Raw genomic sequence first — 72,089 nt, forward strand, 5'->3', positions numbered from 1 at the left:
ACACTTTCGTCGTCCTCCAGGGCCACCAGCCGCCGATATTCTGCAACAGTGGCATCGATCCTCCGTTGCCGGGCCACTCTAGCCAGCTCCTTCCTCCTTGTTGGTTTGGAAGGAGCATCTATATGAAGAAAGAAAGACATAGTCTGTAACCAATGCTCTTTAAGATTAACTCAATCATTCAGCAGAAATTTGTGTTACAGTACAACTAGCAACTTGCAAGCGCATTACATAACTATTGAGGCCAGTATCTATCTAACCTCCCACTTCTTCATCCTTGCTCTAACATTAGTGGGAGTTTAAGGAACAAATTCTACGAGCACTATGGACTTCCATTGGAGTCGACTATGAAAGTACACCAGTCTTCTTCTTCTTCTTGTCTCTTGTTTAGGAAAATTGGTACGTTATCTTCTGCAAGCCGGCATAATGCCAGCGCAGTGAACTTGCACACGAGAAAAAGAGACGCACGCCATGATGAGTGACCTAGACTTGCGTTACTGTACCGGTCCAGTCAATGCAGGTGGTGAAGCTCTTACTTTTCTATTACGGGTGGCACTGAGAATACTCTGTTACAAGGGCTACTGCTTAATTAATTTAACTTTCACCCTACAGTGCAAATGAGTACTAGAAATGGAAAATGAAGAAGATAAATAATCTCTGATTATCTATCACTTCACATGGGATGTTTTTGCTTACATATGGGATGACTTTAGGTGCTTTGCTTTTTATTGAGTGACCAGTGATACATCCACACATGAATGACTGAGTACTACTAAACTTATTAAGAGAGGTAGGGAGTGGCCACCGTAATAACCGGATCTATGCTGTGCTTGCAATACAAACTACTGCTACTATTGATGGTAGTATTTGGACAAAATTACAACTTCTTTTCCTTGCCTTTCCTACACTGGAACGGATGTGCGGGTGCAGTGTTACATGCTCTTCAAAGTTACACTTAGTTCATCCACTGACCGTCTACTCTCTCTAGATCATGGGTACTCACAAACTTTCTCTCAGGGGCTAAATTTACAGTGTAGTTTGTGGCCGAGGGCCGCACTGGTGGGGGCGGAGTCAGAGGGGGCGGGGCTAAAGCAAAATGAAAACTTGTGACCATGAGGTTGCACATAGGTCCCTGCAGCAGATGCCTTCATCCACTGAGCCACCAGACCCAGCATTTACATACATCTCTCTCCCTCCTGCTCTCCCTTCTGCCCTCCCTCTCCATATATCTCTCCCTCCTGCCCTCCCTCTCCCTCCACCTCTGTCATCTCATGTGTGTGTGTCTGTCTGTGTCAGCCTTCAGCCCGGGCTGAGACCGCTTCCTCAACGCGCACACACAGACAACCACACCAAAGTACTTAACAGGTCTTTAAAAGACCATTAACATATTATTGAGGCTTTGTTTGTTGTAGCGCCCCTGCATCTCCACCCTGACAATCACTGCTTGCCCGGCCCCACAGAGCAGAGGCTTTGTTCTATTTCACCTCTTTGTGGCCCTGCATCTCCACTCTGCTCTGTGGGGGCCGGGGGAAGAGTGATTGTCTGCAAGGTCTGCGCACCGCCAAGGAAGGCTTGCCGGGCCGCCACCGGCCCGCGGGCCGTACTATGAGTACCCCTGCTCTAGATACACATATGCTATCTAAGAGTCAGATAGTAGCATGATCCAGGTATATGGACACATACAGTTTCTGTGTCACCCACCCAGGCTGTTGTCCTTCCACCCATCATTGCTTCATCATTCACCCAGCCATGCATCTCATATTCTTTCCTTCCCAGCCACGTCTTCAATCTCAATAAGTAAGGAATATATAAGAGCTTACCTCTGCCCGCCACCACCACCGTCTCAACTCTCACAGCTGCTGCCTCCTCCCCTGAAGAATTGCCCTCCGCCTCCGTGTCGAGCACCACCACCTCCACGCTGGCCCCGCCACCAGATGTTCCACCTACAAAGTACATTTAAGAATGTTAGAATAAACCACTCACTAGTATTTGGTCTAGGAATGAAGACATGTGAAAACAATGTAATTTGTGACTGTCTACTTTAAAGTTAAAAAAAATGTCCCTTTTTCCAGGGAAGGGTGTTGTCTTGCTGCGCTTTTTGGTACAACTGATGAAGGCTGGCTTTTTAACACGCACCATTTTTCTCCACACAGACAGAAGATGGACTTCTAACAACAAGATCAAGTTGAAACCAGGTGAGAGCTCGGCTCGACCACAAGAAATGTCTTCAATTAATCGTCAGCACTAACCACTTTTCCATTATCAGTTAAACGTTTAGTTTTATTATGACTTCATTTTAATAAATGTGTTTACTTTTAATACAGCTTTTAAACTTAAATAGACTCTGTGTTTTTTTGTCCAGACTAGAGTGACTGAGCGAAAGGTTTTGCAATTTTTGCATGCATGAGTCCGTGCCTCTGACACTTCTTGACTCTGACTCCGTACTCTTGAGCTACGTTGGATAATCATCATTGGGGATCAATCAGCGATGAATTCGGGAGGTAAATGACTGTGCCACACTATGTAGTCTAGTCAGTCAGTAAGGACATTGGGGGTTCAAAGTCTGTTATCACAGAGGTATGTGGAAACTCTAACAGCGCCTATTATAAATGATAAGCAATGCACTATTTATTGTCCATAGTTCTGTTTCTGCAGAAGAATTGTCCCCGCAATAGTAGTGGTATGGATTGTCCTCCTATCCAAACCAAAAGGTAGTATCTTATTCTTTCTTGGTGGTCATACACATTTTATAGTTGGGAATTTTCAAACCAGATAGAACACTTCAAAAGACATTATGGACAATCCCAGAGGACTGCACTAAGTTGATAGAGCTATTGCTGACTAGAATGGGAGTTTCGCCAACCGTGCAATCTTAGTTAGCTACACAGACAGACTAATAAGAATAATCTAGTAATACCACAGGGAGTCATAGTAGAGGCAGGATAAGAATTTAGATACAGTCTACAAGAAGATCAAAGACGATTTTGAAAAAATCAAATGAGGAACGCTAGCAAAAATAGGTACTAGTCTAAAATGAAAACTTACTGGGGCCAGCAAAGGAGCCCTTGCCTGCCTGATCCTGGCCCTGTTCAACAGCATCCGCCGCCTGCTGCTCCTGTGTCCTCCCCTCGCCCCTGGGGGGAGCTGACGTACAACATGAAAGAAAGAACAGAAAACATGGATGATTGTTGCTTGTCAATGTCAACCAAATCAAACATTTCAAAACAACAATAACAAAATATTTCCGCTAAATTATATTGATTAGGGTTAGTTTTCATTGATTTGCGGACCTGCGACTTCGAAAGTCACGTAACTCACTAAACAAAGTACTGAAAGGTTTACCTAGGACTGGCAGGCAGCAGTCCGCAGGCAAGATGCAAAGTGACAGACAAACCCCATTGTGATTTTAGTCAGATCAGTGACAACACTAACAGTTGCCTGCTACATAACCAGCCATTTAAATAGTCAAACTATCAATGCACCGCCACTATTTTTCTTATTGTCAGGGGTACAAAGGAAGGGGCAGATTTAAGCCCCTTGCGTCTCTTTTGCTCCGGTCTTGCGTGACTTTTGTGACGCAGCAGCTAAACAAAAGAGGCGCCATGGTGCGGCGTATAATATTATAACAACGTGAGGCATTTGGGAGATGCATCCCGTTATAAAGCCCTGCGCCATCAGGGGGCGTTCCGGCGCAGGGAGGGCGTTCCTGCGCTGGAACACATCCTAAAAGTGGCTGAGGGAAATCTACAAAATTTCAATCAGTCACCTTTAGGACAATGATGCGTCACACAAACCCTGCACCTGCTTGAAGCAGACGTACGGCTTGACCCAGCATTGGGGAGATAGGGTACCCCAGAGCATTGCTGGAGCTGCGCCATCGTTGCGAAGCAACTCCAGCAGTAAAGCTTCGGTGACATTTTGGGCCCATGGTGCGCCGCATTGCAAATACGGCGCACCATGTTTGGTGGTGGTAGCGGGCCGCACAATTAATGGCGCATCCCTGCTACTTTGCAGGGATGCGACGGTAATTGCAATTCTGCCCCTTGGGGGCATACTTACTTACGCGTTCTGGCGCATCTCCAGAGATGCGCCAGATCAAATGCGTCACGCAAAACTACTCTTGCGACACGGCAGATGCGCCTCATTTACAATGCGGCGCGCCCTGGCGCAAGGGTAGGCACTTGCGTGACGCATCTCGTCACGTAAGAGCGGCGCATCACTGGAGTCACGTCGCCAATGCAATGCAACTCCAGTAATGCTCAGGGCCACCCAATACTTAACATGCTGTGTCAGTCCTTACGCCTGCTTCAAGCAGGCATAAGGAATTGAATTGACGTAGCAGCGTCGCAGAAGTGCCTGCGTTAAATCTTGTAGATTTCACGCAGGCACTTTTGCGAGGCGCACAGCCGCCGGACCGCCCACCCTGCGTACTAGGAACGCACCCATTGTGGTGCAGGCCCATGGCTTTATAACATGACGCATCTCTCGCAGGGATGCGCCACGTTTACGCCGCTGTTGCGTCACGCAAGGCAATGTAAACGTGGCGCAAGGGGCTTGTAAATGTAATCTGCCCCCTAGTGTCTAGCATTACGCAGTTCTGTAAAGTACACTCATACATAATAGTTACTCAGGCCAATGAGACCACAAAATAGAAAACAAATAAGCATAGTAGCAACGCCACTGAGAAGGAGAGCAGTGCATCTGAAATGCACAGAAGATTTTGAAATATAATTTAACTACAATGTAATCGTCATCAGCGGCATTATTGGGTTGCTCCATGTAAAAAACAAATATTTGCAATACAACAACACAGAGCAGGAGAAAACATAGTAGTGAGTGATGAAATAGCTACTACTACTCACCAAGCCCGGGGATCTCCAAGCCGAGCTGGTCCAGCAGGTCGCGGTCCCGGTCCAGGAGGTCCGTCCAGCGGTGGGTGGCCTGGCTGTAGGTGCGCTGGACCCCGTAGAGGTGGGACATGGCCCAGCACACCTTCTTCCACCGCTTCCGGCGCTCCCGGATGTTGTAGCCGCAGGCCGCGATCCTGTCGCCTCCCGCGATGGTCCTGGGCAGGCGGCGCTGGACGAAGTAGACCAGCGCGCCCACTTCCTCCGGGCTGAAGATCTCCCGTCGCGTCTCCTGCTCCCCCCTCAATCGACTGCATGCTGTCCTGGCACGGGGTCCAGGACTCCTCCTCCCCGCCGCCGCTGCGGCCCTCAAGTGCCTGGGCAGCTTCACGGCGCCTGGCTTCACCATGGTCTGGGCAGGTAAGGTAGAAAGTAGAAAATTAAGAAGGAATAGGATAGGGAAGAAGAAAAGAAAAGAGTTTAAAAAAGTAGTTTAAAAATAAAGAAAAATAGCAGAAAAGACAAAAATATACAGCTAGGAAAAGAGAGGGATAGATAAGAAGCAAAATCGTTCAAAGAAAACTGAAAACAAGCAAAGGATGGCAAAGATAGCAAGAGGATTAAACACCATGCCCAGACACAGGAAATGAATGAAAAACAAGATGGCCGCCCGTTCACGAGTGCGAAAGTAAGTTCGCACGAGATTTTCCTCGCGATATCGTGCGAACTTGTACTCGCAATGCGCTTACTTCGCGAGATTATACATAGCGGGCGGAAACGGAAATACGTCACGCAAACAAAATGGCCGCGCCCGTACTCGACCTTGGGGTAAATTCGCGTGTTGCGCTGCAAGCGGCTCGCGAATACTGCAAAAAAACTCGCAAAACAACAAGCCGCAAAAAAAATATAAAGCTCATTCGCACGAATTGGCGGCTTCCGCGGTCGGTTTCGCACGACGCCGCGCCTCGCGAATAGCGCGAAAAAACCGAAAAACTATTTTTGCAAAAGCAAAAGCAACAAGCAGGTGCAAAAGGTCAACCTCATGATTTGTAACGATTCCCTGTAGTGCTTCCTGAGGGGGCCCTCCAGAATTCGGTTGCCTGCTTGTAACTATTGTGTGACCCTGCTCTGACCTTAACTGTATGCCACAAAGGTCCTGATTTACAGCTAAGGGAGCAGACAAGCAGGTGCCAGGCTGGAACTTCAAATTCAGTGACACATTAATTAGCCCCTAATTCATTATTGTCAGTTGGGGCAGGGCAGGTGTTGTTAATCAACTAACCCCAAATTAATTCATGTCAGTTCAAGCAGGGCAGGTGGGCTTGCTTTTCCCCCCCATCTTCTACAGTGATGATTAACCAGAGGGTGGCATTGATGTAACAGAGGGTGGCATGGGTCAAAGAGAGGGTGGCAGTGGTGAAACAGAGGGTGCTGGGAGGCTGTGATGATGAACCAGACGTAGAAACAACATAGTCGCGACCGTTGCGAGCCGACACGTAAGTTCGCAATTGTGAACTAGTACCAAATCCTCGCGAACTGGCAGAAACACTTGCGAACACAAAAAAAAATCCGCAAATTCGCGGGAATTCGCGGATTTTGCGGATTGCGAGTTCGCAAATCTGCTAAATTCGCGAACGCCAGATTTGCAAAATTCGCCCATACTTTATTGGTTCCTTTGTGGAGAGAAGTGTCCAGTAGCACAGCCAAGGGGTCAGAGAATCTGGATTGCCTCTTCGGTACTAGGACTCATCATCCCACAATGCATCCGTACAGTTCAGGAAAAATCTACCTGCAACTGGTAAGCTGGTGTTATCCTCTCTTTGGGCTTGCAGAACTGTTGTACCTGGGGCGGATCAAGGAGCCCACTCCTTTTCCTTTGAGTCAGACACAGCCCTTTCTTTGTGGAGCCTTGAGAGTGAGTGCAGCAGGTGCAGTCCTTTTGAATGTAAGTCTTCTGAGGTGCAGTCTAAGGGTCCAGCAGGGCAGTCTTTAATCTTCTTTTATTTCAAGCAGTGTACTGAGGAGCTCCGGCAGCTCTCCTATATTAATCCTCCATTCTGGGCTGGCAAACGGAGGGCATTCCAATCAACAGGGGTACAGTTACCTCCCTCTGCTATGGTCACTTCCTGTGAAGTATGGTATATTTTTGACCCAGAATGTACTCTTCTCCAAAGATCTGAATGGAGAAAATCTATATTTGTTGTGTGTGTTGTGTAGCTCACACTAAAGGTGTGGCTACCATCTAAGTACACTCCCCTTCCATCCCCTCTCCTAATCTAATTAGCAGGGCTCCCATCTGGCTGTGGATTGAGAAAGTGGGGGCTGGCCTAGGTCTTGTGGCATCTCTTCTCCTGCCTTTGAAGTCGAGCTTGCATTCCCAGCCCCCTCCCTTTTCCTGGCTTCTCCAGGAAAGCAAATCTCACCCCACCAAATGGCTGTATTTTCAGCCCTAGGCCTGTTCACACCTACTCAGAGAGCAGCTTGGCTCAGGCTGTCAAAGGCTGTCTAATCAGAAAAGACTGCTACAGGGCTGATTTAGGTAACCTCAGGATAGTAAGTTCTAAAACATATTTCCTGTTACAGCTATAGTAAATCCGACCCTGGAATGTTGTTGGATTTATTGTAACCACTATTTTGATTCTTTAAATGATATTGCTAGCTAGTTCCCAAACAAAGATATCCTTTATTAAGTTTAATACGTTTAATAAAACCTTCCCATGTTAGCCCATGGGGCTAGCAACACTACAATAGGGAAAAACAACTTTGGCTGATTTTCCCTACCAGGGCATATGAAATATCTTTTATATTGTCCATGCTTTTTGTAACAGGGCACCTGATGATTGGGACACCCAGAACAAACCTTAGAGCTGACTTATATGTTAAAAAAAGTAATTTTTCAACTTTGGAAGTACTTTTAAGTCCAAAGTCAATATTGGACACAGTTTAATTTTACAACCAGCCTGCATTCCTGGCTTTAAAATTACCCCAGACACCACAGCATTGTACACTTAAGTGCATTGAGTCCACAAGGGTCTCTAAACCTACATGCCCTACCATATACTAGGGACTCACAGATAGGTTGTATTGATCAATTAGAAATATACCAATTACCTTTAGAGGACAGAGCACTTGCCCTGGGCACTTTCAGCATCAGTAACCACCAGCATCAGTAGAACAATGGGGGTGAGCAGAGCAAATAGGATGATTTTCCTACACGCCCCGGACCCAAACAAAAGGTGATTGGCAACTAACCTACACCCTGGTAGTTCTCATCATCTAAGTGAATCCTGTAAAGTCCATCTGCATTGGCACAGACAATCCCAGGTCTGTGTTCCACTGTGAAATCCACCCACTTTAGGGAAATCTCACCTCAATAATATTTGTTTCTCCTCCCTCATCTGCCTGAGAGGTCTGTGGTCAGTTTGAACATGGAAGTTAGTACCAAGCAGGTATGTTCTCAGCTTCTTTATGAGCCAGACCACAGAAAAGGCTTTCCCCTCAGTGGCACTCTATATTTGCTCTCTGGGGACTAGGTGCCTTCTAATGAAGGGAACTGGTTGGCCCTCTTCATTTATTTGTGCCAGTACTTCCCCAATACCTTGCTCTGTATCATCTGTCTGTACCATAAACTAATTATTATAGACAGTAGCCAGTAGGACTGATGCTGAACACATAGCCTCCTTTATAGTGTCAACGCCTTTCTGACACTCTGTGGTCCAAATGCCTTTTTGAGCTGGTTCTTTGAGGTAAGCTTTGTCAGGGGAGGCACAATGGTACCATAGTTCTTCACAAACCTCCTGCATTACCCAGTCAAGCCAATAAAGGCTGGGAATCAGGAGCTCCTCAATCCAGGATGGTCTGGATCTTGGGCGAGAGGTTGAACATGGCCTCCACCCACAAGGTGGCCCAGGCACACTACTGAACCTTTCCCTATCTTGCATATGCTTGCCTTGATAGTCAGGCTCACCTACTGCAGGACCTAAAGAACTTCCTTCATGTGGATCAGGTGCTCCTCCCAGGTGGAACGAAATACAGCTATATCATCCAGATAAATTGCAGTGCAAGTTCCCAACCCTGACAGGACTCTGTTCACCAACCTTTTGAAGGTGGCAGAATTATTCTTCAAGCCAAAGGGAATCACCTTGAATTGAAAGTGGCCATCTGGGGTGGAAAATGCTGACCTCTCCTGTGCTCCAGGACTTAAGGAAATGTGCCAGTACCCTACGGTCATGTCAACAGTACTTAGGCATGGTGCAATCCCCAACCAGTCAATGAGCTTATCATCTCTTGGTATGGGATAAGCACTAATGTTGGTGACTCCATTCAGACCTCTGTAGTCCACAAAACCTTAATTCTTTCTTTCCCCCTTGGGGATTGGGTTTGACCCATTGACTGTCAGGGGGCACAGTTACCCCCAGCTCCAGCATCTTGGCTACCTCAGCCTTAATGTTGGATTTGACCTGGTCACACAACCTGTACAACTTGTTCTTGACAGGAAGGCTGTCATCAGTGTCAATGTCATGGACACCCCAAGTGGCGAGTCCAAATGTCAGAGAGAGCAGCCCAGCATACTGCTCCAGCACTTGTCTGGACTCCCTCTGCTGCTAGTCGGTCACCCTGAGAGAGAGTACTACTCCCTCCACTGACCAATCTTGTGCATTGTTAGAGTGTAGGTCTGGCAGAGGTTCTCTCTCCTCCTCCCTTCCATCATCTGTGACCATCAGCATGGTCATGCCAGCCCTGTTCTTGTGGAGTTTCAGTCTGTTGATGTAGAGTACCCTGTGGGGATTCCTGTGGGTCCCGAGGTCCACCAAGTAGGTGGCCTCACCCTTTTTCTCCAGAATGAGGAAGAGCCCATCCATTTGTCCTGTAGGGCCCTGTGAGCAACAGCTCCAACACCCACACCAATTGTCCTGGATGGTACTCAGACGTAGTAGCCTTCTGGCTAATAAGCTTTAGGCTGGCCTCCAGGTTTCTGGTTGCTCTCCTCATCTACTCTGCCATGCGGGACCGCAAGAATAGCATATAATACAAATAGAGGTCTGGCCATTGAGGGAGCAGTGACTTCTTGAGAGGGATTGCTTCTGGGCATTTAGCAGCATGGTCTACTACCACTGAGATGTATCTGTTCCCAGAGGTAGTAGGTGGGTCTAGGGCACCAACAATGTCAATCCCCACCCTCTCAAAGGAAGTCCCACCCACTGGCAGTGGAATCAAGGGAGCCTTTGGCTTGCCCCCTGTCTTGCCACTGGCTTGACAGATGATATAGGAGTTGCAAAATCCTTTACCTTGTCAGACATAAGGGGCCAATAGAAATGGTTGACCAGCCTGTTCCAGGTCTTGGTCTGTCCCAAATGTCGGGTTAAGGGGATGTTATGTCTATTCTTCTGGGGTATCACCAGTCTCCAGGTTGCCGCTGGTTTGGGGCCCTTATCTTCAGTATAAAGGATTCTGTGACAACAACTGACATCACCCTTCTCAGGCCCTCAAGAGTGGGACAATTCCTTTGTCCCTGGCACAGCTCTTCTCTGGAGGGTCCACTGCCTCTCTGCAACTCTGCCAAGTTTTACATATCTTGCAAGGGTGGAATTTCCCCTCTGGTACCAGATCCTCCCCCTCAAGTTTGCTTTCCTTCTGGACCCCTTGAGCTACTTCGGCTTTCCCACCAGATCCTTTGCCCTTTCTCTTGTTCTCATAGATTTTGTCATGATCAAGGCAGCACTGCACAGCCAAAACGCGCTGATACATCGCCAGAAAATATAATAGAAATTGCCGCCTAGGATTGCTGGTCTCAGCTATTTGGAGTGTGAGAATAATTGATTTGGAAACTTACAGGTGGGCACATGTTTTTTCAGCATCACCAGCATTTGGGAAGCACGTTAGCAACTGCAGCATGCTGAAGTATATATAACCAATGGGTTGAATGCCAATGTACTGTTTACATGGAGGGTGTGTACTCCATTGGGGTTGATGGCTGTGCGCTGTTGCATGGAGTGTGCATGCTCCACTGGGTTTTATTCCCATGTAATGTTTGTATGGAGGGTAAGTATTCCCCGGGTGAAAGGCCTGTGAGATTTTTGCATATATTATGCATACTCCACTGAGTTGTAAGTCTGTTTGTGTGGAGAGTACATACACCACTGGGTGTGATGCCCATGCAGTTTACTGACGTTGAGTTTATTTTTGGTTTTGTGTGTCCTCTGTGGGTGTGCCGTTGAGTTACCTGTGTTATGTATGAAGGTGCCTGAGCTTGCATATTGCCATTTTCCCTTTGAATTTGTATATGGTGTTGTTTTGTTTTTAGCTTATCTCCTGTGTGGTGTGCATATAGTTTGTTAGGTTCTATTTTGGTTTCATTAATTCAGAGTTATTTGTGTATCATAAGTCAAATAAGTTGTGTTCTTTTATTTTAGCTATTATATGTTCTGTTTGTGGTGTTTTTTTTATATTCTTGTACTTTATTATGCTGTTCTTTGTGAGGGGGCTGTATTCTATACTATCTTCTGTTCTAGCTTGGTGTGGACTGTTGTGAAAACAACAAGGTGATGGATGGAATGCTTGAATTAATTACAGTCACTGGCAATCCCTCAGAGCAGCATCCTAATCCATTGTATTTTGCCCTGTATGCCATCTCAGTTTGAACCCAGCCTTATGCAAATCACCTTGACCCTGCTCCTTATGGGAACAGTCCAGCCTGAGCTGCTAGGCCAGGTCCTCTCTGAAGCAGACAATCAGCAACCCATGAGCGATTTCACCCTCATTAGGGGTCTTCAGCCAGTTCTAGCTTAGTCCCAGTGGCACAGATGCCTTAGATCGAAGTCTGAGCATACCTGGCGCATTTACGACATAAAATGCAAAAATAATAAGGTGATGGACGGAATCTCAGCCACTGGCAATCACTCAGGGCTGCATCCTAATTCATCGTTTTTCTCCCACCATGCCACCTCAGTTTGGCCCCAATCCATATGCAGATCAACCTTGAATCTGCCTCTCATGTGATAGTCCAGCCCGAACTGTCAGGCCCAGTGGGTCTTGGCCTCATTTGTGTCTGTTCGAGAAGGGTCAAGACTGATTTACATATGGCTGGGTCTAATCTGAGGTGGCATGGTGGGCAAAATAACAGTGGGTTAGAATGCTACCCTGAGTGATTGCCAGTGGTTAGACTTATTGTAAGCATTCTTCCAACACCTTTTGTATGTTTGGTGGACTGGTGTGAGTCATGTGGAATGTGTGATGTCATTAGTGTGAGTTTTCTATCCTTATCATTTGTCTATAGCTGGGGGCTTAGCATGTTAATCCCAGCACCAGGTGGGTTTCCTTACTTGTAACTTGTTCTTTAAATAAAGTATGTGTTCCTGTGCTTACCTGCTTTCTGTGTTTTTCTACGAGTGAACATCTTCAAATTACAACAGGTTTCACCTCCATTCTACCTGTAGTTTGTTTTCCAAGGTTTTCTGGGAAGTGTAGCTTTTTTGAGATTCATGGCAGCTATAATAAAAGTAGCAGGTTCAGAAAGCACAATATGAGGCTCTCATCCTATAATGAAATTAGATGGCCCAATGTTCAGGAGCTGGCTATGAGAAACTGAAGACAGGAGTGAGAGTGCACTCAAAAACTTCACAAAATTATCATGGTACAGCTCCGACTCAGTCTGCAGTATTCATGATATCATAGGTATTTTGGTTGAAGATCAAGGTCTCCAAAACTGTGGCAACCTAATGGTTGCTGGCGATGGTAGATGAGTATGGATGCCAGATTTCCAAAATGACTGGGACAGTGAGTAGATGGATTTGGATTCCATAATTGCACAATGACTGTGTGGTCAGTAGCTGGAGGGGGCTAAGCTTCTGCTTTTGATATGGGGGGTCAGTTTGTGGGGTAGGCAGTGGCAGTTTACATGCAGACAGATCCCCCAAATCACGTTAAGAAAGCAGCTCTTATGTGCCAGTCATCTTTGGGATAGTTGTTCCTCTTATGGTGTCACTGGAGGGATTTCACTTTGTGTTTCTGCAAGCTGATACCTGGAAATTGAGTATTCTGTGCCATGTACTTAGATGTTCAGGAGTGGATACTAGGAGAAACAATACGCACATATTTATTACAATTGGATTGTGTAACATAAATTAAGAAGTGAGTGGATGTGAAGCCTATTAGTAAAATAGTTATAGAGTGAGCATAAATTAATAAGAAATTTAAAAATATAAAATCGCAGAATCAGTCTGCATGGTGTTACTAGCAAAAATGGAGGAATCGCCCCAGAAATCCCTTCCTTTCTTTCCATCAGTAGTTTGGACGGCTGGTTTCAGGAAGGCAGGTTTAATTATAGAGGAAGGGTCGTAGTGGTGGAAAATCGACAGGGTGTGTCCCCGATGTCCACTGCTTTCTTTCAACTGGAAGAGAACTAACAAGGGGACTTCCAATAGGCCTATTAAAACAGATCCTTCTCTTATGCCACAGTAGAGAGACTGAAAGACATGTTAAAAAAACACACCTCTTTGCGCTGGTAAGGATCAAAGAAGAAATGGTGATTTCCAATCAACCAATATGGGGTGCACTATTCATTTGAATCCTCAATACATACATTTGTGTCATGCTCTAAGCACATTCCATTTATTTAGTTTGGGTCATCTGTTCGTTTACACAGCAGACACATGAAATGAAATCAGAAGCAAAATGTTAATTTAAATGTATTCAGTGTTTGTCCTGAAAGTGCTGGCACAATAATGCTAAATCGATTGTTCACAGTTGTTCTGCATCTGCATTGAGAGGTGATGGCCCAAATGAATATATGCCAAGATAGCCCCTTTCCAGTACTTGGAGTCTAAGTGGGCAGGTTGCCTTGCATGCTTTTAGTCTTTTTTCTCCTCTAGTCTATGCAAAATATTGTCAATCCAGTGACTCCTTGGATGGATGTTCAGTTGACGCAGACACTGCTGGCCCTCCTATAACATGTGCCTCTTTCTCTTCCTTCTGGATCAAAGACCGATGTTTGTGTTATTTGCTGTCTGACTCCTGAATCCGGGAAGTTTGTCCTGAGACATTCCATTAGGGCTTCGTAAAAAGTCTCCTTTTCTTTTATGTCTTCTCTCGATAGGATTAGCTTCAAAATAGTGTCTGTACAAGGTAAGGCTACATGCTTCTAACAGATTCAAACTTGTTTTTAAATTAAAGCCAGAGTGTAATACATCATAAGTCTCCTTTAATTATTTTTTTGGGGTAGCTAGAACTTATGGTTGCCACCAATACCAGAAAGTGTGACTTCCACCCCTAGTATCACAGTACCTGGAACAAGTACCACAGACATTTTAGGAATTTTGAGTTTGATATGAAAACAAGCTCTGGAATGTTGTTTAAAAGTAGTACTAGTGTTATAACATCAAAAGAGACATATGGGCAGTTTGTGTTTAATTTCATCACTCTTTTCGTGTACAGCCAGGGCTCAGCTCCAGTGCATTCTACTCAACACAGGATTGCTCGGCAAATGTGCAATGGAGATCTGGGACATAATCTCATCCCTCACTCAAGATAACACACCAGAACCGAACCAACAAACACAGAGGTGGAATTGCTATCATCTACTAGGACAATTTTCACTGCACGACCTCCGACGACAACCCAACTCCGATAATGGAGCATCATAACTTCCAACTCAACAAAGACAGAAAAAGCACCATTAGAGGCGCCCTCATCTACAGACCACCAGGACCATGCCCTAGCTTCTGCAACGCCATCCCTGACTTCATCATCCCAATTGCCATTGCCTCCGAGCATGACATCTTCCTAGAAGATCTTAACAAGCACCTCGATGACCCTAGCAACACCAACACAACCAACCACCGGGAAAGCATGAGCAACATCGGCCTGAAACAGCTCATCACCCACCCTACCCACATCGCAGGACACATGCTCAGCCCAATTTTCACATCCAGTGGCAGAGTCAAGTGCAACCACATCTCACAGCTCACCTGGACTGACCAACAGCATCTAGTTTACCATCTCGGGACCTACCAACAATGGCACAATACCCCCTGCTCCATTGTAAAAATATATCAGAAGGCCAGTGGAACAATGCTCTGAACTCCTACCTCCATACAAATCATCCCACCTAGGACAGGCTGCGAAGAATTTCTCCCGGTGGATCACAAAATGCGCTGACACTAGCGCCACACCAAGTCAGTCAAATCCAAAGAACCTGTCAGAAAAGCCAGCTGGTTTACCGCAGGGCTAAAATCCATCAAAAGCAACTGCCTGCAACTAGAATGCAAGTGGCACACCAGTAAAGAAACAGGAGACCATACCACCTTCAAGACAGCGCTTAACCAGTACCACAGCCTCCTGAAAGAAACAAAAAAGAAGGCCCTAGCAGACCACAAAGAAGCCAGCGCAAACCACAGAAAGGAGCTCTATGCCATTGTGAAGGGGTTCTCCAACCCAGCAGCTGCTGAGCATGACATCACCCCCTCACAAGAACTGTGTGATAACCTTGCGAGCAACTTCCATGACGAGATCTCAGTCATCTACGAAAACCTCATAACCCAACACCCTAGGCAACCAACAGTATCAGCCTGCTCACACCCATGTACCCAAACCCTGAAAACCGGCTCACCTCTTGGGACACTTTCACAACTCAAGCCACAATCTCCATCATGAATTCAGTGCACTCAGGAGCACCCAAGGACCCCGAATCTCACAGTGCCTTCAGCCTCGGGAGCAAGACGAGGCCAGTGATGGCGAGTCTATTTAACAACATAGACAAAATTCTTCAACTCAACAGAACTAAGGGACCATGGATATAGAGAACAGCTTGGTCACAATTTTTTCAGATTAGTCAGCAGATGTCAAAAGAAGTAGACAATCCTTAAACTCCATAAAATAATAGCGTGGACTCCTTAAACTTAATATGCAGTGCTATACTCTGCGAAACTTGGTGTGCTAGATGGTGACAAAGACCTTAATTTCTTAACCCCAAAGGAGGCATTGACCAAGCTGGAGTCCAAAGGTGGACCAAGCCCTCCGCCTGCTGAAGATGCAGGGAGCATGAGTAGTACAGAGGATCAGATGCCAATCCAACCAGAAACTCCTTGAAGATTTAAAAAATAACAAGTGGCCATACGGAGGGTGCAAGTGATCGCAGAGATGGAAAGGAAGAGAGGCTTGGGGTCTGATTCGTGAGAATCTTACTCTGAAACACTGGAAACTTATGACCGAACCGTTCTGGAGGACAACTCAAAGTAGCTAAGAGAGGGCCCTTAGATTACGCTGATGACAGCGTTCCTGCCACCATAATATTATTGTTGATACATTCTTTGTGTTTGTTTACTGGTTTACAAATCTGTTGTCTTCTCCTCTATTTCCATGTCAGACATGAAGGCCTTATGCTTACCCTTGCCATGAATGGGAGGCAGAAGGACCACAATGGAGAAGTATTGGACGGCTCCATCTCTGAAATTGTCTTGTTGATTGTGTGGGATGCCCCCCACAGTTCAGATTGATCATTATTGTTTCACCATTTCACACCATATTCTGGCTTCATTAGACTAGGTTCACTTATGCTCATGGTCTAGGGTGGGGTTTTTATGGTGTCTGTTTGCATTGTTACCTGCTTTGCATGGACGGTGGTCCCCCCTGCCCTTCTTCCCAGGATGGCTTCACCACAGCACTTTCTGGGATGTGTAAACACCCTGCACACCTGGGACTTTATGATTAGCCACGCCAGAAGTTGAGTTGAGGAACACACTACCATGGCTATGCAGTCATACCTACACCCTCACCAGTGTAAACATATAAACACTGAAAAAAAACCTGCACAACCACAAACTTAGGGGCTCATTAGGATGGCGGACGGAAGTGCCTCCGCAGACCCAGAGCATGCGGAACATGCCTATTTTCCGTGCGCCCGTCGGGGACACTCCGTCTGCCAAATTAGGATACGAAATACGGGCCAAAATCCGTCCGCGGCGGTAGAACACGGTCCGCCGCACCACCACACCCAACCACGCGGCGGACGTAACCTATCCAGAGACTCCGCCGTACGGACTGACGTCTAGGACCGTCCTCCAAATCAAGATGGCAGAAAATACACATAAAAGCGCTGCAGAAAAACAACCTGCCTGAACACTGCGGATGCCCCACAGCGACCATACCCACCACGAGCCGCTCGCCGACATGGACCCTGCACTACACGCTTACCCGATATTCTTCGCGATCCACTACGTCCTAGTCTTGGCCCACCATCGAGGACGACGCAGGTAGGCTACAAACCATTCGCTGTCTGGAGAGGAGTACCTGCAAGGGCTGTGACGTAGGGAGGGGGGAGTGACATGTCCCGGAATCGACATATTCTTGTGTACGGCAACGCCTCCAAGGGTCGTGACCCAGGTAGGGGGGAGTGACATGTATCTGAACCCACCACCCTCAAGAAAATACAAATCCACACCAGCATCACACACGCAAGAATGACTCCGACAACCCACGACACATGAATCACAATTTTATTTACGCAGAATCGGAGTAACATCACAGTCTAGGATCGAGCATGGGCAGTGTGGACACCAGAGCATTTACAACAGAGGCAGTACATCAGTATGAGAACAGCAACAGGGCATAGTGGACACCAGAGCAGGTACATCAGAGGCAGTACATCAGTATGAGAATAGCAACAGGGCAGCAACAGGGCAGTGTGGACATCAGAGCAGGTACATCAGAGGCAGTACATGAGAGGGCAGACAGCAGTATCAGAACAGCAACAGGGCAGTGTGGACACCAGAGCAGGTCCATCAGAGGCAGTACATGAGAGGGGCTAAGTGCACCAACAGTCCATGGCAAGGCACATGTCCATCAGAAGCAGCACATGAGAGGGGCTAAGTGCACCAACAGTCCATTGCACTGCAAAAGGTCCATCAGAGGCAGTACATGAGAGGGGCTAAGTGCACCAACAGTCCATGGCAAGGCACAGGTCCATCAGAAGCAGCACATGAGAGGGGCTAAGTGCACCAACGGTCCATTGCACTGAAAAGGTCCATCAGAGGCAGTACATGAGAGGGGCTAAGTGCACCAACAGTCCATGGCAAGGCACAGGTCCATCAGAAGCAGCACATGAGAGGGGCTAAGTGCACCAACAGTCCATTGCACTGCAAAAGGTCCATCAGAAGCAGTACATGAGAGGGCATACAGCAGTATCAGAACAGCAACAGGGCAGTGTGGACACCAGAGCAGGTACATCAGAGGCAGTACATCAGTATGAGAACAGCAACAAGGCAGCAACAGGGCAGTGTGGACACCAGAGCAGGTACATCAGAGGCAGCACATGAGAGGGCATACAGCAGTATCAGAACAGCAACAGGGCAGTGTGGACACCAGAGCAGGTACATCAGAGGCAGCACATGAGAGGGCATACAGCAGTATAAGAACAGCAACAGGGCAGTGTGGACACCAGAGCAGGTACATCAGAGGCAGCACATGAGAGGGCATACAGCAGTATCAGAACAGCAACAGGGCAGTGTGGACACCAGAGCAGGTACATCAGAGGCAGCACATGAGAGGGCATACAGCAGTATCAGAACAGCAACAGGGCAGTGTGGACACCATAGCAGGTACATCAGAGGCAGCACGTGAGAGGGCATACAGCAGTATCAGAACAGCAACAGGGCAGTGTGGACACCAGAGCAGGTACATCAGAGGCAGCACATGAGAGGGCATACAGCAGTATCAGAGCAGCAACAGGGCAGTGTGGACACCAGAGCAGGTACATCAGAGGCAGTACATCACAGGGCATACAGCAGTATCAGAACAGCAACAGGGCAGTGTGGACACCAGAGCAGGTACATCAGAGGCAGCACATGAGAGGGCATACAGCAGTATCAGAACAGCAACAGGGCAGTGTGGACACCAGAGCAGGTACATCAGAGGCAGTACATCAGTATGAGAACAGCAACAGGGCAGCAACAGGGCAGTGTGGACACCAGAGCAGGTACATCAGAGGCAGTACATGAGAGGGGCTAGGTGCACAAACAGTGCATGGCAAGGCACAGGTCCATCAGAGGCACTACATCTGAGGGCACACTACAGCAACTTACATCAAACTATCAGGTGGATTGCGTGAAGTACCCTCATCGGACAGACTGCCAGCACCAGAAACCGGAGTGTGACACACAGCCACAGATGTAGTGACTGACACATGAGCCACAGACCCAGATACACTGCCAGCACCTGATACAGGAGTGTGAGACACAGCCACAGACCGAGTGACTGACACATGTCCCATAGACCCAGATACACTGCCAGCACCTGATACAGGAGTGTGAGACACAGCCACAGACCGAGTGACTGACACATGGCCCATAGACCCAGATACACTGCCAGCACCTGATACAGGAGTGTGAGACACAGCCACAGACCGAGTGACTGACACATGGCCAATACACCCAGATACACTGCCAGCACCTGATACAGGAGTGTGAGACACAGCCACAGACCGAGTGACTGACACATGGCCCATAGACCCAGATACACTGCCAGCACCTGATACAGGATAGGTCTCGACTGATACCCTGCCACTAACAGACACATGCGAGTCAACTGCACCAGCGCCACTGGGACCACTGAAATGATGAGCCACAGGGCTGTATGGTCCAGGAGGCAGGGTGGCTCTGGGAGCGGGGGATAGTTGCAAATGTCCGACATCGGATTGTGCATGTGTCAATGCTGTGTGTCTACGTTTCTTTTGGACATGTGCCTGCGCCCTGGACAGGACAGGACTGACAAGTGGGCCGGACTGAGAAGAAATTTCACCCACCATGGGAGGGGCATCTGCAGGGGGGGGAATGCTCTCTGGGGACGTGCTGGAGGCTGCTTGTCGTTTGCTGTGTGGCTGCCTTGTGGCCTCTGCAACATGTGTCATGGGGGATGCTACTACAGGGTCCACCTGCATCCGTCCCTGACGGGCCCTGATGGGAGTGGAGGTAAGTGGTGACTCCACTGCGGAGACATCTGTATTCCGTTTCCCAGAAAACAGCTGCCTCAGTGCAACAATGGGTGATGTATGCCTGTCCCTGACAGCGCCACTGTCCATGGGAGATGCCTTGGGCCTTGGATGTTCCATTTCCGTAGGAGTACTGTTGTCTGCGGACTTTCCCTGTTCCCTGGATGGTGCCCTGTTCCAGGCAGCAGACTTGTCGTGTGTGGTGTACATATCCCCAGGACACACCTTCTCCCTGTGTGTGTCCCTGCCCCTGGGAGTGTCCGTGCTCTTCTTAGGTGCGTTTGTCTTGTGACTGTCCTTGTCCCTGCCCTTGGGAGTGGCTCCTTCCTTCCTAGTTTCCCTGCCCTTGGGAGTGGCTCCATCCTTCCTAGTTTCCCTGCCCTTGGGAGTGGCTCCATCCTTCCTAGTTTCCCTGCCCTTGGGGGTGGCTCCTTCCTGCCTGGTGTCCCTGCCCTTGGGAGTTGCTCCTTCCTGCCTGGTGTCCCTGCCCTTGGGAGTGGCTCCTTCCTGCCTAGTCTCCCTGCCCTTGGGAGTGGCTCCATCCTTCCTAGTTTCCCTTCCCTTGGGAGTGGCTCCATCCTTCCTAGTTTCCCTGCCCTTGGGAGTGGCTCCTTCCTTCCTAGTCTCCCTGGCACTGGGAGTGGCTCCATCCTTCCTAGTTTCCCTGCCCTTGGGAGTGGCTCCTTCCTTCCTAGTCTCCCTGGCACTGGGAGTATGCGAGCCCTCAAGAGATTTATTTGTCTTCTCAATGTCCTCGTACACGGTAGTGTCAATGGAAGTGGGAGTGAGTGTTGGCTTGGTAGTGCCTTGTGTGTGGGATGGCTGTGCAGCATGTGTAGCCATTACACCCAACCCCTCTTTTGCTTCACGTGTGTGTACTCCACTAAAACTGACGTTGTCCTTGTGAACAGATTTACCTGACCTAGGGGATGGGGTCTGAGGCCTCCGTGCCTTGACGTGCTGGCTGACGCTGCTTCTAGTGCAATAACCTATATTAGAGTCCTGGTCAGAAAATTCACTCCCCCCTGACACATCCAGAGTTGTAGATGGTGGAACAGAAGTACCACCCAGTCCATGCGACTGTACAATGGCAGACGACACACTGTTAGCCAATGACTGCAGTGTCCTGTGTACACCAGCCAGATCACCATGCATACCTTCCATGAATGCCACCACCTGCCCCAACTTCCTATCGTGGTCTTGGAAAGCATTTATCATATTGGTCTGCCCCACACACAGCTGTCGCAGCAGATCAATAGCCTCTGCACAAAGTGCATTTTGGCTCACCGAGGCTGGGGCAGTGGTGCCGACACCGAACGCCACTCTGCTCCCCCTACTCCTGCGTGCACGAACATTACATGGTGCAGTTGGCGGCAGGGTGGGCCCTGTGTGCTGTGTCCCGACCGAAGGTGTTGATTGCCCACTCCCAGTCTGTGACAACAGTGCTGACTCACCAACACTGTCGGAAGATGATGACGATGTTGTCTCCACATGCGAGTCCTCCGGGACGGTCCTGTCCCCCTCTCCGGCGCTGGCCCCTTCGGTGTCAGTCTGCGTGTGCGCGACGTCTGATCCGGATGCATTGCCTTCTATCATCTCCGCCGTCTGTGGCTGAGTGCCCTCTGCCAAAGCTGAAATGCACAGGAAATTGGTGTAAGTCATGGGCACACTCACGTACAGTACAGCTACGGAATCCCTGAAGCCAATGATGACAATGTCCATCGATCCCCCAACCTGCACACGGCCCACCCCAACCAGTCATCCTCACAGGAATTAAGTGGCGTTGGCCGTAATACATGTACAGCATGCACACTGGGCATGAGGAACTACATCTGCACACAAGTGTTGCCAAGGGGTGACGGAGCACTACAGCATGTGCATGAAAACTGAACCGCTTAGCGGGTGGCGTCTCAACATGCCGCATCGGGAAGTGAAATTTTACTGCGGCAATGTCACCAACATGCCATTGGAACGAGCCTCACGATCGACGGAAGTCCCTAATGTGTGTGGGCAACTACACATGCATTGCACTCACAAGCAACATACACTGACAGTATGCTTACCGCCACGTTGCTCTTCATCCACACGCAACCGCTCGGACAGGTCAGGATGCATCACAGCTATGATACGGTGCATGAGAGGGGTCATTAAGCGTCGGGCCAGACGTGCCGTCCTTGGAATCATCCCTAGTGTCACTTCCGCTACATTCTTGCTCAGTCTGGAAATGCCGTCCCAGCGTTTGTGGCAGTGTGTATGTCGTCTATTGGACACCCCCGCTGGTCGTACTTCACGTGCATTGCTCCTCCACACGTCCTTGCGAAGGTGCAGCTTGACCTACCATGATGGGAGACAAAAGGGTGGAAGTCAGTGGACAGTTGGCCAGTCACACAGATAGGAGCAACACATTTCTCTCTGCAGCCATGCACATTTCGAATCTTTTGTTGGTCACACATCACACCGCCAAATTTCCAGAGCCCAGGTGTCATATGACACCTCATGCACAACAACTTATCCCCCACTGCACTTACCACCTGTCCGGGTGCGCCGTACAGGCGTCCGTAGTTGCGGAGCAAAGCGTCCACGAGGACATCAAGCTCCGCGGCGGTGAAGGGACGAGACCGGATCTCTTTGACTCTCGACATGCCAAGGTCACGGAGTATGGCACTAGAGCGGCAGTCGGTGGTCAGCTCCGCAGCAGCAGGTGGAGGTGATGGTCACAGGCAGCAGTCGGTGGTCAGCTCCGCAGCAGCAGGTGGAGGTGATGGTCACAGGCAGCAGTCGGTGGTCAGCTCCGCAGCAGCAGGTGGAGGTGATGGTCACAGGCAGCAGTCGGTGGTCATCGTAGAAGGTATGCTTTTGCACATCACACATATATAGGGCCCTGTGGCCATGTCAGTGGCATACGGCGCCAGCCATTGGTCAGCCGTGGAAGCGTGTTTGGAATTGGGCCAATGATTGGCCCTGGTGTTGCGGTGAACAGCATACGGTACTTGCTATTGGGCAACCGTGGCCCATGTCCACACCTCCCATTGGCTGCACGTGCACAGACCGTCACGCTCACACACCGGCAAGTGCACGTGCTAGACACCGGGACGGATGCATCATTTGCAACAAAGTTGTAACAGTGTTGCCACCATGGCGGGGCACGTATTCGGCGGGGGAGGTGGAGGCCAAAACATCCATAAGCTGATGTCCATGCACATGGCAGTTCATGAACCCCCTCACAGTGACATTGCATCAGCCAGCCTACACCGGCCGGCCCAGCCCTGCCCATGACGGGCGTGCCAGGCCCTGCCCATGACCGCCGTGCCGGCCATGGCAAATACCGCCGTTTCAGGCCCCCTCCACTACCGCCGTGCCAGGCCCAGCCCCTGACCGCCGTGCCGGCCATGGCAAATACCGCCGTTTCAGGCCCCCTCCACTACCGCCGTGCCAGGCCCAGCCCCTGACCGCCGTGCCGGCCATGGCAAATACTGCCGTTTCAGGCCCCCTCCACTACCACCATGCCAGGCCCAGCCCCTGACCGCCGTGCCGGCCATGGCAAATACCGCTGTTTCAGGCCCCCTCCACTACCACCGTGCCAGGCCCAGCCCCTGACCGCCGTTCCGGTCATGGCAAATACCGCAGTTTCAGGCCCCCTCCACTACCGCCGTGCCCTGGCGGGCCTGGCACGGCGGTCAGGGGCTGGGCCTGGTACGGCGGTAGTGGAGGGGGCCTGAAACGGTGGTATATGCCATGGCCGGCACGGCGGTCAGGGGCTGGGCCTGGCACGGCGGTAGTGGAGGGGGCCTGAAACGGCGGTATTTGCCATGGCCGGCACGGCGGTCAGGGGCTGGGCCTGGCACGGCAGTAGTGGAGGGGGCCTGAAACGGCGGTATTTGCCATGGCCGGCACAGCGGTCAGGGGCTGGGCCTGGCACGGCGGTAGTGGAGGGAGCCTGAAACGGCGGTATTTGCCATGGCCGGCACGGCGGTCATGGGCAGGGCTGGGCTGGCCGGTGTAGGCTGGCTGATGCAATGTCACTGTAAGGGGGGTCATGAACTGCCATGTGCATGGACATCAGCTTATGGATGTTTTGGCCTCCACCTCCCCCGCCGAATACGTACCCCGCCATGGTGGCGCCACTGTTACAACTTTGTTGCAAATGATGCATCCGTCCCGGTGTCTAGCACGTGCACTTGCCGGTGTGTGAGCGTGACGGTCTGTGCACATGCAGACAATGGGAATGTTGAACGCGGCCCGCGTATGGCCAGACGTAAACAGCGGAAGCAGTGCACCGCCATGGCGGGGTCAATGATTGCATGTCAGCTGCCGATGCACCTTGTTTCATTGTCTGCAGCTGCATGATGACGGTTGTGTGCGTGATTGCTCTATCCCATGTGTGTCCATACCATGGCCATCGGTGTGCCACAAATGTCCATCACATGTGCATGTCGACATCGGTCATTTCCATACACAAGTTGATCGTACCTCACATCTACACAGTAGATCCCGGATGTATTGCCACATTGTGATTCAGTTGTCTGTGACTGGTATATGTGTGATATTGACTATGGTGGGGGTTCACTTGTGTTCAGTGCATGCGTGTTGCCTATTGGGTCACCATGCATGTGATGTCCGTTTGGTCACCATTATTGGTGTTGCCATTGGTGCATCAAGAAATGGTGTGTGTATATTTTCGTTTGTGTGCATGCACCTGCATGTGTGTATGTCATGTTGCGCCTACACATTTGGGTCATGTCACATGTCTTGTTGGCAGTAATGTTGAGGTGAGACAAAGTGCATTGCACATGTTGCAACACATCATGTAGCTAGTGGGTGCACATTGTTGCTATGTCAATCCATGTTGTTGTGACAATCAGAGATGTCACACATATGCTAATTGAACACTGCCTATTACATGTTGGATGGAGTGCGATGACATGTGTGTGAGTTGCACAGACATGCGTTGTATGTGAATTGACTTCCATTCCATTTTCTCCCACACAGGAGGGCTCAGAATGTCCATCGCCCATACACTGTGCTTGAGGATATGGTGGACGTGGAGGTGATCAGGAAATTCAGGCTTTATCGACGTCGATTGCAGGAGCTTGTGAACCAATTGTCTCCTCACCTGCAGCCGCGAAGAACCTATCCAGGCTCCATTTCACCCACCCAAAAGGTGATGGCGGCACTCCATTTTTTTGCAACAGGCACATTTCAGTACACTGTTGGACATGCCGGGGGAATGTCACAGGCCATTTTCAGCACGGTACTTCGGGATGTACTGACAGCCATGATGCTGTACAAGAATGACTACATACATTTTCCACAGGCGGCAGAGTTGGCAGCGGTGAAAGCAGACTTCTATGCACTGGGTCGCATACCACACGTTGTGGGTTCCATTGATGGCACGCATATTGCGATCATTCCACCACGGGCACGTGAGCAGGTGTTTAGGAATCGGAAGCACTTCCACTCCCTAAACGTGCAGGTGGTGTGCCAGGCCGACAACATAATCTCACATGTGTGTGCAAGATTTCCTGGCTCTGCACATGACGCCCACATCATGCAGAGCAGCATTGTCCCCCAACTGATGGCAAATCTGCGTCCGGCACAAGCTTGGCTTGTTGGTGAGTATGCTGTGGTGACAGGAGTGATATCTGTGTGGCTTGGTGTGCCCACATGTTCAGGTAGTGATGTTTCTCTCTCTCTCTCATTTCCACAAACACAGGCGACTCGGCTTACCCAAACAGGCCTTGGCTTCTAAGTCCAATACGCAATCCCACTACAGCGGGAGAAATGCGATACAATGATGCCCATGGTAGGACACGTCGAGTGGTGGAACGAACATTTGGCCTGCTTAAGTCTAGGTTTCGGTGCCTGGATAAGACTGGAGGGGCCCTGCCTTATGCACCAGGCAAAGTATGCAAGATTGTGATTGCCTGCTGCATGCTCCACAACCTGGCTGTGCGCAATAACATTGAACTGATCTTGGACCCGGATGAACAGCAATTTCCTCGCCCTCCCGACCCACCCATGTCGACAGATGAGGATAGTGGTGAGGAGGAAGGTGTGGACCAGAGGCGCCAGCTCATTGAACGCTACTTCCCTTGATAGTGAGTGCGCCCCTCTTGTGCTGCTTGTGTATGCCCTGTGTAGGTTTGCTGCTCTTGTGTCATTGTGTTGTGCATCATCTATGTGTTTTGTTATGTGATGTATGCATGTGTGTGTGTCTCTTCATTTATGAGGACATGCACTTCTCCATGATGTGTGTAGTCTCATCCATTCCTGTAGTGATGTATGTGGTTAGTAGAAAGTTGCACTGCAGTGCGTTGGGATGAGTGTGATGGTGTTTCCTAACGTGTGTTTGCGTTTTCTATGTTTCCCTAGGTAACTCCCTTGCGGCATGTTTCTGTACCAGTTGGATCCCTAAACCTGGTTACGTCTGTTTCTGATGCAATCATGTGAATAATCATGGAGGCAACACATCATTGAGTGAGTAAGTGTTATTTATTTACAGATTGTGCATACGTGTAGGTGCATATTTACAAATGAGTGAAGGGGTGGGGGAGTGAGAGTCAAGGGTAATGGCAGATGAGATGTCCGTGCAGACCCCACATAGGGTGGTGTCTGCCTAGTGCAGCAGGCCTGTGCCAGGTGGGACCGAATAGTTGGCAGGGTGAATGGCAGGCTCAGGTACCCAAAAGAGTCATTGTCGGCTCCTCTTGGAGCGTGTGGCAGGAGCTCTGACACTGCTCTCGCCCACTTCCAGCCTCGGACGGCCCCTCCGTCTTTGTGTCGGGACGGAGTCAGCTGGGGGCGCTGGCTGATCAGGTACCACATCCGCCGCCAGGGGCGCAGGTGGCGGTGGCGGTGGCGTTGTTGGTGGCGGTGGCGTTGTTTGAGGGGTTGTGGGGAGGGTGGTGTTGGCGGATATCCTCGTGCTAAAAATGTCCACGAGTTGGCCAAGCCGCCTCTCGATGGCCCCCAACATCGCTGTGTTGTCAACAAAGTCCTGGTGGGCTTGCTCTGTCTGTGCCTGGCCACGTAGATAGTTTGCCTCAACCCTGGCTAGTGCTTCTAGACACTGTTGCACGGCATCGGGTGTAGTTGTTTCCTCATGCCTTCTTTGTGCAGTGGTCCTGCCTGCAGGTTCTGGCTTTGCATTTGTGGTTTGCCTCACACTCTGCCTGCGTGGCTGGGATGGCGCTGGCCCAGCGTTGGGCGGTGGGTTGGGCAGGGTGGCAGGGGCTGAAGTGGTGGTAGTTGTGGTGGTGGAGGTTGTACTGGAGGTAGCTGTGCAGGTCACAGTAGCCGGTGTTGTGGTTATGCCAGAGGCCGTAGTAGTTGTTGGTGGTGCAGGTGTGACCTGGGAGCCAGATGTCCCTGGCTGGCTGCTTGAGCCGGCACCATCCTCAGCCCCGGAGGTGGCTTGCCAATCGTCCCCTGACACTTCTGACTGTGGTGAGGCTGGAGGCCTGGTGTTTATTGCAACTGTCAGATTAGGATCCCCTGCAAAACAAAAATGTGAGGATGAGTCATGTGGCCATTACGTGTAAAAAAAATGTATTTGGCATTCAGTCGGCACTGGCACACACCCAACCCACCCACCACCCTCTCTATGTACATGGGGGCCTGTGAGGAGTTGTAGTTCCGTCCCCTCACACACCCCACCCACCACCACCACCCTCTCTTAGGACATGGGGGCCTGTTGGGAGTTGTAGTTCCGTCCCCTCACACACCCCACCCACCACCACCACCCTCTCTATGTACATGGGGGCCTGTGGGGAGTTGTAGTTCCGTCCCCTCACACACCCCACCCACCACCACCACCCTCTCTTAGGACATGGGGGCCTGTTGGGAGTTGTAGTTCCATCCCCTCACACACCCCACCCACCACCACCACCCTCTCTATGTACATGGGGGCCTGTGGGGAGTTGTAGTTCCGTCCCCTCACACACCCCACCCACCACCACCACCCTCTCTTAGGACATGGGGGCCTGTTGGGAGTTGTAGTTCCGTCCCCTCACACACCCCACCCACCACCACCACCCACTCTATGGACATGGGGGCCTGTTGGGAGTTGTGGTTCCGTCCCCTCACACACCCCACCCACCACCACCACCCTCCCTATGGACATGGGGGCCTGTTGGGAGTTGGACTAGTGACCCCTCACACACCCCACCCACCACCACCACCCTCTCTTAGGACATGGGGGCCTGTTGGGAGTTGTAGTTCCGTCCCCTCACACACCCCACCCACCACCACCACCCTCTCTATGAACATGGGGGCCTGTTGGGAGTTGGACTAGTGACCCCTCACACACCCCACCCACCACCACCACCCTCTCTTAGGACATGGGGGCCTGTTGGGAGTTGTAGTTCCGTCCCCTCACACACCCCACCCACCACCACCACCCTCTCTATGGACATGGGGGCCTGTGGGGAGTTGTAGTTCCGTCCCATCATACACCCCACCCACCACCACCACCCTCCCTATGGACATGGGGGCCTGTGGGGAGTTGTAGTTCCGTCCCCTCACACACCCCACCCACCACCACCACCCTCTCTTAGGACATGGGGGCCTGTTGGGAGTTGAAGTTCCGTCCCCTCACACACCCCACCCACCACCACCACCCTCTCTATGTACATGGGGGCCTGTGGGGAGTTGTAGTTCCGTCCCCTCACACACCCCACCCACCACCACCACCCTCTCTTAGGACATGGGGGCCTGTTGGGAGTTGTAGTTCCGTCCCCTCACACACCCCACCCACCACCACCACCTACTCTATGGACATGGGGGCCTGTTGGGAGTTGTGGTTCCGTCCCCTCACACACCCCACCCACCACCACCACCCTCCCTATGGACATGGGGGCCTGTTGGGAGTTGGACTAGTGACCCCTCACACACCCCACCCACCACCACCACCCACTCTATGGACATGGGGGCCTGTTGGGAGTTGTGGTTCTGTCCCCTCACACACCCCACCCACCACCACCACCCTCCCTATGGACATGGGGGCCTGTTGGGAGTTGGACTAGTGACCCCTCACACACCCCACCCACCACCACCACCCTCTCTTAGGACATGGGGGCCTGTTGGGAGTTGTAGTTCCGTCCCCTCACACACCCCACCCACCACCACCACCCTCTCTATGGGCATGGGGGCCTGTTGGGAGTTGGACTAGTGACCCCTCACACACCCCACCACCACCACCACCCTCTCTTAGGACATGGGGGCCGGTTGGGAGTTGTAGTTCCGTCCCCTCACACACCCCACCCACTACCACCACCCTCCCTATGGACATGGGGGCCTGTGGGGAGTTGTAGTTCCGTCCCCTCACACACCCCACCCACCACCACCACCCTCTCTTAGGACATGGGGGCCTGTGGGGAGTTGTAGTTCCGTCCCCAAACACACCCCACCCACCACCACCACCCTCTCTTAGGACATGGGGGCCTGTTGGGAGTTGTAGTTCCGTCCCCTCACACACCCCACCAACCACCACCACCCTCTCTTAGGACATGGGGGCCTGTTGGGAGTTGGACTTGTGACCCCTCACACACCCCACCCACCACCACCACCCACTCTTAGGACATGGGGGCCTGTCGGAGTGGTTTAGACGTTGGTGAGTATGTGGACTGCATGCATGGCTGGGGTCTGGGAGATGTGTCTTTAGAGTTGTGTGAGGCACACCGTGTTCTTGTGTTTGTGGTGCTTGGTTGGTACTTACCAGCCTCTTCTCCCTCATCAAGTCCATCTAGGGTCTCAAGGTGCAGGATGGTCAGCACCTTCTCCTCCCACTCGGTGTACGGAAGGGGCTCCGAGGGGGTTCCACAGCCTGTGTGGTTGGCCCGGAGGAAGTTCTTGGCTCTGATGGACTTCACCCGGGTCTTGAGGTTGTGCCACCGTCTCTGGATTTCCTGCTTCGTCCTCGGGACGGTCCCGGAGGCATTGACCCTGGTGACGATCCTGTCCCACAGGCTGTTCTTCCTAGCTATGCTGGTCTGCTGCACTAGGGATCCAAAGATGTGTGGTTCAACACGAATATTCTCATCGACCATTACCCTGAGCTCGGTGTCGGTGAATTTCGGATTTTTCTTGGCTGCCATGGTGCTCGGGGTGTGTGTTTGTGTGAATTAGGAGGTGCTAGTGTGTGGTGTTTGGGTATGGTGTGGTGTGTCTTTGTGTACAGGGTGTGTTTGGGTGTGGGTTATGTGTATGATATCTATTTTATGCTGTTGGCTAAGTGGTGTCTCCTGCTAGCAGCTATGCTGTGATGCAGAGGATTTCTGGAGTGGGTGGGAGTTAATTTATAGTCTGTGTGTTGGCCCTGTGTGAATGTTGATTGGCAGTCAGGTGATAGGTGGGTGTGTTGGCAGGTGTGGTTTATGCAGTTCTTGGGGGTGGGTCATTGTGTCTTGTGTTTGGTTTAGATGTGTCAGGTGGGTGGTCGTTCATTTTCCTGTGTTTGGTGATGAATTATGTCGCTATGTATGCCAATGGTTTGACTGTAGGGATGTTGGACTTCCGCTGTGGTGCACGGTTTCTCCTAGCATTGGTACCGCCGCGGACGTGGATCGTGGTGGCTACCGGGGTACTTGCGGAGTTATCCTAATTGCGGACACGGAACCTGCGCAGGTATCGCGGGGGAGGTTGTTGTTCTCCTGGTCATGTGCGTACGCGGCGGTCGGTGTTTTTTAGGTTCCGTCCGCCTGCCGCGGCCTCAGGTGTACTTCGAACGCCGCGGACGGAGATAGTTGTGCTCCGTCCGCCGCGATCGGCGTTTCTATCACATTTGATCCTAATCGCTATTGCGATTTTTCCGCGGGCAGGTCCGGAATATCTTGCCACCTTCCTCGGCGGACGGAACACGTTTCCGCCGCGATCCTAATCGACCCCTTAATGTCATTCAAAGAAAGGAACAGGAGAGTGAAAGAGTCATTTTTATTTCTTCCTGAAGGGGCTAATACAATGTAACTTTGTTATATAAGGTAGCAATAAGAAAGACTGGGCTAGCATTATTATGTTTGAGTTGTGTTGCTTAGGATTATTACTAAAATATTGTTTCTTCTTCCTTTTTTCAGTTTCATGGTCTTTAGTCTAAAGATACAGGGGTTAGAAGCATTCTTTAGGTGTTGTTTATTTATTTTATAAACTGTAGAGAATCAGGAAATATCAACATCATATTTGATTTTTTGGCTATGCTTGAGTCTTATACTGATAGGAAATATGTAGGTTTCATAAGAATCGTTCCCAATATGTACCATCATATTTACCCACAGATGATGGGTAAACATCCTTGATACATCAGCACCCTTTTCTAGTGAGTCTGTATTGCTAGTAGGTGAATTGCCAAACACCCCAGGTTTAAAACATTCAATGCAAGGTATAGTGACAGGTATATGTGAAAAGAGTGCAGTCACAAAGCATTCAATAACTCTGACAGCATATGTGCCCAGTTCAACACATATGTTGCAGAACCTGTCGTAGAGAATCACAATCTTCAGGTGCACCAGTATTGGCATGGAAAGCTATGTCAGTGGCCTCAGTTAGCAAATTGCATACTGGCTATTTTGGTGTTGCCTGTCTCAAGTGCCAATGTTGAGAGGTCCTTTTCACACATAAATGTTTACATGGGAAGAAAAGAGTGAGCATGCATGACCAAAGACTCACTGATGTATTATATAATGTACTACGATAAGTTTGATTTGTAAAAATGTATTTGGACCTCATGTACACTGTACATACACTGTCCATATACCATGCACTATCAGTGCAGAAAGCGAGCAATAATAAAAGCAAAAGGTTCCATAAACACCGGAAAAACACGGTTTCTGATGTGGCGTGAAAATGTGTGACCACTGATAACCTCTGTGTGTTTAATGTATTGCAATCACTTGAAAACACTGAAAAAACCCCACCAGAATTGATCAAAAATAGAAACTGAAAACAGTAAAGCCTAGTCATAACGTATACTCACATATTAGGGGCCTGGACACCCATGTAAAAAGATATAGGCTCCACACATACTTCCAGCAAAGTGGTATGCAGATAGCATGTATACAATTGACACATTTAACTGTAATGGAACTCTTTAAAATGTCCAAAAGGTGGCAGGGAATGATATATTTGAAGCACATATTCGGGATATGCCAGGGTTGTTTTGGTGTGGGTGACACCAGGAGTCCCCTATGTGGTCACACATTCGCAAATTGATCCATAGGGTAATTATGTAGACTTGGAAGGAAACCTAGATGGGGAACCAATGAGTAAAGTGGCACTTAATGCACCCAATTCAGGTCAGTCCCCTTTCCTTGCTTCCCTGTCTCTAGCGCTCTTCTGATCCACGTCCTCCCCGGCAATATGGTGCGGAGACTTTAACTGTGTCTTGGATCTCACACTGGTTAGATCGACTCCACCAATCTCAGGTGCTCAATCCTTCACTACCCCACAGCATCTCCAATGATGTGTACACAACATACAAGTTGTGGACATTTGGAGGTCACTGCACCTGTCCATTCAAGTGTACCCACATTAGTCAGCACTTCATGCATTGCACACTAGAACAGACCTCCCATTTTCTACAACGAACATCGCCCCCAGATCCACTAATATAGAATATTTGGGTCATACATGGACCACAAAACACTGATTACTCTATCATGGGGTAAACCACACTCACAGATATCCACACAAACACCTGCCATTAGCAGCATTAAGTGACAAGGCTGTCTACACACAGATATAGGAGTCAATATCCCAGTACATAACAGAAAATTAAGGCTTGGCCAAGGATGAGGTCATGGAATGGGATGGATTCAAAGTGGGGCTAAGAGGGATATGGATGAAAACTATGTACGGGACCCAGAAGGCATTAAGAGAAGAGACTATGAGAGTGGAAGACAAAATGAGGGACCTGGTACTGGATAATAGGGCAGACCCAGATGAACAGAACAACCTGGAAACATCTACAAGAACAGCACTACCAAATTGTCCAATACAGACTACAGAGAAAACGTGAAACGCTGACACAAATGAGGTGATAAGGCAAGAAGTCTGCTAACTTGGTTACTCAAATCGGAGACACCACACACCAATTGGGTCTCTTTACTCAGGCGGGAGACAGGAGGTCAATTCACAATCAGGTGTTTGAGCAGTACTATAAAACACTGTACAGGGATACAACTGGCTTGACAAGCTGGCAGCCTTAGACTTTTTGGGATGAATCACAATGCCCACCATTGACCCGCAGCAGTAACAAGAACTGGAGGCTCCCCTCACAGTTGAGAAAATTAAAGCAGCATTAAACAAATTGCAAAGGACAAAACAACTGGCACAGATAGTTTCCGGTTGATGTTTAAAAAACATATCATGCCATCAGTCCAGAAAAAGTTGGACTGTGGGGCAAGCAAGGGTACACTATCAGATCCCAGGAGAGAGGCGCTGAGAGTGGTGCTACCAAAACCAGATTGAGACCCTCTAAGAGTTACATCCTATCATCTACTCTATTTTTACTAACTCTTGATTACAATGTACTTGCCAATAGACTGACCCCAACAGTGCAGGGGTTGATACACCCAGACTAAAATGGGTTAATTCTGGGCAGGAACCCATTTTTTAATCTCAGGTGACTGTTTCGGATCATTGACTGGCAAATCGCATGGGGACATGATGCTGGGTGGCCTCCCTTAACATCGAAAAGACCTTTTACAACACGGGGTGGCCATACCGTAGAGGATTATTCAGCTCCTTAGGGGTGAAAGCTGAGTTTCTTAAGTGGATAACACTACTGTATGCTGTTCCGACAGCAGGAGTATGAATGGGCAGGATAATCTCACAACAGTTCCCAGTAGAAATAGGCACTAGACAGGGGTGCCCCATATATTTGCCTACCTATCAGTCCTGCCTATTATTCTACCTATTCTACCAGCACCAAGATACCTCTAGACATTTGTTTGTACTTTATAAATAATAAACCAAATGAAATTAAATCAAATCCCCTATACTTTTCACTTTGGACATGGAGCCTCTGGCATGCCTCCCACTGGCACAAGGCCCGCAATGGGGCATCCTAATCGAGGGGTGCTATCACGTTGGCTCCCTCAATGCAGATGACACACTGATATAGCTCAAGGTGAACACCAATTTCGTACCAGGTGTAATGACTCTTCTAACTGAATTTGGTCACATTTCCAGACTTCAAATTAATTGGGACAAATCCTGCCTGTATCAGAATCTCACAGGGTGTGGAGTTTGGTTGATGCGTGCATTGCTATTTAAACTGTTATTACGCCATATGATGCACTACAATGCAGTACAATGTTAAAAAGTTGCTGTAGCCACGTTCCTATATGTTGACGGAGCATTTCTGCATTATTCCTTTGTATTATATGGCACGTGTTTTGAACATATGCTCCGTAATGATACCAATATGAACTGCGCTATGCTACATTGTACAAAATATGAATGTAAATATTTACAAAAATGTTTGGAGTTGTAATACTAAATTCAAGCCCCCTCTCCCTCAAAAGCCCAGTACTTCCCCTAATGTGGCTAAGGGGCTGAGTTAGAGTTTGGTGGAGAAGGTACTCTGTCACAAAAGTGATGGAGTACTGTGTCCTCAAACCCCCGGTCTGCCTGCTCCATTTAGAAATGTGCAGGCCTCAAGTATTCCATCGACATGTACAATCGTGTTTCTAATGACAAGACTAAAACTTGGCACATTGAATTTTTCAGTGGCCTATCCTAAACAGGTTGGTTGGTGTGAGAGACTAACCCCTTGTCCATGCAATAATTTGGCCAAACAGAGCACAATGCACTTTATGTTGTTTTGTTCATTGTGTGCATTCCCTCTAGCACGCTTTATGAAGCCCTTATTGAAAGCCATTCGGCCTTGTTCTTATATGGAGGGCTTTGATCACCTGAGATCATTATCTACGGATGCAATCTGCAGTGCAGTGCTCAGTTTTATTAGAATCGAATTTTCAATCCGAAAACGCTATGAACTATGAACTGTGAAAGGAATCTAGATGTTATATTTATTGTAGGTCCTTTTTATGATTCAATTGAATGTATAAGTTGTGCTGGCGATGGCTGGGATAATTCTAAAACTGATTGAGTTGCTGGTATATTAATAATTCTTGAAGAGAAATGTTCATCCTTATAAATGTTTTTAAATGTATTTTTTATATTCTATATATAAATGCCAACTTTCATTATTCACAAGAATCGAATAAAGTTATTTGAACTGAACTGCAGTAATAATTGTAATGTATTTTTGTCTTTCTGAATGTTCTTATTTACTTTCTTAAGTTATTTTTTAGTTTTAGTTATTTTCTGGTTATATTTTTACAACAGGGTTCTGGCTATTGATTAAAGATGAAGTAGACCTTGAGTATTAGTCAATAATCACATTTAGCTTGCTAGCCTGTTGCCCATTTGTTTATTTTGCTTGGTTGTTGTTGGTTTTAGTTGTGTTAGGGATTATGCTAGTCTTAGTTCTTGGTATGTTTGAGTTTTTGGAGTATTTCTAGATATTAGCACAGTATGAAGTGGCTTCTCCTATATTTTGAGGGGAGTTGTGCCACCAATCAATTGCCTTGTTAGTTTTGGCATTTTGAGACATTCTAATATCATAGATATTCCACCATAAAATGTTAAATTTGAGTTGGCACCGATTCCTTTGAAGGAATTGTGCCACCCTTCCACTGCATTGTTAGATTTTGCCTCTTAAGAGATGGTGCTTTCATAGACATTCCATTATGCTACATTTCTGTTCGCACCTGTGACTGAACACTACATGGACAAACTCAAGCACCTTCAAAAAAGTGCATAAGTGGCTAGAGCTTTTTTACATTTCTTTGGTAGTATGGTGATTCTCTTAACATGTTGTAATGTTTAGTTACTTCGGTGACAGGTACGTAGGCTAATGCTATATTTTTTTTTCATATCCAAATTTTAAATTTGTGACGTGTTCTGTGCTAAGAGTTAACTTTTTTAGGTGCCACAACACATTTTGATTAAAATGCAGGAATCTCTCTTCATGTATTGTTTGGATTCAGTACACTTTTAGAACTGTTAAAATCCCAGCTTGTTCAAAATCAATAATTAATTATTGAGTATTGTAAGTATTTGCTTTAGGTTTAAGTTAAGTCAAGTATATGACATTTTTATCACACATTTGCATTATGTATATACAATTTGGTATTTTGTATTTTTTGGGTTTCTATTGTTTGTGTTTGTTGAAGGTTTGTTCTTATTCTTCTTTTGGTTCTTTTTTTAATTTTACTGTTGGGAAGAAGACATGTTTAGTTATGGAAGTTTAATTTACATTTTTCTAAGGTTTTATTGACTAATTTCAGAAACTGTATGTCATTAATTTATTTGAGAGGTTATGTGTTATTGTTTTCTTTTCATTTTTTATACTTACATTTTTATTTTGTCTTTGTTGCAAAATATATTTTTTTTACAATGTTGTGACCTGTTCTTCTTTTTGTGTTGTTTGGTATGTTTTGGAGATCATTTAAAAAGAAAATGGTTAGATAAATTTGTTATAACAAATTATCTAAATTATTTTCAGTAGTTAAGTTATGTTCAATACAGTACTTACTTCGTAATTAAAGGGGCGTTATTTTTTTAGAGTGTTGCAACCCTTCTGCATGTCGCTTTGAGGGGAGAGACTCTTTCCAGCAGTTGTGGCTTTTTCTGCAGCAGTAAATTGCAGGATTTCATTTCTATTTTATACTATTTTTTAAGTAGGAAAGCGTTTTCATCAGCTAACACCTTTTACATTTAATTTTATTGGTTGCAAACATTTTGCACCCTATATGGTAAACGCTCATTTTTGTTTTGTTCGTATTCACATATGTTCAATTTTATATATATATATATATATATATATATATATATATATATATATATATTGCCACATCAAGAAGAAATGCTGAGCACTCCGGGCTTCAATATTTTGAATAGTTATTTTATGTAGCGTGCAACCATAGTTGAGAAAAGACTGACAAACGCGTTTCAGCCGCCTCACCTTATAAAGATAAACTTAACTCATTGAGCACTTTTATCAGTCAACAACAACATAAAGGACTTCATTCTAAAGAACCACTAATGTGCTTAAAAATGTGGCGGCCATTTTATTATGTGCATACAATTATTTTTTTAAAGATAGAGACATATGAGTAAACTTCATGATTTTACCTGGGATTACAAAAATACTTCCTTTTAATATTTACATTTCTATAAACAATAAATAGATGATCAAAACCATGTGGCAACACTTTGTAGTTTATGTGAATCAATTGCACACATTCTTAAGATCAAGACTTTTTTTTAAATAAACATTTTATAAACTTTTTCAGAAAAATATATATCTTGCACCTTTTGTTTACCACAATCAATTACCCGTTCTCTATACCTCAAATGTCAAAAACAACAAATGTTGTCCTGAATGGGCCTACTCGTGATCACATCTTTCTTCCCTTCATTGAGATCTATAAGTACAAGTGTATCGTCACAGGACTGTACCAACACATATCATTATCATGATGGCACGATATATCTCATGAGGTAATCTCCTTTTATGTATATACTCAATTCCTGCTAATATAGAATTCTGTACACGTTGATCGTAATGTTGTGAGGAGTCAACCTACTCTCAGCCTTTATGGATCCATAATTCCTCCTCAATATTGAAACCAGTGGTTGTTCGAGTTCTAAGTTCCACAATGTATCGCAACTCCAGCAGTCTCTGGAGTCTGACTCTATCTCCAGCCCTGTCTCCATGGGACATCAGATCAATGCAGAAGAACCATAATGTGTCTCCTCTGCTTTGATGGACTTCAGTGACATGTCTTTCACTTGAATACATGTTATCCTGATTATTATTGGCCCTTGTATATTTTTTTGGCTTGGGGCATTTTTGCGGCCAGATGACAAACGACACCTACCCAGTGAAGCAGGAGTTCACCGCTGCCCTCCCCCCGCTGCGGCTGCTACTATCGCAGCCGCCGAGAGGGGAGGCAGAGAACCACAACTCCCAGAGTTCCCTGCTTGATGCCTGCCACCACCCACTTCCGCGCCCGGAGGCACCTAGAGGAAAGCTGCTCCTTCGGCGGTGTGGGGCATTTTTGTGGCCAGATAACAAACAACACCTACCCAGTGAAGCAGGAGTTCTGAGGTCCCGCAGACGTGCTGACACCGCTGCCCTCCCCCGCTGCCGCTGCTACTTTCGCGGCCGGCGACAGGGGAGGCAGAAAACCACAACTCCCATTGTTCCCTGCTTGACGCCTGCCACCACCCACTTCTCTAGCGCTCTTCTGATCCACGTCCTCCCCGGCAATATGGTGCGGAGACTTTAACTGTGTGTTGGATCTCACACTGGTTAGATCGACTCCACCAATCTCAGGTGCTCAATCCTTCACTACCACACATCATCTCCAATGATGTGTACACAACATACAAGTTGTGGACATTTGGAGGTCACTGCACCTGTCCATTCAAGTGTACCCATATTAGTCAGCACTTCATGCATTGCACACTAGAACAGACCTCCCATTTTCTAAAACGAACATCGCCCCCAGATCCACTAATACGGAATATTTGGGTCATACATGGTCGGACCACAAAACACTGATTACTCTATCATGGGGTAAACCACACTCACAGATATCCACACAAACACCTGCCATTAGCAGCATTAAGTGACAAGGCTGTCTACACACAGATATAGGAGTCAATATCCCAGTACTTAACAGAAAATTAAGGCTTGGCCAAGGATGAGGTCATGGAATGGGATGGATTTAAAGTGGGGCTAAGAGGGATATGGATGAAAACTATGTCAGGGACCCAGAAGGCCTTAAGAGAAGAGACTATGAGAGTGGAAGACAAAATGAGGGACCTGGTACGGGATAATAGGGCAGACCCAGATGAACAGAACAACCTGGAAACATCAACAAGAACAACACTACCAAATTGTCCAATACAGACTACAGAGAAAACTTGAAACGCTGACACAAATGAGGTGATAAGGCAAGAAGTCTGCTAACTTGGTTACTCAAATCGGAGACACCACACCACAATTGGGTCTCTTTACTCAGGCAGGAGACAGGAGGTCAATTCACAATCAGGTGTTTGAGCAGTACTATAAAACACTGTACAGGGATACAACTGGCTTGACAAGCTGGCAGCCTTAGACTTTTTGGGATGAATCACAATGCCCACCATTGACCCGCAGCAGTAACAAGAACTGGAGGCTCCCCTCACAGTTGAGAAAATTAAAGCAGCCCTTAAACAAATTGCAAAGGACAAAACAACTGGCACAGATAGTTTCCGGTTGATGTTTAAAAAACATATCATGCCATCACTCCAGAAAAAGTTGGACTGTGGGGCAAGCAAGGGTACACTATCAGATCCCAGGAGGGAGGCGCTGATAGTGGTGCTACCAAAACCAGATTGAGACCCTTTAAGAGTTACATCCTATCATCTACACTATTTTTGCTAACTCTTGATTACAATGTACTTGCCAATAGACTGACCCCAACAGTGCAGGGGTTGATACACCCAGACTAAAATGGGTTAATTCTGGGCAGGAACCCATTTCCTAATCTCAGTTGACTGTTTCGGATCATTGACTGGCAAATCGCATGGGGACATGATGCTGGGTGGCCTCCCTTAACATCGAAAAGACCTTTGACAACATGGGGTGGCCATACCGTAGAGGATTATTGAGCTCCTTAGGGGTGAAATCTGAGTTTCTTAAGTGGATAACACTACTGTATGCTGTTCCAACAGCAAGAGTATGAATGGGCAGGATAATCTCACAACAGTTCCCAGTAGAAATAGGCACTAGACAGGGGTGCCCCATATATTTGCCTACCTATCAGTCCTGCCTATTATTCTACCTATTCTACCAGCACCAAGATACCTCTAGACATTTGTATGTACTTTATAAATAATAAACCAAATGAAATTAAATCAAATCCCCTAAACTTTTCACTTTGGACATGGAGCCTCTGGCATGCCTCCCACTGTCACAAGGCCCGCAATGGGGCATCCTAATCGAGGGGTGCTATCACGTTGGCTCCCTCAATGCAGATGACACACTGATATAGCTCAAGGTGAACACCAATTTCGTACCAGGTGTAATGACTCTTCTAACTGAATTTGGTCACATTTCCAGACTTCAAATTAATTGGGACAAATCCTGCCTGTATCAGAATCTCACAGGGTGTGGAGTTTGGTTGATGCATGCATTGCTATTTAAACTGTTATTACGCCATATGATGCACTACAATGCAGTACAATGTTAAAAAGTTGCTGTAGCCACGTTCCTATATGTTGACGGAGCATTTCTGCATTATTCCTTTGTATTATATGGCACATGTTTTGAACATATGCTCCGTAATGATACCAATATGAACTGCGCTATGCTACATTGTACAAAATATGAATATAAATATTTACAAAAATGTTTGGAGTTGTAATACTAAATTCAAGCCCCCTCTCCCTCAAAAGCCCAGTACTTCCCCTAATGTGGCTAAGGGGCTGAGTTAGAGTTTGGTGGAGAAGGTACTCTGTCACAAAAGTGATGGAGTACTGTGTCCTCAAACCCCTAGTGTGCCTGCTCCATTTAGAAATGTGCAGGCCTCAAGTATTCCATCGACATGTACAATCGTGTTTTCTAATGACAAGACTAAAACTTGGCACATTGAATTTTTCAGTGGCCTATCCTAAACAGGTTGGTTGGTGTGAGAGACTAACCCCTTGTCCATGCAATAATTTGGCCAAACAGAGCACAATGCACTTTTTGTTGTTTTGTTCATTGTGTGCATTCCCTCTAGCACGCTTTATGAAGCCCTTATTGAAAGCCATTCGGCCTTGTTCTTATATGGAGGGCTTTGATCACCTGAAATCATTATCTACGGATGCAATCTGCAGTGCAGTGCTCAGTTTTATTAGAATCGAATTTTGAATCCGAAAACGCTATGAACTATGAACTGTGAAAGGAATCTAGATGTTATATTTATTGTAGGTCCTTTTTATGAATCAATTGAATGTATAAGTTGTGCTGGCGATGGTTGGGATAATTCTAAAACTGATTGAGTTGCTGGTATATTAATAATTCTTGAAGAGAAATGTTCATCCTTATAAATGTTTTTAAATGTATTTTTTATATATTGTATATATGCAAACTTTTATGATTCACATGAATCGAATAAAGTTATTTGAACTGAACTGCAGTAATAATTGTAATGTATGTTTGTCTTTCTGAATGTTCTTATTTACTTTCTTAAGTTATTTTTTAGTTTTTGTTATTTTCGGGTTATATTTTTACAACAGGGTTCTGGCTATTAATTAAAGATGAAGTAGACCTTGAGTATTAGTCAATAATCACATTGGCTTGCTAGCATGTTGCCCATTTGTTTATTTTGCTTGGTTGTCGTTTGTTTTAGTTGTGTTAGGGATTATGCTAGTCTTAGTTCTTGGTATGTTTGAGTTTTTGGAGTATTTCTAGATATTAGCATAGTATAAAGTGGCTTCTCCTATATTTTGAGGGGAGTTGTGCCACCAATCAATTGCCTTGTTAGTTTTGGCATTTTGAGACATTCTACTATCATAGATATTCCACCATAAAATGTTAAATTTGAGTTGGCACCGATTCCTTTGAAGGAATTGTGCCACCCTTCCACTGCATTGTTAGATTTTGCCTCTTAAGAGACGGTGCTTTCATAGACATTCCATTATGCTACATTTCTGTTCACACCTGTGACTGAACACTACATGGACAAACTCAAGCACCTTCAAAAAAGTGCATAAGTGGCTAGAGCTTTTTTACATTTTTTTGGTAGTATGGTGATTCTCTTAACATGTTGTAATGTTTAGTTACTTCGGTGACAGGTACGTAGGCTAATGCTATATATTTTTTTCATATCCAAATTTTAAATTTGTGACGTGTTCTGTGCTAAGAGTTAACTTTTTTAGGTGCCACAACACATTTTGATTAAAATGCAGGAAGCTCTCTTCTTGTATTATTTGGATTCAGTACACTTTTAGAACTGTTAAAATCCCAGCTTGTTCAAAATCAATAATTAATTTTTGAGTATTGTAAGTATTTGCTTTAGGTTTAAGTTAAGTCAAGTATATGACATTTTTATCACACATTTGCATTATGTATATACAATTTGGTATTTTGTATTTTTTGGGTTTCTATTGTTTGTGTTTGTTGAAGGTTTGTTCTTATTCTTCTTTTGGTTCTTTTTTTAATTTAACTGTTGGGAAGAAGAAATGTTTAGTTATGGAAGTTTAATTTACATTTTTCTAAGGTTTTATTGACTAATTTCAGAAACTGTATGTCATTAATTTATTTGAGAGGTTATGTGTTATTGTTTTCTTTTCATTTTTTATACTAACATTTTTATTTTTTCTTTGTTGCAAAATTTTGTTTTTTAACAATGTTGTGACCTGTTCTTCTTTTTGTGTTGTTTGGTATGTTTTGGAGATCATTTAAAACGAAAATGGTTAGATAATTTTGTTATAACAAATTATCTAAATTATTTTCAGTAGTTAAGTTATGTTCAATACAGTACTTACTTCGTAATTAAAGGGCCGTTATTTTTTTAGAGTGTTGCAACCCTTCTGCATGTCGCTTTGAGGGGAGAGACTCTTTCCAGCAGTTGTGGCTTTTTCTGCAGCAGTAAATTGCAGGATTTCATTTCTATTTTATACTATTTTTTAAGTAGGAAAGCGTTTTCATCAGCTAACACCTTTTACATTTAATTTTATTGGTTGCAAACATTTTGCACCTTATATGGTAAACGCTCATTTTTGTTTTGTTCGTATTCACATATGTTCAATTGTATATATATATATATTGCCACATCAAGAAGAAATGCTGAGCACTCCGCGCTTCAATATTTTGAATAGTTATTTTATTTAGCGTGCAACCATAGTTGAGAAAAGACTGGCAAACGCATTTCAGCCGCCTCACCTTATAAAGATAAACTTAACTCATTGGGCAGTTTTATAAGTCAACAACAACAAAAAGGACTTCATTCTAAAGAACCACTAATGTGCTTAAAAATGTGGCGGCCATTATATTATGTGCATACACATTTTTTTTTAAAGATAGAGACATATGAGTAAACATCATGATTTTACCTGGGATTACAAAAATACTTCCTTTTAATATTTGCATTCCTATAGACAATAAATAGATGATCAAAACCATGTGGCAAAACTTTGTAGTTTATGTGAATCAATTGCACACATTCTTAAGATCAAGACTTTTTTTTAAAATAAACATTTTATAAACTTTTTCAGAAAAATATATATCTTGCACCTTTTGTTTACCACAATCAATTACCCGTTCTCTATACCTCAAATGTCAAAAACAACAAATGTTGTCCTGAATGGGCCTACTCTTGATCACATCTTTCTTCCCTTCATTGAGATCTATAAGTACAAGTGTATTGTCACAGGACTGTACCAACACATATCATTATCATGATGGCACGATATATCTCATGAGGTAATCTCCTTTTATGTATATACTCAATTCCTGCTAATATAGAATTCTGTACACGTTGATCGTAATGTTGTGAGGAGTCAACCTACTCTCAGCCTTTATGGATCCATAATTCCTCCTCAATATTGAGACCAGTGGTTGTTCGAGTTCTAAGTTCCACAATGTATCGCAACTCCAGCTGTCTCTGGAGTCTGACTCTATCTCCAGCCCTGTCTCAATGGGACATCAGATCAATGCAGAAGAACCATAATGTGTCTCCTCTGCTTTGATGGACTTCAGTGACATGTCTTTCACTTGAATACATGTTATCCTGATTAATAATGGCCCTTGTATACTTTTTTGGCTTGGGGCATTTTTGCGGCCAGATAACAAACGACACCTACCCAGTGAAGTAGGAGTTCTGGGGTCCCGCAGACGTCACTGACACCACCGCCCTCCCCCGCTGCTACTTTGGCAGCCGCCGAGAGGAGAGGCAGAAAACCACAACTCCCAGCGTTCCCTGCTTGACGTCTGCCACCACCCACTTCCGCGCCCGGAGGCGCCTAAAAGAAAGCTGCTCCTTCCGCTTCATGGGACACGCGCGGGTGATGAGCCGGGAGAAGCCCAGGACAAGGGCGGGGCTGCCTGCGCCCGTCCGAGGCCGATTGAGGCAGGGCTGGGCCCACTTTCTATAAGCCATCATCATATTATTTGTTGGACTTATTAGGACTGGCCATGACACATTAAGTACTTCTAAGCTATAACATACTTTGTGGTAAGCCTACCGCCTTGCGCTCTGTTCTCTAATTTGTGTGTATCAGTACTTTGTCTTAGTATATAGTTACTAATTTTACGTCTATTTGTTTATTAGGGGGGAAAAAGAGAGTACAGCCAATTCCTGCTGAGACTTGCAATACCATAGACAATTATTTAGTGAAGGCTGTGTGTGCTTTAGCTAAGGAAATTGACCGTACGGAAAGGTGTGTCTCATTGGGGTTAAGCACGACAATGGGTGAGCAAGTTGTGCTAAACCCCCATTCGATAGTAAGTCCTACGGTTTTCCCAGGTCCTGACCAAGAGGCGGGTGCAGTCATGATAGAAGAAGATAGCTTGCGCATTTCAGGAACCCCTAATTTATCACTAGCAGCCAATCCTGTTACTCCAGTTAACACGATTGAGCCAGCCGTTGTAAGGAAATCAAGGAGGCTAAAAAGGGGGGGGCAGAAATGCACGAGAACTAACTTAGTCACTAGTAATTCACCCCAAGATAATATGGTTACAACAAGGTCGAAACTAACTAGTACTTACCTCCAAATGCTATTGACCTTGAGGCTATTTATTGCAAACTAATGGAGTTAATGAAACCGATTCATGACAAAATAGACAATATGGCCAGGGAAGTACATAAACTCAGCAATCAGATGGAGAAATCAGACTCCCCAGGATATAGCGGCATGGATTAGCAAATTTAGCGGCACAAAAATGGAAATTTAGCGGCACAAATATGGAAATTTAGCGGCAATTTAGCGGCATTTTATTTGGCGGTTTTTCCTACAACAAACACAGATATCTGTGTGTGTTAGTCTCTGGTGTGTTTGTGGTCTGTGTGTGTTGTTCACAGTGTGTTTGTGGTCTGTGTGTGCTGGGCTCCAGTGTGTTTGTGGTCTGTGTGTGCTGTTCCCAGTGTGTTTTTGGTCTGTGTGTGCTGGGCTCCAGTGTGTTTGTGGTCTGTGTATGTTGGTCCCTGGTGTGTTTGTGGTCTTTGTGTGTTGGTCGCTGGTGTGTTTGTGGGCTTTGTGTGTTGGTCGCTGGTGTGTTTGTGGTCGGTGTGTTGGTCCCTGGTGTGTTTGTGGTCTGTGTGTGTTGGCCCGCCTTTGAGTCGAATACCTGATGTAAACATAAACAGGTAGTACAACAGCTTTATCTTTCTTTCTTAATTTTTCTGAATTATGTTTGTCCCAAAAAGGGTATCACAGACCCCAACATACATGTAATTTAAGAAATAATCTGCCATTAACTGTAGGAGGGTAGCGTGTGTGTCAGAACCTCAGTTGCAAACAACGGGCTCCATCATGCAACGCACGCTATTTTGATTGGCTGATGGCTATGTCATCGCGCCATGTACTGTGTATGGATTGGATATGCACGTCCTGGCTAGTCTGCAAATTCCTTGTCTAGCATCAAATATTTTGATTGGCTGGCGCCTTTTTCACCTCATTATGCAATAATAAACCATATTCTGACTTGCTGCGTACACTTCCACTTTAATGCAATGGAACTGGTTTTCATTAAAAAATTGGACATTAAAATAACATTATACCATCTATATGTTGATTGTCACTTACATGGCTGTTCGATATCTGGCCACATGTTATGGTGTGCTCGGGTAAAATAAAATGCAGTTTCACGTAATGTGTAATTTTGAGAAACTCCCAAATTTTCGCGACATGAAACATTCCTGAATTTGATGAATTTCACCTAATTAATGTTTCCCTCAGGCCTAGAAATTAAGTGTAGCGAATTATTAAAATTGAAAAATCGCAAACATGTAGATGATTTTACTTCCAGTTGTCAACTAGACATATTACAAAACCAAGTGACACACTTTTTAGTTTTAAAGGAAATGACAGAGAAAGTGTGTTAGACATATTAAATTCACAGCAACTGCGTGTATGTCAGTGACTAACCAATCACAGGTCTCGTCTGACATTATCTCGGTATTAGTTCCGTGTTCTAAACACCAGTGTCATGTTTAGTAAACACTTTCCACTCTTCTGTGCCATTGACTCTTAGTAAATAAGGCCTGTGTGCCCACATTCTACTGAAATTAGTTTTCTGTGTGCATCACATACAACCCACCGAGCCCTGGGGAGTAATTTATCTATTGAAAACCTGCATAAGATACCAAAAAGACGCCCTTCAGAACTTGGCCTCCGTCCTCTCTTCCTTCAGAAATATTAGCTAGAAAACCAGGGCGCCTGGGGCACTGGGGGGGATGAAAGTGCAATTTCTACATGTGAAAGTAAAGCTATTGTTCTCGTTCCCTTAGCTGAAGCTTTCACGTTCGAAACTGATCAGAGGGAAAAAGAGCAGCTGATTTACCACCTTTACAAACACATCACCTGTGTGTGATGGTAGGCCATCAGACATAAAGGCAGCAGCCTTAATAAGTATATTAAGAGATTATCAGTAGTGTATCAGAAAATGGGTTATTCATGTCCTGCTGAAGGAATCTCCCCTAATGAAATAGGAATAAAACATATCACACAGCCATTTCATAGGGTTCGGGTCGGGTCTGGATGTCTAGATTTCGCGGGCACTTTTGTAAAAATCCCGCCATTTTTACAAAAGTGCCGATTTCGCGGGCACTTTTGTAAAAATCGCAGCATTTTTACAAAAGTGCAGATTTCGCGGCAAACCGCGAAATCGCGAAATCCTGGAGGGTCTGAGAAATATAGTACTGCAGCTCACTTGGATGCACTAAAACTAATTCGAAGTAAGGACGATACATTAGCTAACGTGTGCCAGAACAGCACGACTGCACCTAGACAGGTAATCACCAGGCAAATTGTGCCCAACGAAAAATCAACAAATAACCGGGTCTGTGGGGGCACTATCGGAACCAGTCGTGCAGGGTCAACTACTATAGATACCATTCCAGAAAGATTGCACCCTAACGGTTCTGCTGCCACCACAGGGCAGACAGTGTTGACAGAACATAATAAGCAAGGTAACTCAGAACCCAACAAGTTGGATAGGATAGAGCCTGTGCGTAAAAATCAGAATGTAACCCCAGCTGTGATAAATTTACCACCTGAATGTGGTGCTTATGTAGCTGTTCTTGCGAACGTCCCAAAATTAAAACCCACCCAAACTGAAAACCACGAAATGCTTAAAAACAAAACCTTGTACTGGCTATCTAGGATTTGTGGCTTCCCTATGTATGGGTCTAACCAGATAATTATGACTCAGAGAGTAGGCTGGCTGGGCCCCAGTAAAAAGAAAATCGAGGGCGACTGTATAATCATACATTTCAGAACAACAGACTGGACTAGGGATTCCATTTCGAATGCTCCCCCCCTTCCAACTGGGAGTATAATACAACCTTATTTCCTTTAGACTTTTTTTTACAGGGATCATATAGGCAATCAGACCAAAAAGTATTTAAATGATTTTCCTAGAGTTAATCACTATACCAAAGCTCATAATTTGTTTCCTTTATTTCAGGACCGTTTCTCAATCCCAACTTTTAATAGATTTCAGGCATTAGCACCAACTGACGACATTGATTGACTTAAGGGCAATCATAATAAGAAGTATGTCGTTGTTGCAATGTGCCGTGAATCGGGTACCGATGGTCAGGTCTGTAAAGTTAACCCCAGGGAGATACTGCCTAGATCTGAAACTAATTCTACAGTGGATAGATGGAACAGTATAGCCAGCAAATCTAAGGAGATGGTCTTAAATAATGACATTCAGACAGCAGTAGCTACAGTACAATGTGATACTATACCACCAGTAGCTCCTAATACACCAGATAGTCTAGCAATATCTCGACCCCATACTACTTTATATGATACCATCGAAGAAGGCCTTAATATTACCACCTGGAATATAGCGGGCATTGGTGGGAAATGAACTACTCCATTTTGGAAGGATTTCATCAGACAAGGGTACGATATAATCTGTCTCCAAGAGACATGGCACAGAGAGCCAATTTATGTTGAGGGCTACACATTTTATTGTGTAGATGTAGTAACTTTGATATTGAATAGATTAACTGAGTTTAAATTTGGGAGCTGTTCCGAGGTGACCCCACATGCACAGTTACTACGCTTGGAGCACCATAAAGGTAGGGACTTGGTCATAATTAATTTTTACAACAACATCTTCGACGCCAGTAGGGGATCAATAGTGCAGGAAATAGGAAGGGTGATAGACGCAACCCTAGCCCAGTCTAAAGATCAGCCAGATATTCTCTGGGCTGGAGATTTTAACATACAGGCCTGTAGATATGCACAAAAGGGGATCTGTGGCCTCTTAGGTGAGCAGGACCACAGAGGTAGTGCCCCTTATAATCACTTCCCCCCATAATAATTATGGAGCTGCGTTGAATGACCTAGTCGCTAAATTGGATCTGGAGTTATTGGATTGCACCAAGAAAAAGGGTAATATCAAGTGTCCAACGTTTAAAGGAAGGGATGCCCATTCTAACATTGATCATATTCCTGTGTCTTGTGGTTCGGTTCACTCTAAATTATGGATAGCTGAGCAGACCGTGAGCAATCACAATAATATCTCTTTGACATTGTTTTGCTGGGGGCGTAAAACTCAAATTTTTGTAAGCCCTATTCAGGATATCAATACATGGCGGTTGGACCAAACGGCATGAGAATCAAGTGGGCCAATATTAATCCTGACCGACTGTTGGTAGATGTTCAAGATAAATGTAGGGCAGAAATAAGCTATTGTCTAAGCGGCGAGGTGACCACTGGAATTTTGCTTTCTACATTTTGTAAAATAAATACCGTAATTGATGGCTTACTGACAGTCAGGAGCCAGAAGTTGAAAACCACCCAAGAGGTCTGGTTTGACAAAAACTGCACTCAAGCGCTAACTAAACTAAAACTGGCTCTTGATGTTAAGCCAAGAGACATATTACTAATCAGGGTTGAGCGTCACAATTATAAGATTTCTCTGGCGGTGCGGAAAAAAGAATTACAAAATGAGGCCTGGTATAATTTGGATTTGGCAGCAGCCACAAAAAACAACAAATGATTCTGGGAGACAATTAATTGCCCTTTTTTAAAGAATGAAAACATTCCTGAAATAACTTCCTATGTAAATTGTAATGCCTGGATAGGTCACCTTTCAAGGATTTCTAATTCAGATGGGTTGATTTTAGACACTACAATGGAAAATAAATTCGACTGGCAGATTATGCCTATATCTATTAGCCTGACTGAGGTACATGAGGGTCTAGTAAAGAGCAATGGTGACAAAGCCCCGGGTCCCGATGGTGTGCCAGTGGACTTGTAAAAGCACGAAATGAATTTATGGGCACCCATATTAACACGTTTTTTTAATGCTGCTATTGAAGATAACCTTCAACTGACCTGGGGACAACCGATTATTGTCCCCCTCTTTAAGAAAGGATCAAGGTCAGAGGCATGCAATTATTGTCCCATCTCCCTCCTGGACTCGTCGATTAAAGTACTGAGTAGAATCTTTTTAGAGAGACTAGAAATTTGGGCTGAGGAAAATACAATTTTATCGCCTGTACAGTACGGGTTCAGAAGGGGGATGGGAACTATGGAGCAGTGCGTAAACCTTGACCTCATTATCAACAAATACACCACAGTTAAGGAAGGTAATTTATTTGTTATGCTTTGCCGACTTAAGTTCTGCCTTTGATTTAGTTGAGCATTCCCTTTTATGGCCTATTTTAATAGAAATGGGAGCACAAAAGGAGATTATACACTTCCAGGCAAGACTTTATGAAAAACTGTCCAGTAAAGTACGATTCGGGTCTGCCGGTGAGTGTACCCCTTTTTTTAAGATTAACAGAGGCATTAGGCAAGGCTGCGTTTTGGCCCCACTTTTATTTTCTTTATTTATCAATCAAATCGATTCAATTCTTAAAATGACTCCAGCGGATGCCCCATTATTGATGGTAAACCCATCCCAAATTTCACACCTCATAAAGATTGGACAGGGCTGGCTAGCAGCTGTAGACTAAAGCTAATTAGACATTAGTAATTCAGGCAAGTAAATATACGTCTATGCACTATGCACTCTACCTCATGAGCAATGGGATAATTTTAGAAGTGACTTATTTAGCTGGTTGAAAGAGTCTTATTTTAAAGGTCTGTCTGCTAACATGAAAGATTACAGGAGACCAGGCCTAAGTGGTGGTATATGTCATGTTTCCAAGGTCAATGGCACAATATAGTGCTTCAATCCACATGTGGCGTTTAATACAAAGTACACATACAACCTGCAATGCCATTTGTGAGAGCAGCATTTGGGTTGCACAATCCACTGCTGAATACTCCCACGTATATCATAATTGTTCCTATCAGAGTATTGTATGGCATACTACTGTAGGCTCACCATGATTTCTCCTCACTAGCATTCGTGTCTTTGGTATACCATATATTTCTCTCAATGTATGGGTGCTAATTTGCGTGCTTTCTGGAAATTCAGACTCGTCCACATTCACTGATAACCTGCCAATCCACGTTGGAAATCAACTTCCAGAAAGGTGCCGGAAACAGGTTTGAAACCTTACCCCAGGCTACCGCCAGGGCCGGGCTGCAGTAGAAAAATAGGATCATGCACCAAATATAACATTGTGGGAAAAATATTCATCCCATGGCGCTCGCACACGTACAAAATGTCACCGATTGCACGCGCATTTCAGAAAAGATGGCCTCAGTCATTGCAACAATAGTCCGAGGCAGCAGCAATACTTACCTCATTATGACGCCAGTGACTTTGTACCGTGTATGCAAATGCTTTTGCCCCCGCTGTGCCCCCATTGCAATTCCTCTTCAACTGCAGCATCCGACTCCAACCTTTCAGAAAGCAGTTACAGAAGGTGCGGCGCCTCCATATTTCAAGCTCACGCACTGCGCTGTATCGAAGTTGCATCTCAAGTTCAATTGTCTCGGATCCTGGAAGTGCTCTTGCTGGAAATTTCATTTTCTTTCATTACCTTTCTTCAGCAGTAGCAGTCAGGAGCGCAGACCCGGCATGAATTTTAAAGAGGAAGGGATCAGGCCATAGGCCGTCTATTTTAAAGGCTCGGTAAAAAATTGAAATAAACCATTATATCTTTGAGCAATGCATATAAAATACAGGCGGTCTTATTATATACAGGCAGGCGGAGATCCAATTTCATGCAGAAACCATAATAAATGTGAGAACCGTTTTGCTGTGAAAGCAAATACAGTAGGTATAAAATAGACCTCTTTCCACTTTGAGAGTCAACTTAAAATGTAAAGTACGAATGGTGCGGATAAAAGTATTTCAGAATATTTTAACACACTTGGCGTTGTATAAAATACATTAACGAGTGACTGTTTTTAACAAAAATTCATGACTGCACTTAAAAAGAAAGGATACTTCCTCCACATTGCTAAGCAGGATGTAGGAATACTTTCTCCAAGAGAGAAATACATGTGCAGTGGAGGATTTTAAATGTTATGGCTGTTGCTAAATACTGAAACAGCCAGCCAGGAGCAAGATTACAGATCAGAGTCCTGGTTTGCAAGCTATGATCCCTTAGAGATTGACCAGGCATAGCGAGTCTGCACTCTCCTGCTTCTGTTCAGAAGTTAATATGAAATAACATTCTAACTGAACCTATCTCTGCAGGTAGCCACTCCATGCCTTACGTAGTATGTGTGAAACATCACCCATGCTAGGGGCTATCCTTGGTGTGTTGGGGTGCTGGCAGGGGCCTTTCTTGACCTGAAGAAATTCTCTTGTGGGGGGCGTTTAACTAATGTCCAGAGAGCTTCTATTCAAACACTGCACACAGCCCAACCAAACCACACATTACACCCCTTACAAAAGCACACAAGTAGGCTCTCCCTCTACAGTAAAGTGTGAAATCCATCAGATTGCTACCTGACGCTCGCTTCACCCTCCATTTCACCCCGCATTACTAGATAATCGCGTGTGCGCCTTGAGCTTTTTGGTGCTATTGTCACCTAAAACTTAAAACATGTATACTTCCCGTTCTGCTGATTGGATTTGTGTTGTTTTGGTGTCATTTAATTTTTTTAAGATTAGCTTTATTTTTCTATAAATTGGTTTGAAATGGCCTCTTGTGTGGTGTTTTCATTTTTTACTGTTTCAGTTCTGCATACTTTAAACATTGATGCTGTTAAACCTGACTAAAAATGTCACTACTTGAGCTGTGAACAACTTACATATTTCGAACGGAGGACCATCACTCCCATAAACTTTGGCACTGGAAGATGACTTTATTGCATCTTTATCTTTTACCTCAGCCAATGAGCTGTGGCGGTGACTTGAAGATCACTAGTTAGAACAGATAGCTTAAATGAATGCAAGAATTCTTCAATATGTGCAGGTGTAGAGCTATCGGTTAGAGCACTTAGCCCTGTATAATGGTCAATGAATACTTTTCCAATTAGATCGGGTTGAGTGACCATTTGGCTCTTCGCCTTGATGTAGCGGAAACTGAAATTTATTCATAGTGGTCCTTCTACACCCCCAACCGCCAGCTACGCTCCGCCGACCTCTCACTCGCCACCGTCCCGCGCATCCAAAGAACAACCACCGGCGGGAGATCCTTCTCCCACCTCTCCACCAAGACATGGAACACCCTCCCGCTGAGCCTACGACAGACCCAAGACCTGCTAACCTTCGGGAGGACACTAAAGACCTGGCTGTATATAATCCTTTGTTTTATTAACGTGAAGTGATAGAATTCCGAAATGTGTAACCTTAAACGTGATGTGTTTAGGCCATTTAAAAGTAACATGGAGAATTAATGTAAAAGTAAATGTAAATAGCAAGAAATATTAACTTGAAGAGCTTGTGTTGTGGTATTGACATCGAATCTTGTACTAATATCTTTATTAATAATGTAATTTTACATGTAGATAAATGTAATAATTGAAGGTACCTTATCTCATATGCAATTTTGTAAAGCTCTCTTGACATTTTCTTATGTTAGCCAAACCTTGTAGGCTTGAAACACATTTTCCCTGGAAGCTCTCGCTTTAGAATTAATAGTTGAATTTCATGTGCGATGTGGAATTTGTTCTTTCTCTCGTTTTGTGTTTCAGGTGATATAAGTACTCATGTTAGCTAGAATAATGTCTTTGTTTTATTAGTCAGGCAAGGAGAGGAAATGTTACATCGTACTTTCTGAATCGATAAGGGAAGGAGTTGTCCTTCGCTCAGGAGATGGATAGGGAACCTAGGACAAACGTGCGGAGTAGGAGAACACTATTGACCCATGGAAAACTAACTTTGGGACGGTACCCAGAGCGGATGGAGTGACCTGTGAAGGAACTTGGGAAAGTTCTCTTTAATGTTGTGTTGTTGGGAGTGGGGAAAGTGCCCACTTATCCTACTGCCTTTGGAGAGAGAGCATCTTAGAACGAGCTGTCTCAATAGCTTCATGCTACCTGACCCATTGATGGTGGAGAGGCTTCTTAGGAAGACTCCACATGCTGACACCTTATCTCTCTTATTCCTGAAGATGCTTAGTAGGGATGTAATTTTAGCATTAGTGTAGGGATAAATTAATGCTTTATATCCATCAACTATCAATGCTGGGAAATTTGGACTCATGCTTCATGAGCCTCTGCATCCTGCTTCTTGAATTTATTGTTTTGGTTAGTCTGCACCATTCAAACTGGATGCGTAGATTTGGGTTCATGCTGATTCCGATATATTTCTACAGTTTCAAATTTATGTCCAGTTATTTTGGGGTTTGTAATAAATTAACCTATCTTATGTAGTTGTCTGTGGTTGCTATGTGTCCAGAGAGATTCCTGTTGATTTGATTGGCAGCAATATTTATTTTCTCCCCTCTATGCTTACATGCTGCTAAGCAGAACCATTGGATTGAGATTCTAGAATAGGTCCAGTACTTATGGGCCCAGCCCTTTCAGTTGGTAGCGGAGTAGGATGGTTAGCACAAGAAGCGAGGGGATAATCCAGAAATCAATCTAGGAAAGCGGAACCTAGTACCCCAGAGCCCCAAAATAGAGCCCAATGACCGAGAACTGAGTGCTACGGAATTCGGCGGAGACTGATGGAGTCTGATATGCGGCAAGATCAGCCGCCTATGGAGGATTAAGTATTAATAGAGTGTATGTTGTTTGTTAGATTGTGGGAATTAATTGATTCTGTGATGTCTGGCAGATTTGCTGTTAGAGTTAAGTGAATATGGTTTCGGGCCAGGTGTGGTATAAGGATTGAGATTTGAGTTTCAGGTCCCGAAGTAACCTAAGCTCCCGCGATATATGAAATGGTGCAGAAGACACTGAGATTGATTGTAGTTGTTTGACTGAAGAAATGAGGAGTTGTCATGAGACGTCATCAGCAGTTCCATCTCAGACAGGGAACTTTGTGTGAATGGTTTAGTAAACCTTGTGTACAGAGGTGAGCTATACTGAAGTGGGTGATCAGCGCAAGTTGAGGATCACTGTGTGAATGTTCTTGGATGATTGAAGTTTATCAATACTTTTAGATGCCAAAATTACAGAGTTTAAGACGATTCTGTGAGTAAATGCATATGGAGAAATTGTGAAGGACGTTGAGCCGATGCGAGGAGTGAGGTCAGAGTATGCCGTGCTGCGATCGGTCGGTTGATGTAACACCGTTCTGGGATTGGTTGGTAGTCACCGGGTAGTAGTGGTTGGAAAATATTGTTCCATCGTTAAATTTTGAACAAATTGCAATTGAATCATGGGTGGTATTAGGGTGTTGAGGGATATTTTATGGGGTGACCAAGGGGTTGTTACTAGAGTGGGCAAAGAGGCGCACCCAAGGATACTCCAGCTCAATACATGGCGATAAAAGTGTGGTTCCACACTATAATTTAACTTAAAAATTGTCATATTGTCACTGAAAAAGATGATGAATTGTCATTTTCAGGTTTTGGTTCATTTCGGTTGGATGTGTTACGTCAATTGAGAGGGGTAATGTTTATGCTGTGACCTTTGTTTAAAGCAACACAGTTTTAGGCGATAGATCCATGGATGCACGCAGCACATGCTAAGAAGAGGGAAAATCTCAAGGGAAGATGAGGAAAGCTTTCAGGGTACGTCAGGATGTGCAATGGGATGCAGTGCTTAAGAGATGGAGAGTGGATACCTGAGGGAGAAAGGTAGTACCCAATGCTGGTAGGAGAGAGAGATTCTCAAAACAGGAATAGAAGGGTAAATGGAAATTACAGGAGTGATACTGACAACAGCTTCTTAAATGGGATGTTATTTGAGCATCCACCACCTCTTACTCCTCAATGAGAGAGGGGAGGTAAGATTTGCGAATGCAGGGAATATGGAAAGAGTGTCAGCACCTTAAACAAGTCCTAGTACAAGAGTTGTGAGATTGCTATCAGCAGAAGTAGGGGGAACAGAAGTGTCGGCCTTAGGAGGTATGGAACAGAACGGAGTAAATGCTGCTTCACGGTTACCAGAAGTTCTTACAATATTGGTCACTATTGGTCCTGTTGTCCCTGTGTATAACCCGAGGTCAAAGGGAAATCTTAGTCAGCAACAGTCCGTTCAGGTGAAATGAACTGGATTGGGAAGGTCAGGAAAAACAAGTGGAAATTTCCCGTCTCTAGTGCCTATGGAACCTAATACCCCTTTACTAGCTTCTGCCGATCCTTCGGGAGTATGCATTGGTTCCAGTACTATACGGTCTATAGCTATGGCAAGCACTAGTTCAGATCTGAAAATGTAGGAAACACCAGTGAGAGGACCAATAGGCTCTGCTTCAGCCGTTGGAAATCAACATGTCTTAGATGTTGCCGACTTAAAAACTTGGTTGAGAGATCGCAATAACAGCAAGGAGGGTCAGAGTAGAACATCAATTCAAGGAACCATCAAGACTGCAGTAAAGGAGTACTTATTGAATGTGGTGAGTTTGAAGGCTGAGGTAGACAAGATCACCAGTTCGAACTTACCTTTGAAAAGAATAGAGACCTATGAGCTGGATGACCTATTGTTTATATAGAAGGATGTAATCCGCAAAGCGAGACGAATGAATGAGAAGTTATCCGATCTAGCTCAGAGGTATGAAGTAGACCTATCTCGAACAAAAGGGAAAACATAGACTTAACTCCAGTGACCCGGAGCTGGAGGAAAAGAGAGTGATAGGATTATAAACACATATCCGAGAGTTGTTTATATGAATACTGGTTTGGAGTCTGCTGGATAAGTGGGAGGAAAGGTGGTCTATGAAGAAGAGTACAAGAAGGGTGACAGGAGAAACACCACCTCCAGTAGGGGGAATGTCAGAATTTGAGGGATATCCATTATGGGTAGTGTCTAAGGCAGGGTATGTGCATGCTCCATGAAGTAATGGGGACTGTTCTGCATTTACAAATAACTTCCCTAGGTTAGAGAGAAACTTGTTGAATGGTACAAACAAGTCAATTGTTTTGTTAAGATCTTGAAGGGCGTTATGGATTGACTTCAATTCTCCGTTCGAAATTGTTGTTCCAATTGATTTATGGTCTGCATGTAAAATTGTTATTGAATGCCCTGCTGTTGTGGCAGAGAGGGATCCAATAACTCATGGTCCTTCGCCCTTGGTTATGAAAAAATATGATTATGTGATCAGAGGGTTACAGTCCAAAATAGCTCCTCAAGATGTTGATTGCGTTAAGATAGATCGAATGACCCAGTAGTCTAAAGAGTCAGTGCATTCCGGTTACGAAAGACTCTTGCTAGACTTTAGGCAATAGACTGGGTTGGACACAGTTGACCCCAAAAACATGGGCAAGTTTGTCTAAAATGTTGTGACATGACTGAGGCTGGAAATCACCCTTATAATCCAGAAACATCTGATCTGCTGGCAAAATAAGTCTGGATGAAATTCTATGGTATGACAGGTATTGCAGTGACGAGGTGGATTAAAAATGTAGGAGTATAAAAGAAAGATTAATATTGGTTAACATCTGAAATGTATTAAACAAAAATAATCCACAAAAGTATGGTATAGTGCGGTCCCTACAATGGTGGGGGGCACACAGTGTTTAAATATCCCTCACACACCAAAAGGGCCCTTGGTGTCATGCTTCATCATTGGGGTCTTTGCATCCCTCTACGGAACAAGCATGCTGCTGACCAATGATTACGTGGGAGCACTGATTTTTAAACTATATGTGGTGTGTGGAGGTATTGGATGGTAAGTGAGTGGTGGGGTCAAAAGTGAATAAATGTGTGAATGTTAAAAAAATCTGGCATGTGTGGTCTAATACATTTTTAATGGGCCTCCATGCTAGTATTGTTAAAAGAAGTGTGGTGGTATTTTGTATTTTAATGTACAGAACCTCACGTGTGGGTCGACATGTTTTGAAGCAGAGGCTTCTTCTTCAGGACGGGGTGCACAGATACCCACTTTACTCACGCCAGGGTGTCAGTTGGCGTAACTATTAAACCAAATATGTTTAATCAAGGTAAGAAAGAGACTTAAATGTGCCTAATTAGTTTTTAACGGAGCCGCGGTTGGGATAGTCAAGCACTGAGAATCTCCTGCTTTTGTTGCTATTAAGCACAACAATCCCCGTTTTGAAAGCTCATATTGCCAACCACATGAATGGCAGCAAGTCCTCACTGCAGGTACTTGTGAGAAGACCCCAATGATGAAGCATGACACCAAGGGCCCTTTTGGTGTGTGAGGGGTATTTAAAGAACACTGTGTGCTCCCCACCATTGTAAGGACCACACTATACCATAATTTTGTGGATTCTTTTTCTTTAATAAATTGTGTCTGGGGAGACCGAATCCACTTCCTCTCTCCACTCCCCTTTTTATTGTATTTATTAACATGCGAAATGCACAGATGGGAGAGCAGGTACAGGCAACTGGAGGAACAGCAGTTTGCAATCAACGGAATGTCCCAGGAGGTGTTCAGGTTACATCAGTTGCAGGTCTGGCGGGACAGGGTAGAGGTAAAGGTGTCCCCATAGATCCTAAAATGGGGATAGATGTTGCTTTGCTGAAAAAGACAACTACCTGTCGTTTTTGTCACAAGATTGGACACTGGAAGTGTGAGTGCCACTTAAATCTGGCAAATCAGGTTCAGGTGCAGGAGGGAGAACTTGTGCAAGTGACAGATGTGGTAAATCAGTTACAAACAGTGACTAGGCTAAAATACCATAATGTGGGGGAATCAGAATCAGTTAGTGCAAGTGCGATAACCTAAAAACCTCGCAGGGAAATTGAACGTACCATCAGATGCTCTTTGATACGATTTGTGGATGGATTTGATCAGGACCCATCCTTATGACAGTGCATGAGGGGGGAGGAGGACAGTACAGTTGGTGCAGTCTTAGAGGTAGACCAGAGTGGACCATATGTAAAAGCTGACATAGATGGTCATCCCATCACATTCTTGATTGATACTGGTGGTCGATCTGGTGTGTGATCTGCAGTAGTCCCAAAACTATCCCTCTCTGGAAAATTGATCCAAGTTGTACAGGAGAGAAAATCGGACTGATTTGAGGAGTCAAGTCAGTCCGCGTACATATCAAGCCTAATGCAGAATTCCTAAAAAACCCTCAGTACTACCTGACCCTGGAAATGGTGGAAGGGATTACACCTGTGATTGAGTCCATGATTACGCAGGGCATACTGAAGGAGATCATAGGACGTCCATGCAATTCACCCATTATGGGATTGCAGACACCAAGCAGAAAGTATTGAATAGTACAAGGCCTTAGAAAGGTATATAATATTGTGATTTCATGTTGTCCTGTTGTACTGAATCCTTCTGTGAAGCTGTCTGGTTCACAGTGATTGACCCGTCTCAGGCCTTTTTCTCCATTCCATTGCATGAGGAGAGCCAATTTTTATTTGCATTCTGTCTGAAAAATCGTATCTTAACATGGTGTCGTATCCCTCAAGAGTGTACTGAAAGTCCATCCATCTTCAAACAGGTCTTGAAGAAGAACCTTGAGAGATTTATTTTGCCCCAAAACTCAGTGCTAGTTCAGTACTTTGATGACCTCCTCGAAACACGAGAGGCTTGTAGTCACAATACTATCGTCGTACCACACTATCTGGCTGACAATGGGCATAAGGTGTCTCAGTACTTTGGTAAATTGAATTGAGAGAGGCAAGAGGATGGTGTCCTCAGAAGGAGTGAAGGGGATCATGAAAATTAATCCTCCTCCTACCCAGAAAAAGGTCAGGATATTTTGGGGGATAGCAGGCTACTGTCGACAATGGATTCAGAATTTCTCCTTGATGGCAAAACCTTAGCAGATGCTGACCCAGAAGTATGTGAGTGATCCGGTATCCTTGGATAATGACTGCTTGCTTAACTTCTTAGAGCTGAGAGAGTGCCTTTGTCGCTCTCCAGATTTGGGAATGCCTGATTACAACAAAGCATTTTCGCTGTTCTGCCATGAAAGGGAGGGTTGTCCTCTTTCTGTACTCATCCAGACACATGGAGGTACCCGTTGACCAGAGGCCTAATTGTCAGCTACATTAGATCCTGCAGCTTCAGCATTGCCCTGATGTCTCAAGTCTCCACTTTGTTGAACTCCTGATGATGTAAATTGATACTTGTATAGCGCACTACTCACCCGATCCGAGTCTCCATCGCTACCGATAGCCAGTACGGTTTCAGTGTAGCTCATGACTTTGAGCAGCTATGGTCACAGGGAGGGTTCCCGATGTCACCAGGCTCTCCCAGTAGGAACGGGAAATATGTGAGACACCTGTTGGAAGCATTGCAGTTACCAAAGGAAATGGCGGTTGTTAAATGTGCTGCCCATGGGAAGGGAGATGACTTTGTCACAACGGGAAACCACTATGCAGATGAAGTTGCTAATTTCTGTGCTACACCTGCATGCATTTTCAAAGGGGAATATGTTGGCGAGTGTGCAGAGATGACCAAATTCAGCATGATGCTATCTGTTGCAGACATATGGGATGAAGTTAGGCGATTCCAAAAAAAGCCTCAGATCAGGAATAAGCGAGTTGGTTTAGAGCAGGTTGTGAGAATTGAGAAAGTGACATTGGGTTTCAGGTGATGGTAGAGCAGTGTTACCTGATTGTCTGCTGAACGCAATGGCAGGGCAGATTCATGGAGCATCTCAGATAGAAAGGGATGCAATGGTATGATTGTTCAGGCAGACTTGGTTCAATCCATGGTTTCGTGTGATTGCAAAAGCAGTGTGTCATCTGCGTGCCACGTGCTAACAGATTAATGCAGAGACAAAGACTGCTGTTGCATTGAGTCACATTGGCAGATCAGGGGGTCCCTTCAATTGGATCCAATTGGACTTTGTTGAGATGCCTGTGTGTAATGAATTGAAATACCTCTTGGATGTTGTGTGTATCTTTTCTCGGTGGATGGAAGCTTATTCAACCAGAAGGTGTGATAGTCTCCCAGTAGCAAAGTGATTGTTGAGGGAGCTGGCTTCAGTTTTCCAACTACATTGAAGTCAGATAGAGGAACTCACTCCCACAGCAAGATCATGAAGTCGTTGTGTGCCTCCTTGAGTGTGAATAAAAGACTGCATTGTAGTTACAGGCCAGAGGAATCAGGCATTGTGAAGCAAACTAATGGGACTTTAAAGGCAAGGCTGGCAAAGGTTTGTGCTTCAACATCTTTGAAATGGCCCGATGTGTTGCCCTTGGTTCTAATGCGCTGTGCAGCATTCCTGACAGGAGAACTGGGTGATCACTGAATTAAATCTTGATGGGAAGAGTGATGCTTTTACCTGCAGTGCTAGGTACTGCTTTGATAAACACCACAGATGACTTGGTCATTGACTGTTGTAAAGGATTGGGTGATGTGATTCGTTCTGTGTCTCATCAGGTTAAAGCAGCAAGTGCATCAACTTTGAAAGACCTCTGACACAATTTGAGTCCAGGGGATTGAATGCTCATCTGAACGCATGTAAGGAAGAATTGTCTTGGGTCTCGGTGACGTGGACCATATCAGGTGATATTGGTGACAAATACTGCTTTGGAGTGTGGAGGAGTGCTGAACTGGATCTGCGCTTCACACATCTGAAGAGTCATAGGTCCCTCCAATTAAACAGCTCCTCTCCCAGAAGTAGGTCCAGCTGTGATCGGAAGGTCACAGGTGAGGACAAGCCAAGCTGTAGAGGTTCCTGATGAGGCTGGATACCCACCAGGTCAAGCTGAGGTCGGCAACGTTACTCAAGACCCAGGTATAGACTCTGAGGGAGATGGTAACATTGCGAGTGGTGTAGAGTCTGACTCAGCAGAAGAGACTGGTATGGAACTCAGCTGTGTGCAGTCAAGAAAGAAGGATGGCACAGATGAAACATGGCCTGTGAGACAGAAAAGAAGGACCTTGAGACCTGCATTTGAAAAAGAACTTTCACCAGTAAGTGAATCATGTAGGTCTGTTCTGAGTGAGTCCGAGCAAGCCACAGGATGTGTAAGGAGATTGAGGAACGCAAGAGAGCCGAGTAGGAGTTATACCTCTCCTAAGTGAACTTATCTGGTTACCAATGTTGGGAAGAGCGAGGTCTGAGTTCTCAATACTGATCGTTGCGACATGGCTGAGAATTCCTGGAATAGAGGCTAATGCAATTCTGTCATTTACTGTGCCTTATCCTCCCAGCGCGCAACGGACGCATGCACTAGTAAGACCACCTCTGCTTTCAATTTATAATTTTATACTGTGGGAGCATGTCTTTATCTAATTTTACCGTGGTTTAGCTGGGATTTATGTTAAATTTTTGCACTGCAGCATTGTTGTGTTTCTGCCTTGCCTCACTGTCACTCTGCCATTCTTGTGCTCTCTCTACCCTGCTCCTAGGGACTCATGGCTCATCTCTCTTGGGCTCTCCGGTCCGCCGCGGGTTTTCCCGATTGCGCAGAGAGAGTCCTTTCCTCATTAGAGCCTTGACCTCAAGCCGGTCGCCTTTATGAGGTTGGCGGGCCAGCTTGTTTTGTCTTCAGGGTCCGGGGGCATTAAAGAACAAGCAACCCACGCGCACAGTGGGCACGCTGCAGCCCGTCTGTGCCTTGCTGGCACCAGGGGCCAGGCATGCTGCCAATTTTTCAGGGAACAATGGTGCCCTGGTAAGAACCTACTCTAAAACACAACTTCTTGAGCTGTGCCCCAAACTTCAGCATCTGGGGTGCATGGATAAGCTCAACCTTTTTAAACGGGAGGCAATACACCGTCAGTATTGTAAATTCTGCCTCATTAATGGTCGGGCCGCCGCCCTTGGTTTCCTCGGGGGTAGAGAAGAAGATAAGAGCCAAGAGCAGGGCAGGGCTTAGGTCCAACTCATTCCGGGGGGTGCCGATAAATGCCCACACACAAAACCGAAATTGTCTTGACTATTTATTCACTTCACCTGGACTGTCTTTTTATCACAGAGAGGTGGAACAGGGACTGCTGGGGCCCGACTTGGCCGATGCTATCCTGCTTGGCTACACTATATTTATATATGACTGCCGTGACAGAAGAGGAGGCAGCCTAGCCTTGGTCGCTAAGAACTCCCTCAGATGAACCCTTAACTCTGTGGAAGGTGTCACTAGTTCTATACTGGAATCAGCCTTGTTCAGAACTCTAACTTCTCCGGCCTTCTGGTATATCGTCCACCAGGGCCAAGAGCCGAGAGCCAAGTTTATTGAGACATGGTGTAAAAACCCTTGAATCATTTGTTACCACTGCTCATTACAGCATCCTAGGGTATTTCATTTTTCACCTTAAAAATGAGCAGCATAAAGACTCAGCTCGTCTTCTAGATATTATGTCTTTTCTGGGAATCGGGCAACTGGTCCGCAGTCCAACCCATACTGCCGGTCACACCTTGAACTGCATTTTCACTAATCACAATGACTTAGTGATTGAGGCAGTTCAACCCCTCAGCTGGGTGGACCGCTGGCTGAGTTTACAGTCTCTCTCCCCCTCCCCATCAAGGTGAAAGAGCCCCCCCTAGGCATCTACGCTGCAGAAGACTGAATAAGATCACAGCCGCAAGTTGGGAGGCAACCTTGGCATTGGTTTCTGATTGGAGGAACAACACTCACCCTCCTACAGCTGAGGGATTTCGTGAATGATCAACAAAGACATACACATAGTTGCCTCATTCCAAAACTGTTTCAGTAAAATGACAAAACCTTCTGCCCCATGGTTCTCAGAGGAGCTCATGTCCTTGAGGCGTGAATGCCGCAGACAAGAATGCAAATGGCGTGGTGACCCTTGACCCAAAGCTAAGCAGATATCACTTCTGTGGAAATATAAACGGCCATCTTCCAGGCTAAATCCCGCTTCCTAACTAAAAATATTTTGCTGGCAGACAACTCCTCCAGCATGCTTTTTAAAGTAATAAAGCAGATTTTTGGAACACCAGGGCAACAGCCAATGAACCCCTCCCAAGATTTCTGTGACAGAGTAGCAATCTGCTTTCAGGACTCAAGATCTTCCACGAGTTCACCACTACTGAAGATGATGATTTAGTTATTGGGGAAGCCATGGAGGATCATGTTGATCCGGTTGCTGGGATACACTTATAGGCCTCCAGGAAGAATGTCTTTTCCTTTTTTACACAAATCTCGGTTCAACAAACTACAGAACTGTCCTAAAATCCGGGACTCCCTCGGACACCTGTATGGCCTCTACACTTGAACGGGCACCTGATCCAGTAGACAACTTTCTGTGCAAGATATTTAACGAAATACTCTTATCCGGTAGCTACCCGGCTACATGGAAGAAAGCCATTTTCTCGCCGCTTCTCAAGAATCCCAATTCCGACCCCTCAGAGCTGAAACATTTCAGACCTATTTCCCTTCTCCCCGCCCCTGCTAAAATCTTGGAGAAATTCGTCAAGTTCGAACCGATGAAATATGCTGAATCCCAGGAAATCCTAGTTCACACCCAGAATGTGTTCCACAGCTGTCACAGTACAGAGTCTGCCCTTATCGCGGCTACTGGTTGTATTTGCTTGCAGGTGATCAGGGTTTTTCGACAGTGCTAAGTATGCCTGGCCTGTCTGCAGCATTCAACACGTCTCCCTGGTGCGCATGGTTCAGCGCCTGCAGGAGGTGGGAGTTATTGGAAAGGCCCTGCAGCTTCTCCACCCTTTTATGACAGGTAGAACGTATATCGTTAGCTGCAGAGGCTTCAAAACTAAGGCTTTCGGCCTTCCTTATCGGGTATCTCAGGGATCCTCACTGAACCCTACTCTTTTTATCCTCCATATGACCCCTCTGGCGAGCTGGAGAGATCATTCGGATTTCAGGTGCTCTTCTAAGCAGACAACACACAAATCATTGTCTCTACCGCAAGTGATTTGCAATTAGTTGCAGAGAAGCTTATTCAGTAAATGTCAACATTATTTGCTGGATGAAGGGCAACTCACCAAAGATCAATGCAGGCAAGACTGAGGTGCTAGTATTCGGCTCACCAAATTCCATCTGGTCTCAAGTCTGGTGGCCTGCAGACTGCAGTCCCATTCCTGTTCCGGTTAGGACAGCAAAAAATCTGGGGTCATTTTTGGTGACGGTTTAACCTTTGATGCCCAAGTCAGCCTTACAGTCAGCACCTGTTTCTATATTTTAAGAACTCTTAGAAAGGTGGTGCCGTATAGTCAATCTGAACTGCATTGGTCCACCATCATTGCATTGATCACCTCCTGTCTTGACTACTGCAACACCCTGTGCCTTAACATCAATGCGGTGTCACTGAATAAGCTCCAGGTAGTACAGAACGCAGTGGCAAGACTGATCCTTAACTTTCCTAAGCATCAGTCCGCCAGAGAGGGGATTCGAACCATCACAAAGCACATTTCCTTCAAGGTCCTGAGCATGGTATGCAAGGCTATGCATAGTAAAGGTTCACCTCATTAAAAACCTTGTTTTAATGGTACACAATTGGGAGGACTTTGAGATCATCCACAAAGAAAAAACTGGTCTCTCCCACATTTTGCAGGTCCAGATATGGCGGCCGCTCCTTCTCTGTAGACGCCATCAAGCTTTGGCGTTTGTTGCTCCCCTTCATTTTCAATGCAGGCTCCCTCTCAGTCTTCAGAAAACTTCTGAAAACTTGGCTATTTTCTTCTTTATCGGCTGATAGCACTTCCCTATTTGCTTTCGTCCGCTCAGCGCCTTGACATCTTCGGGTATAGTGTGCGTTACAAATACTATCCTATCCTATCCTAATAGGTCTCAGCTGTGTAAGCCAATGGCTTTGCCAATGTTTTTTTTCCTCTTTGATAAGCAGGGCAAATGCTCACCATTGGTTGCTATCTTGGTTTGGCATTTCTTAGAATATTACAAAATAGAACAAACTTTTTATAAAAGGGGGTGGGGCGAATTAAAGGGGATATAGGAGGGAATAGAACGGGAAGGGAAGATAGGCACTTCCCTGCACTGCAAATCAAGGTCTGATATCAACAGTGGAAGGATTCATAATATAATCAAAACACTGTGATATCAAAATCTCCTGTGTTGGACAAACACAAGCATCGGAAAAAAGCCCTCAAATTAGGAGCAGAGATTTGAGATAGACAACAAAGCCATCCATTTATGAGGAAGTGGCTGACCTGAAGCCCGTTCTCAGTATATGTAACATCTTATAAACTATAGATCTTCAAAAGACAACAAAAGATGTTTGTGGTAAAGTCCTAAAAAGAGATTTTATCTTTGTTGATACATAATTTGTTTTCCTTAGTCATTATTTAAAGTTGATATGTTATATTATCTGCATGCATGACACTTTTGGATATCAATCAATATATATTTTGCTGAGAAGCACATTTACGTTGTGCAGTATCCAACCTCAAATATATCTTTTGGTGAGACCAGAAAAGAACATCTTTCCAATATTTGTTCTGCTTTATAGATGAGTGATTGATAAGAATGCTTAGGTAAAGACTGTCAGCATGATAAGTGATCTGCAGTGTGTCCGACATTGTAGATCAAGGAGCACTACATGGTTCGATAAATTTAACTGTGCAGTTAGTAAATGGAAATTAAGGGGGTCATTAGGATCGCGGACGGACTTGAGTCCATCCGTGACCCCTGAGGAAGAGGGAACGTCTGCAGGGGCTGCGGCGTTCCCTCCGAATAGATTAGGATGTGACCGCCAGGGTGGAGGTCACATCCTCTATAACATTGCGGCGGGTGCAGCTTCAAGCTGGACCCGCCGCAAGGTTAAAAATGCATGCATTGCATTTGCATGCACGAAGCAGCAGGCACTGCGCAGTGCCTGCTGCTTTGTGCACGCAAATGCAGGGGGGTACCATAGGTACCCCCTATATGCACCCCCCACCCCTCCTCCACCCAGGGGGCCCGCAACGGGCCCCCGAAGTGAAAATCCCTATGCTTTTCCACGGCTGAAAAGAAGCCGTGGAAAAGCATGTATTCACCACCATCCTAATATGGCTGGCGGTGTCTGTTAAAAACCGCCAGCCTTGTTAGAGCTTTTCTGCCACGGTCAGAAGGCGACCGCAGCAGAAAAGCTGCGGACGGAATTCCAGACCCACCAGCCATCCTAATTTAGCGGTCGGTCTTTGGAGGCTCCGCAGCGGTTTTTCCTCATCCTCCGGGCCGGCGGTGGCTTCCGCCGGCCCGGAGGATGAGGAAAAAACGCTATCATAATCGGCCCCTAAATATGTGGAGTGGTGCTGCCATATTAAAAGATTGAATCTGCCAGTTTTTCTATGATCCCTATTCATTTACAGGAACCATAGCCCAACAGGAAAGCTTCTTATTTCTTGATACTTTTCTGCACCTGCCCCATTCTTTCATGAACTTACTACAGGATGAGAGAGACCTTGGGAAAACATCAGATGCAGGGAGAATGACATGGAGCTTCAAATGGATTTTTCCCATTGCTGTGTTTCGTCTCTCAGCGGGTAGGTAAACCCAAGGAGTGTCCAGGGTGAATGGTATGCCAAGGTGAACAGAAAGCAACTCACAAGCTTTGCGGGTCCAAGCATCATAGAGGTTAGACTATGTATTCTACAACCTTCCATGGCCACACAAATCCTCAGTCTCCTTCCTAGACTACTAAATGAAGGCTGCAGCTTTCTCTGCTTAACACCATACTACTGTCTTTCACAATCTCATCATGTTCCACTTGCCTAAATATTTAGGGGGAGGACCCATGCAGTCTATGGAAGGAAGCATTTTAATACACTGTCAGGGCTATTTCCTCTGCCTAAACAAAAAATAAAATTAGAGCCTCCAGTTTCTTTGTGGAAGTCTTAGAAGAGTGAGTCCCTTATGGGGAGTGGCGTAGGAAAGGAACTTAGCCAATGGAGGGGGATCCCAATGAACAGTTAAATTTAAGCTTAAGTGGGTGTTTTCATACAAAGACTTTAATGACCATAAATTGGTAGCTGATGGTATGCTCTCTCCCATTAGATTAGCTTGGAATGACAAAGAAAACTCCATTACATGATGACACTTCATTTATATAATAAATGCTTATAACCTCTCAGGTCAACTTTGCTACTTGCCTTAATTTAATCAGATGTTTCTTCATGAAACTTTACAAAACCTGAATGTCTTAATTACAATCAAGGTATTTTGTTACTTGAAACTTACAGGCAGTGGCTTCAATTTTCTAGCATCTAAAGGTATGGGTTTGATTTACCTTACTTGTGCCTTGTGGAGGGGTTAGGCAGGGCCACCATAAAGGTATACGTTACTAAACCTGAGTGCCCGCATGCAACTGCCTCTAAGAAGGGTTTACAGGACTAAAACCAGCAACAGCATTAAACTGAACAATATTCTGAGATGCGAGGGAGGTGGAACTTTTGGTATGAGCCCAATTCTGAAAGTATACATTCAACATGGACTGAACATGTAGCTCAGACCTCAAGATGTACTGTCTCCAGGTGCATGAATATCAGGTGCTTTCTCCTGATTTATGGTTTAAACCTTGCCTGAAACCTTAAACCTTAAACCTTGCCTTAAAGACTTTATAAAGGATCATGAACTTAACCCCATCCATGCTCCTTTGATTCCCCTCCGGTGCTCGGCCCCCATGCAAATGGGTGTGGTCATTCCATCATTAGCAGCGAAAGGGTTAAACAGCACTGGGACATATCAATACACAACAAAGGTGAAACCTTAGACCTTATTATCTCAAAAGGTCAGTCCATCACACTTAAATCCATTACCCCTTCCGATTGGTTTGACCACCATTGCATTCTTTTTTTATCAACATGGAGGTGAAGCTAAGGAAGGCTCATCCAATGAAATCTAAGATCTGGAGAAGGGATTTCAGCTCAATTAACCCAGTTGAATAAGCTGACCACTGTAAAACTGCCCTCTCCTCTCTAGCCTACTTGAGGGAGGTTCAGTTACTCACCGACGCCTACAACTCGACAATCTCTAACACCACTTCAACTAAAATATACCTCAACAAAAAAATCCAAACCATGGTACAACGACAATCTAAACACAGAACAACGCAATCTTAGGGCAGCTGAACGAGCCTGGAAGTCCACTCCCTCCCTGGAACACCTAAATTTTTTTTGAGATTTCAGGAGTATTTACAACAAGCAAACCAACTGTGCTAAGGCAGAGTACTTCAGACAACAACTTGATCAAGCCGCTAATCACCCGAAGAAACTCTTCAAACTGGTCAAACAACAATCAACTGCGGGTACAAATCACTCTGTCTCTAATGTCAGCCCACCGTCTGGCGATGAATTTTCTGCTTTCTTCATTGAGAAATCACGACTTATCTCCAGTGAACTTGCAGACATGGAGAATTTCCAACTCCTTAACCAACATCATTCAGGCTTTTCGGAAGGGGCACAGCACAGAATTGGCACTCACGCACATTATGGACGACATATTAAATATACTCGACCAAAATGACTCCTGCCTCCTGATCCTCTTTGATCTTTCCTCCGCATTCGACACTCTTAATCACGGCAACCTCCTTTCCACTCTGAAGAACAGGATGGAATTCTTGGGTCTGGTGCTACAATGGTTCTTCTCTTTCCTTCACCAAAGAACACAAAGAGTTAAGGCAAACTACTCCCTCTCCTAGCCCTCTCCAGTACTCATGGGTGTCCCTCAAGGTTCCACCCTTTCCCCTATCCTATTCTACCTCTTTTTAGAACCTCTTGCTAATTCTCTAAATGACAAGAACATTCCCTTCCTTATGGCCTGGCGTTTCAAGTTTATGTCCCGTACAAGCTACTCAAGTCCCGGGGGTACTAATTTCCTTACCATTATCAGGTGGTTCATCCCAAACTCGTGGTGTCATTGCCTTTGAACTGCACTGTGCAGCTCTGTACTTTAATCATTCAAGTCCCGTGGGTACTACTTTCCTCACCATTACCAGGTGGTTCATCTCGAACACGTGGTGTCGCTGCCTTAGAACTGCACTGTACAGTCTTGTACTCTAATTCAGGAATTTGCTGCTCACCAGGAACTACGCTTCTTTACGCTGTCTTAAATATAACAGTTTTTCTCTGCTCGGGTGACAGTGATCCATACAGATTAAATACCACAGACCATACGGGACCTTTTTACCAATATAGGCAGTGAAATTTTGGACCTAAAGGATTTTACTCACTTTACTCTGTTTACCATATTTGAAACAGATTTAATCTTGAACAGTTTCAACCTGTAAAGAAGCTTGGTTCTCTCTATACCTGTCTCTTTTCTACAATTCAGGAAACGTCGTGGAAGCATATGTCAATACAGTTTGCTATAGCCTTGAAAAAGTCGTCCCAAGACGAAACAGGTGTCGGCTGTGAATATCTCTATGTCTATGTGTCAACTGTGATGAAGACTTGAAAGTAAAAGACCTTTTTGATTTTGGACAATACTTGAGTCGTGCCATTTATGAAGTCACGTGTGTCCGACCTACTTAAGTCACTGTGATAACGAACCTTTTGGTTGTGCTCTGTCTCACAAAGTTTTTGGTTCTGTTTGTATGTGGGGTTTCTTACATACAGTGTAACACTGTGGATGGCACAGTGTTCGACATTGAGCACGCTGGAGAATATCCCTGTGTAGACATCCTAAATTTAAAATACAAACCTTTACAGAGGTGCTGGCCAACAGATACCACCGCCATCTTGTGCTTAATGTAAATTCCCTTCCTTATGTACGCTGACGACACACAACTTTACTTGAAAATGTCATCCCTGGATAACATCATAACACTCAACTCTACCTTAACGTCTACTCAAAATTGGTTAACTGAGAACCACCTCCTGCTCAACACCTCCAAAACTGAATTCCCTCTCATCTCTCCTCCGAACCACCCCTTCAAGCTAGACCTCTGAATGACCCACCTCACTGCTTTCAATTTCACCCCTCTCATCATAGACTCTGTCAAATCCTCGGAATCACCTTGGACAAACACCTGAATATGAAAAATCGTATCAGCAATGTATGTAAGGGAGCTAATCACTTGATGAGGACACTTAGAAATATCAAGCCCTTCCTTACATAAAATGACTTCAAACAAGTGGTCCAAGCACTGGTCTTGCCGAGGCTAGATTATGGCAGTGCTACGCTCTGTGGCCTTCCCAAATACACCCTGGCTCCACTAAGGTCAGCACTGAACGGGGGGCATGGCTTCGCTGTGCAGCAAAATGACCATACTTTAGCGCGGCTCTGCCGGGTGAGCCAGACAAATACGGCAAATATCAGTTTAAAACGCCGAATGCCAGGGGCTACTCACTGCGGAGGGAGCGGAGACCGACTTAAGGCTCATCGGGGCAGGTCGGTGGAAGGAATTCCCTTGGTGACCGAAGTATTTGTTGAGGGAGATCTTGGGCTGATGAGGGGCCTATGCAGTTAATGGAGCCTGGGCCTTTTGTGGGAACTAGCCCCGCAGCACGGACAGACGAGGTTCAGGACCAGACAGCAGCCTTGGCGGTGTTGGCTGACTGCCCTCCCAGCTGATCGAGGAAGATACGGAGGGGGAGATGGGGCATACTGCTGCTGTTGCGGGAGCCCTGGGGGTCACCAAGGATCGGGCTGCACCTGAATTCCCTCAGAGACCAAAGCATTCACTGGAGGAGATCCTGGGTAGACGGGGGATCTACGCGAGTAATGCAGCCGGGACCTTGTGAAGGCGTCGGCCCGGGGCACGGTCAGGTGAGGTTCGGGACCGGGAAGCGGCCAAGGAACGGGCCGCACCCGATTGCACGTGTGAGTGGCTGAGCCCTGTTCTTGCCGGAGGTGACGTTTAAGAGATCAGACTACGGGACCAGCCTACAGTTGCAGTCGAGAAGACCAAGTCCCAGGGGTGCGTGCGCATAATTAACATCCTTGCACCTGAGAGACAATATGAGGTAGCGAGGGACTGCTGTGGCTCTGGACCCGTGGGGGGTACCGCCATTTTGTGGAGCAGCAGTGCTGCCTGTGGAGACAGCTTGCGGGTGGCTGTGGCTGGACGCTCCTTGCTGGGGAAGTGCAGCGGAGGATGTCCGGGCCTGCTGAAAAGGACATCCTAGACATTCTGTAAGTGACGGTGCTGGTGGCTGGGAGGCGCAGTCAGAAGTGGAGGCACACGTGGTGTGTGACGGTAATTGGCAGCCACTTGCAGGCACATGCACCTGGAGGGAGACCCAGCTGAGATACACCTGCAGAGCTATAAGGAACACCCAGCGCAACATCAAGACAGGTGGTAGTGCAAACACCAATCAAGGCAGGAGACATTGTGGCACCTGGAGGTAGCCTCCCTGGTATACTGAGTACTGTCCTGCTGGTCAAGCCCTGGTAATTAACCACCCTAAGGCCGACCATAGGCCATAATCCTGCAGTACTGATTGGGGTTGCGGCCGGATCTGTGGACCCAGAAAGACAAGAAGGAGAGTAGGACACATTCAAGCTGCCGCTGAGTGTAAGAGCACGTGGCACGAGGCCGCAGAGACAGCTGCGCGGACGCGTCCCTGGAGGCGGCTGGCTGTGGTAAGCAGATAAACACAGCATAGTGGCCGGAGCTGCCCTACAGGATATCGAAGCTGGTGGGTGAGAGGAGAACAGCGTGCGCGGTGGCCCTGCTTGCAGGCACAGTGTATAGGAGATCTACGGCCTTGGCCGGCTCAGTGATTTGGAGA

This window comes from Lissotriton vulgaris, chromosome 3_1 (genome assembly GCF_964263255.1).
Source record: "Lissotriton vulgaris chromosome 3_1, aLisVul1.2, whole genome shotgun sequence".
NCBI lineage: Eukaryota > Metazoa > Chordata > Amphibia > Caudata > Salamandridae > Lissotriton > Lissotriton vulgaris.